A 72,089-nucleotide genomic window follows, 5' to 3' on the forward strand; every position below is an offset into this window, starting at 1 on the left:
TGTGCTAATCACAGAGCTAAGCACTTCACACCTATTATGTATTACTTCTCATGACATCTCTTCTGGTAAATTTTATGTAGATTTTACAGAAAAGGAAATGGGGCTCAAGGAGATTAAATTACTTGAGCAGAAGCACAGTTGAAGCATCAAGAACTTGAAGTCTAGTCTTCTGATTCCAAATCCCATGCTCCACTAGAACACACCACCTCCTATGGCATCACAAACAAGGAATCAGCCCTAATTTTTAAGATATAAACTAAATTCATGCAGCCTTTAAGTGGGTCTCCCCTCCTGTCATAAATCTCAGCTGCAAAAAGGAAAGGACTCCAAGGGATATATTACCATTGGGAGGGTATTCCTACCAGGTTGGAGGGATTAAGAGATGCCAAAGCTGCCTTTAAGCAAAAAAAGATAGCTATTATTCTACCTCTATTATAGTTTTAGGGTGAAGCAGGAAGACCCTTCCCTTCATTTGTGGGTAAGGCCAGGATGAAGCAGAGTGGTGAAAAACTTTGTCTAAAATAAAATTGGATGTGAGGAAGCTTCCAGAGGCCCAAAAGATTCAAGAAACACAGACCTGAGTAAAATTTTTCTAAACATTTTAATGTTTCTGGAGTCATATATCTTTCTCACATTTCTGACTCACCTCCTCTATACTGTAATGATCAGAAGGTTAAAGCAACAAAGGAAAGGGTTCTGAGTGTTTGTTTTTCAAGGAGAGGGATGGGAGAGCTTCGGATCATTACCCCACTCTATAGCCAGGACTAGGGGAGAAGAGCCCCCAAGCAATGCATTATGTGATTGTAGCTCCTGAAAGACAAGAAAACAGGTGGCCTTGCTGGGGCTGATAGAATAAAATGAGACCCTGGTGGTCTTGAAAAAAGATTTGGGCCTGAGAAACAGAAAATTCCATGAAGGTTTCCCTCCCCTCCCTAAATCTGGCCTCACTCTGACTAGACCTCAGTCTTTGAACTTCTATTAGTCCCAAATAGTATCCAAATAAACACCAGCTGCTAGCAACTGAATGGTCATTGTACCTGAATGTGCATCCTAAGCTGGGCCACTAGTCAGTTCATTTCTCTTTCTGCAGCTGAAGGAGAATGCAGAACTTTCCCTGGGACAACCACAGCTCTGTGTCTGAATTCATCCTTCTGGGCTTCTCCAGGGATTCCCAAATTAATACAATCCTCTTCAACATCTTCCTCTTTCTCTACCTCTCTACACTTTTGGGCAATGGACTCATTGTCACCTTGATTCACTTGGACTCCCGCCTCCACACACCCATGTACTTCTTCCTCAGTGTCCTCTCCGTTCTGGACATGAGCTATGTCACCACTACTGTGCCCCAGATGTTGGTGCATCTGATCTGCGAGAAGAAAACTATCTCCTATGTTGGGTGTGTGGCCCAGATGTACATCTTTCTGGTGTTGGGCATCACTGAGGGCTGGCTGTTCTCTGTTATGGCCTATGATAGATATGTGGCCATCTGTTATCCACTCAGATACAAGGTTATCATGACCCCATGGCTGTGTGGGGCAATGGCCATCTTTTGTGGACTGTGGGGTATCAGCTGTTCCCTAGTCTACACTGTCTTCACAATGCGCCTGCCCTACTGTGGCCCCAATGAGATCAATCACTTCTTCTGTGAGGTCCCTGCTGTTCTGAAGCTGGCCTGTGCAGACACATCCCTAAACGACCAAGTAGATTTTATCCTGGGCTTCATCCTTCTCCTGGTACCCCTCTCCTTCATTCTGGCCTCTTATGTCCGCATCTTTGCCACAATCTTGAAGATCCGCTCAGCTCAGGGTCGACTCAAGGCCTTCTCCACCTGTGCCTCCCACATCACTGTGGTCACCATGTTTTGTGGACCTGCCATGTTTATGTACATGAACCCCGGGGCCAATGCCTCCCCAGAGCGGGACAAGAAACTGGCTCTGTTCTACAATATTATCTCTGCCTTTCTCAATCCCATCATCTATAGCCTTAGAAACAAAGATGTGAAGAGGGCTTTCCTCAAGTTAACAGGTTCAAGCAAGGCCTCTGAGTGAGGTCATTGGAGCACAGAAGGCTACAACCAGACCTGAAACCACATGTTCCACCCTATTCCCTTCCATCACCCTATGGATAGGCATGAATCACTGACTGAGAATTATGGGAGATAATATGTAAGGTTGGTGCCTGGGTGGGAGCTGTTGATGGTTCCAGCAGGTGAGCTATCCTCAAACATCAAGAGACCCAACTGTAGATAGGGTGCCAAGTCAGGACCTGTGTCTGATTTATGTGTTTCCCAGGGCTCAGCAAAGGGTCTGGCACAAAGTATCATTAACATTTGATGATTGAATGAATGAGTTCATGAAGATTGAGCCTATTAAATCAACTCAGGATGGCCAGGACACAAAGACTAACAGGACCCATATGAGTGACTTTATTTTATCTCAATCAGGAGTATGAACAGATCTAAAGAAACATAGTCTCAAGAGAAAGGAAAAGTGACCTTAGAAACAGGATTCAGGAATTGGTCATTGTCTATCCAGCACTTTCATGGGAGTGTGGGTCCCAGGGTACAGAGCGAGCCCCTGCTGTGGTGAAGAGATATTTTGAGGGTCTCTTGATATACAGATGAAACATCACCCAAACCATACCATACTGGGGCAGAGCTCATACTTTGCAGCAAACCATCACCTTGTAGGATTGTTGTGAGAAGTTAATGTAGGTAAAGTTCTCAAAACAGTGCTTGATGCATTGCATGCTTTACATAAACACTGCCGTTCTTCTTGTCATGCTCTACTTCTTTTTCCTAATACCACCATTACCAAGCAAACTATTGAGATCATTTCAGCTTCAAAAGAGGGGCCATTCTGCTCTCTGGAAAGGGAGAGCTAACATTGTAAATGAAGAAGTTGGCATTTGTGTATACCTCATTCTAGTGTGGATTTAGTGAATTTGAGTCTGTCACCAAGAAACCTATGAACTCTGAACTGGCAAAACTGTAGAAAAATTATGACACCCTTTCAAGGTACCAACTGAAGAGGCCCTGATTACAAACAGCCAGAACTCCTCAGATACTTTCACTGATATTCTCACATGATAGAGCTTTTTAAATAAACATTTGTTCAAATCTAAACTGAGTAATAATGTGTTACTAGAGTACTTGATTCAAGAAGATACTGACAGGTATAGCAGGATATAGTGATCAGAGTAGGGCTGACTTCTCTTACCAGTGCCAGACCCCTTCACCCATACCTGTGGCCCCCTAGAGTCCCCAGCACCTTGGAAGAGGCACAGAAAAGTTGCTCCACAGAATCTCAGAAATTGTACTGATCACACAGTGCCTATCATACAAAAAAAGGCAGACAATACTTCAGTGCCAAGAAAGGTAAGCAACACTCCAGTGAAGCTGGAATCAGAGGGGTAAGCTCTCACGCAGAGCCCCTAACAACCTTCACAAAATCTCCTCCAAATTTTGCCTTCACTCTTTCTACCACCAGGGAACAAAAGGGGAAAAGAGGCAGGAGTTCCTGGCATTCATTTTATCCTTGTCATGATTCTGAATTCCCACAGTCCATTGAACTATCCCAGCCTTTTCTGTTTCAAATTTGACTTTGAATTTGAAATTCTAAATCGCCTAATGGATACAAGTGATAGGCATTCAATGAAATGATGCCATGGAAAAATATTGTCAGATTCTCACTTTAAACACAAAGGAAATTTAAAACTATTAGGCCTCCTTGTGATTAATATCAGGCCTCTTTAACCTCAGAGTTATTGAACCTTCATTAACTAATAGTCCTCAATAAAACAGTGAAGGCTCCAATGAAAGTGGTACAGATTCAATCCAAACAGATGTCACTGAAGGTGCTTTGAACTCAGCAAAGAAAGTAATAGTAATTGTGGTATTAATGGAAGTTATGGTGATTGTAACTTGAATTTGGAAGGAAAATATTTGGCCTTGCATTTCACAGTTGCTTATAGGACATTTGCTGAACCTGTTTTGGAAAGTAGTAAGGAAGGGGGCTTGAGGAGAGATGCTGGGCATTGGGGGAGAGCAGGCAGATACCACATAGAAGGATTAACAGGACACATCAAGCCCCCAAATCACAGGAGCAAAGGATGAATTGTAGAGATATGAAGGGCATTGGTCAGGCTTTCCGCCTAGATAATAACTGGTACAATGGGAAGAGACGGCTTGATAATGAGGTTCGATTAGGCCAGAGAACAGTGTTGTAGGATTAAGGATTAGAGAGAACTTGGTAGAGTTCCGGAAGAAAGGGGGATACAGGAAATTTAGAGCTCAGGGTGGGAAATATTCCAGGTGATTAGGCAAAAGCCCATCTGAGAGTGTTGCCTCTAGAGAAAATTCTAGGAAGCTTAGCAGGAAAGGGAGTAAAAACCACAAAAACCACCCCATTGAGACTCAAGTTAACAGAGAAATTATTGAACAACAGTAATTTCTAACCCCACCCCTAAGTACGTATATGCCTCCTATGAACTGTGCTGGTTTGTAGCCCACAAATTACAGCAGGACAAGGGCCATGACTTCTTCCTGCAGTGCCACGGATTTGGGAATGACAGTTGGCAATCAGCTGGCTCCCATCAATAAACTGTAGGGAAGCAGAGATAGTGGTAAAGCTGGCTTAAAACCTTGCTAGCTTCCTTGATTTCTCTGTTTTACCAACACACCCAAGCCATTAAGTGTTCTTGCTTCTTTCCTTGTTACATCTTTTGGCATCTCCCCATTCACTGCCACCATCCACTATTATCACCTTCACAAGCCATGCCCAGGTCTCCCTCACTAAGTGCTCTTCAACCCAAACCCTCATTATGTCTCACAAGCCATTCTTCTGAAAATACTGTGTCCCCACCTTTCCTCCACCCCATCCCTCAGCCTTGATGCTTAAAAATACAGGTTGTTCATCATTGTTAAGATAAAATCTACTATCACCCTGAATTTTGAATGGTCGCAATCTGTCCTAGTAGAGAAACTTAATGAAACCTTATCACACTTTAGCCACAAGACTCATCTCTCCATTACCCTGGCCCCTGACTATCTAGTTGTAGAAGAGCCACTAGGTGGACTTCCCACCTTCTAGAAGGAACTCCAACAGCCAGGAAGACTTCTCTCCCATTATTGAGGCAGCCTGCTTCCCCACAAGGCCAGAAGAACCTCTCATCAGTTAGCAAGTCCTCTCCACCAACCACATAGCTCCTTACTCCTTCCCCAGATGGTGGAAGGAATACCTTAATAATCCATGGGGCCCTTCACTTTCTACCTGAATCCCTCTGCCTGGAACTTTGTCATACCAGGTACTGGAGCCTATTGGTGTAGCTGTACCCACCCACCCAAATGCCCTGTTTCACCTCTGAGTAAATGCTTCAGGACCATACTAGCACCCAACTCCACACGTAAGTACTAGAAACGAAATCTCTATCACCTCAGAAGCCAAGAACTCTCTAGTCATTTATTATTCCCAGACTCTGTTCATCTCCCCACTTGCCCAAGTCCCTACTTCTCCCTTTCCCCAGTTCTCCCTCTCTTTGCCATCTTAGTCCCATATTCAGCAACCACCCCTCCAAGGATCCTCAAACTGGAATTCTCCCTAGGGATGCCACACCCTCTGTACCTCTCTAAAAGGGAGTTCTTTGTTCTCACTCTTGGCCTGTGAGTTCTCAGACATGCTCATCCTGATGACCTTTTATCCCATCTCCTTTCTGGTCACCTCAAGCCACACTCACACTGGAGCTCATCATCCCTAAACCTGCACTGCTCCCCAGTAAGAATCCAAGCATTCCCACTGCACTGAGCAAAAAAGTAAACACTATCTACAGGGCTCATTAGGACTGTCCTCTGCCTACTTCTCAATGTCATCTCTGCCTCTTCTCACTTTATTGTGACTACATGGGCCTTCTTCCAGCTCTGCAGAAAATATAAAGTTCTTTCCTGACCTGGGACTTTTGTACCTGGCATCCCTTTGCCTGAAATGCCTTTTCTTGGCTCTTTGCACGGGTGACTCTTCTCACCCTCAGGTATCAGCTAAACCTTAATTCCTTCCCAAGTAAGGCCCTGGGAAGCAGGCTTTCCTCCTTCATTTTTCTCTATCACAGAATGCTACTTGTTTCCTGAGATAACTACACCTTCATTTCTCAGTAACTGAGTTTAGTTTCCATTTTGAGCTATCATCTCAGTGGTGGGAGAAATAATACTAATCTTCTTGGGGTTTCCATCCCTCTCTCCCTGACTCCAAGTTCTGGAGAGCTTACAAAGTGGTGAGGTATGCAGTGGTGGATAGGAGTGGGGTGAGGTATAGTCTGGTCTTCTGTGTCTGGCACCCATTGAGAGAACCTCACTCTTGTGAAGTCTTTGGTCCTTCAGAGTTACTGTGGCATCTTCTTGGGTTGTTCCAGAAGCATTGTAATTACATGACTGTAAATCTCTCCATATACCTGTCTTGGTTTCCCCAAGGCCTGACACTGGCTGGACTATAATGGATGCTCACGAAATACTGGAACTGAATCAACTCATCTCTGAGGCCTCTGAGCCACCAATGAAACCTGAAAGGAAGTTGGATGTTCATGCTAACTCTGAGGCCCTTTGCCAGGATTCTTAGCTTCATATGTCATTTAGATTCCTTGAAAGAATGAGAGTCACTGCTATGTATGTCTAGTTTACAAATGGCAGCAACTTCTATTCTTCTAAAATTTTAGAGACACAGAGGTCTTAGAAACCATTACATATGGGGCACCTGGGTGGTTCAGTCAGTTGAGCGTCCGACTTCAGCTCAGGCCATGATCTCGTGGTTCATGGGTTCAAGCCCTGTGTCAGGCTCTGTGCTAACAGCTCAGAGTCTGAAGCCTGCTTGGGATTCTGTGTCTCCCTCTCTCCCTGCCCCTCCCCTGCTTGTGCTCTGTTTTTCTGTCCTTCTAAAAGAAAGAAAGAAGGAAGGAAGGAAGGAAGGAAGGAAGGAAGGAAGAAAGAAAGAAAGAAAAAGCAAGAAAGAAACCACTACACTTAACATGCTTATTTTATAGATGAGTAAGGTAAGATCCAGAGAAAGAAAGTGAATTGCCCAAAGTCATAAAACATGTTATAAGATTAGGACTAGAACCCAAGTCACTTAATGTCAGGTACTTTGTCCTTCGACAACACAATGCAGAGTATACCACATCAGACCCATGAACCACATTGATTCCATGCACCAAGTCAAGCCTGTGGGCAGCCTTGGTTCCATATACCATTAGCTTAATTTTCAATGTCGGCTACAGATATTCGTTGGTTACATGTACCACTTTGATTGTCTACATCATCTTGGCCTTCTACCGTGTCCATGTACCATGTCACCTACAATTACCATGTTTCATGTTGATTACATGTATTCTATTCATTCCAGTGCCATTGTGTTAGATAATGTTATCACCCCCGTTATTGCCACTCTCACTATAGAAGAATTATATATCCATACCCATTGCCATATGACATGTTACTTTTCTGTAGGAAGAAGATACTTCCTGTCCTTTTCCTATTGGGCTTGACCATATCATTTGCTTTGGCCAATAGGATATCAGCAAAGAGATCTGTGTCACTTCTGAGCAGAAACTTTAAGAGTTTTTATGTGCCTTTCTCTCTGTCATAAGAATGGGATATTCCAGATAGAGCCTCCTTTTTCAGATTGAATCCAAGAATCCAATGGCAGAAGGCCACAGTCCACATACAACTGACATGGAAGATGAGCAATAAATGAACTTCTGCTGTTGTAAGCCACTAAGATTATGCAGCTGTTTGTCATTGCACCACAATGTAGCAAGTTCATCAAGATTGTCATGTTGGTTTCACATACCACATTTGTTCCACTGACCAAGTGCTATATTGGTTCCAATGCACAATGTTGTTTGCATACCTTATAAATGTTGTGCCTTTCTTTAGCATTGGACATTCTACCTCAGGCCTCTCCTGTCTCCCAATTCACCAGGGCACCCTACCCCACCCCATCACTTTGAGAAAAGCCCCCTTGATGTCTTTGTTCCTCAGACTGTAGACCACAGGGTTGAGAAAGGCAGGGAAGACATTATAAAAGAGTGAGATCTGCTTGTCTTGCTCAGGGGAATAGCTGGAGTTGGGCCTCATATAGATGTATGTGGCTGGGGCATAGAAGAGTGTGACCACGGTCACATGGGAAGCACAGGTGGAGAAAGCCTTGCAGCGGCCCTGTGTAGACTTGATCTTGATAATGGTCTGGCCAATACGGATGTAGGAGGCCAGAATGAGGGAGAGTGGGGCAACAACCATGAAGACACTGATGACCAGGTCTACCATCTCAATAAGGTGAGTATCCATGCAAGCCAGGCTTCGTACTGAGGGGCCTTCACAGAAGTAGTGGTTGACCATGTTGGGCCCACAGTATGGCAGCCTCATGGTGAGGAAAGTATGGATCAGAGAGAAGAAGAAACCACAGGCCCAGGTCCCAGCTGCCAGTCGTATGCACAGGCCCCAGCTGAGGATGACAGTATAATGCAGTGGGTGGCAGATGGCCACATATCGGTCATAAGCCATGACTACGAAGAAAATACACTCAGTTAGGCCCAAGGCACCAAACACATACATCTGCAGCCAACAGCTGGCAAAGGAGATGGTCTGAGAGCGAGCGAGGAGATGCACCAACATCTGGGGCATGGTAGTGGTGACACAGCCCATATCTAGCAGGGAGAGGATGCAGAGGAAGAAGTACATGGGTGTGTGAAGCTGTATGTCCAGGCAGATCAGGGCGACGATGAGTCCATTGCCCAGGACTGAGCTCAGGTAAAGGAGAAGGAAGGAAATGAAGAGGATCCTGTTGAACGTGGGATCACCAGAGAAGCCAAGCAGGATAAATTCAGAAACCCAGCTTTGGTTCTGTCCTGGAGGTGTCCACATGGTGGGGCCTATAAGAGAATCCCACTCATTTAAATGTCACCCAAACTGTGGTAGTCTAGCAAGAATGTCAGCTCTGGAGGCAGGGATTTTAATTCTGGCCCCATTACTCAGCCACTGTCTTGAACAGGTTATTTAACATCTTTGAGCTTCAATCTCCTCAACTGTATAATGTAGCTAATAATACTCAACTCTTGGTTCTTATGAGGAGTCGAGGCAATATACATGAAGCATCTGACATAACGCCTTAACAAAATAAAAAATGGTAAAGTGCTCATATGCAATCTCCCCTGTCTTACTCCCCATCCTTCGGCAGAAAGACTGGTTATCCATGTCTAGCAGCAATCAATTACGCCATGTCAGCCCCAGCTCCCAAACCTTTAGAAGTGAAGTTCTTTCCGCCTTAGAGACCATTTGTCTAGAAGAGCTGCTACAAGCCTCTCCTCACTCTGCAAACTTCTTTTGCCAGCTGTCAATGTGAGGCTTTGTCAATAGAGGGCGCCAGAGGGGCACTGTGATGTGCTAACCCTAGGAAAGTACTTTGGTTGGGGCTTCAGTCACTCAGCTTGAGAGCCAGTGGGCTGGTGCGTGGAAGGGCCAGTAGTACGCACTTCAAATGACCTCAACGCACCAGCTACAGTCGTACATTCAGCCCACACTCTTCCCACCCAGTTGTCATTTCTGTGCAAACTCTGGCCTCTGCCCACCAGCAGCTGAGTGTATTCCTATGGTAGTCACACTATCTTTGAAAAAGTCTGAATTTAAACTTTCTTTTTTTTTTAACTTTTTTTTTTTTACACTTTATTTATTTTGAGAGAGAGAGAGAGAGAGCAGAGAAAGGGCAGAGAGAGAGGGAGAGGGAGAATCCCAAGCAGCCTCCGCGCTTTGAGTGCATAGCTTGATGCGGGGCTAGCTCCCACTAGCCGTGAGCCGATACCAAGAGCCAGATGTTGCGGCGCCTGGGTGGCTCAGTCAGTTAAGCATCTGACTTCAGCTCAGGTCATGATCTCCAGGTTCAAGTTCGTGGGTTCCAGCCCCGCGTCAGGCTCTGTGCTGACAGCTTGAAGCCTGGAACCTGCTTCGGATTCTGTGTCTTCCTCTCTCTCTGCCCCCTCCCCCACTCACACTCTGTCTCTGTCTCTCAAAAATAAATAAATACTAAAAAATTAAAAAAAAAAAAAGAGTCAGATGCTCAACCGACTGAGCCACCCAGGTGCCCTTTTTTTTTTTTTTTTTTTTTGACCCGGGTGGGGGTGCCAGGAGAAGGGGGAGGGAGAGAGAGATGTCCTAAATCCTTAGTCACTTCAATGTTTCAATGTGTACTCTCCTTGAGCCATGAGGTAGTAACTGCTTTTTTTTTTTTTTTTTTCACTTAATACTTCTGGATGTCTTTCATCCTTTTTAGTAGTTACTCACCTTTTACTAGTTAGTAATTCTTTGTATTACATTTTCCCTGTTCACATTACTGGTGTGCTGTCTCCTGATGACATCCTGACTGGTATAGATGCTAAATCTATGGCAAGTGAGTCTGATAAGAAATAGAATGTTGCAGAGTTAAAGCTATCTATCCATAAAGAATTTATTAACTACAGAAGTAAAAAGTAGTAGCTATCAGTGGAGAAACTGGACAATATCTTAACCGAATGATTAATTACAATTAACATCACCAATAAGGAACAGGTAGAGAGGCTCCTGGTGGCTCAGTCAGTTAAGTGTCTAACTTCGGCTCAGGTCATGATCTCCAGGTTCATGGGTTCAAGCCCTGTGTCGGGCTCTGGGCTGATAGCTCAGAGCCTGGAGCCTGCTCCAGATTTTGTGTCTCCCTCTGTCTGCCCCTCCCCTGCTCGCACTCTGTCTCTCTCTGTCTCTCAAAACTGAATACACATTTTAAAAAAAATTTTTTTAAAAGGAACAGGTAGACACAATGTGTCTCCATATTTGAAATCCTAACAATATAGCATCTATATATTATTTCAGCCCAAAATGCAAAACCTGAATCTAATCATAAGGAAACATCCAAGAAACTTAAATTGAGGGATATTATGTAAAATAACTAGCTTTTAATCTTCAAAAATATCTACATCATGAAAGACAAAGAAAGGCTGAGAATCTATAATAGAAGGAAGGATCCTGAAAAAAAAAGCATAACAATTAATGCAAGAAGTAATCCTGGAAGGGAGGAATGTCATAAATAACATTATTGTGACAATTGATAAAATTGGATTAGATCAATGCGTCATGTTAAATTCTCTGAATTTGACAGCTACTGTATAAGAGAGTATTCTTTTATTCTCGGGAACTATTCACTGAAGTATTAAGGGCTAAAGGAACATGATATTTGCAAATTATTCTCAAATAGCTCTCGAGATTATAATAACAGCAATATGACACATTGTTAAAAATTAATAAATCTGGATATGGGCCATACAGGATTTCTTTATAGTATCCTTTCAGTTTTTCTGTAAGTTTAAAGTTAGTTCAAAAAAATTTTTCAAAAATAAAAAATTAGGGGCGCCTGGGTGGCGCAGTCTGTTAAGCGTCCGACTTCAGCCAGGTCACGATCTCACGGTCTGTGAGTTCGAGCCCCGCATCAGGCTCTGGGCTGATGGCTCGGAGCCTGGAGCCTGTTTCCGATTCTGTGTCTCCCTCTCTCTCTGCCCCTCCCCCGTTCATGCTCTGTCTCTGTCTGTCCCAAAAATAAATAAAAACGTTGAAAATAAAAAAAAATAATAAAAAAAATAAAAAAGAAAAAAAAAATAAAAAATTGGGGGCACCTGGGTAGCTTGGTTGGTTGAGCATCTGACTCTTGTTTTCAGCTCAGGTCATGATCCCAGTGTCGTGAGAACAAACCCTGTGTCGTACTCCATGCCAAGTGTGGAGTCTGCTTAAGATTCTCTCTCTCTCTCTCTCTCTCTCTCTCTCTCTCGCTCTCTCTCTCTCTCTCTCTCAGAAATAAATAAATACATAAATACATGAATATTTTTAAAAGAAAAAAGTTAAAAAATTTTAAATGTGAAATAATTTTTTCAGACAAACAAAACATAAGATTCTTCAGGTAGAAAGACAGTGACAGAAACATGAAGATGCAAAAAAGAATGACAAGTCCTCAAGGAATGGGTAAGTATAAATTAATAACGAATGTAAAAGAATAATAAAGTCTGGTGGAATTTATTTTGTTAATATTTATTTATTTATTTATTTATTTTGAGAGAGAAAGAGAAAGAGAGAGCACATGTGGGGGAGGGGAGAGAGAGAAGGGGAGAGAGAATCCCAAGCAGGCTCTGAGCTGTCGTCAGCATGGAGCTGGACTAGGGGCCCAATCCCACCACCCGGGCACCCCTGTCACGATCTTTGTCTTTATTTTTTTTTTTTTTTTTTTTTTTTTTAACGTATATTTATTTTTGGGACAGAGAGAGACAGAGCATGAACGGGGGAGGGGCAGAGAGAGAGGGAGACACAGAATCGGAAACAGGCTCCAGGCTCCGAGCCATCAGCCCAGAGCCTGACGTGGGGCTCGAACTCACGGAGTGCGAGATCGTGACCTGGCTGAAGTCGGACGCTTAACCGACTGCGCCACCCAGGCGCCCCTCGATCTTTGTCTTTAATTCCTTTTAAATTTCACAATGGGGCGCCCGGGTGGTTTAGTGTGTTGAGCATCCAACTCTTGATTTCTGCTCAGGTCATAATCCCAGGATCGTGGGATTGAGCCCCGGCTCCAGCTTTGTGCTGAGTGGAGCTTGCTGAAGATTTGCGCTCTCTCTCTCTCTCTCTCTCTCTCTGTCTCTCTGCCCCCTCCCCCACTCACACACACACTCTGTCTCTCAAGTTAATTAATTAATAAAATAAAATGATTGTTTTAAAAGAAGATCATGACAACAATAACATAAGAAATGGAGTAAGTAAAGAAATGGGTAAAGAAAGTCAGAGTTCTAAATATTTAACATAATTGGAAAATTGGTAAAAACTAATCATTTGTGTTAGACTTTGATAAGTCAAGATTCATGTTGTGGTATCTATGGAAATCATTAAAAGAATAAATCATGCATTACTAACAACCTAAAGTAGTAGAAAATGGACTAATACAAATTGTTTACTAATCCAAAATAATGCTTTTTTGAGAGAGGGAAAAATCAAACAGAAAACAGGTGGGCCAAATACAAAATAAATGGAGGGGCACCTGGCTGGCTCAGGTGGTGGAGAAAGTCTTGATCTTGGGGCTGTGGGTTCAAGTTCCATATTGGGTGTGAAGATTACTTAAAAATAAAATCTTTTTTTTTTTTTTTTAAAGGTAAGAAGTGGAAAGAGGGTAAATATGAACTTAAATATTTCGGTAGTTACGTTAAATGCAAAAGGACTACATATTTTAATAAAAGTCATGTTTTCAAACTGAGTTTAAAAAAAAACCCTACATGTTGCTTACAAGAAATGTACCTTAATCATTTTACAATATTTCAATGATCAAATCAATGAATTGTACACCTTAAACTTACACAATGTTATGTCAATTATATGTCAATAAGGCTGGGATGGAGGAGAGAAACACATCTTAATATAAGGACACAGATGCACTAGGAAGAAAGAATGAAAAAAAATATATACCATGCAAATACTAACCAAAAGAAACGTGTAGCTTCGTGAAACATTTATCAAAATTGACCATATGCTGCACCATAAATGTAAGCTCCAAAAATCCAAAGGATGGAAGTCATTTCGAGTATATTCTCTGATTACCATAAAATTGGCCAGAAATCAATTTCAAAATAAATATAATAGGAAGCACTGTCTTTCTCCTCCTGAAAATCCTTTAAGGGTTCCCCATGCCCCATCACTTTAGACAGATGCACAGTGCCCTTCCTGAACATCTGCCCCCTTGCAGACTTCTTTAGCCTCAGCACCCAACCCTCTCCCCATGCCATCGCCTTCCATACTAGCATAGGCTCCATACAGGTATGCCCAATTTCCTGTATGTGTCTACCTCCGTCACACTTTCATGCCTTCTCCAAGGTCTTCAGCATGGAGGAGCACCCCAGCTGCATCCCTGCTGCCCAGACACTCTCTGTAGCATATCCAACGTCTATTCCTGCATTAGGACTCAGCTCAGCTCAGAAGCTTCCCCTGACCCGCACCACCATCTCCCACTCCAAAACCTCGATTAGATGCTGCCTCTATTTCTCCCAGGCCCCTATGCTTACCAACGAGTTATCACCCTAGCAATTCTAGGGGGTTCTGATACGCAGTTTGAAGAAATCTTTCTCCCTCTCCTGTTAATTCCCACTAACTGAATTGGAATATCTGTAATAAAGTGTGGATATGTGGGAGAATTTATAAGGTCCCTTTCAATAACAATAATATATAATATTTAATTAATAATTTCTGTGTGCTAGGAATTGTTACACTAACTTGTCCTCACAACAAATCACTGAGGTAAGTACAATGACCTCTATTTTACAGAGGAAAAAATAAAGGCACAGAGAGAGTAAATGATTCAATCCAGATAACTTGGTTTGTGCAGTGGACCTGGGGTTTGAATGGAGGTGATGTGGCTTCAGAGCCAACTCTTAATTATTAACTTCACCACTTCCAGCAAACAGGCCCTAAGTGGGAAGGGTGAAGAACAAACTTTCCCATCTACACATCGATTTGATCTTGAGGTTTGGCATGAGCCACTATGGAATCGTGGCTGATGAGGTACAGCCAGCCACCAGACAGGACCAGATCAAAATCTTCCGAGGGCAAAGGGCTAAAGTTGCAGCCATGAACTCTTTCTCATGATAAACCTCCCTCCATCTATGCCATCACGTGGGTATGAGGAGCCATAGGACTGAGTGGGAAGCAGAGGGAATCAATGGAGGAGGATTTTGGAAAGTATTACCACTCTAGAATTTAGTAAATCTTTGTAGAGAGAAGAAACACTTGGTTTCCATGGGATGGGGGCATCATTTAGTTAAAGTCTTCTAAAAGTCTGTCAGCCCAGCAGACTCTGTCTTAATAGGCAATACCCAAGCCTGGGGAGAGCATGGGGTGGGTCCTGGTAATCATGGAAAGCCCTGCCATTCTTGAAGGCTTCTCCCAAGACAACCATCATTGTCCTTTCACAGTTGTGTCTCTCAGCCAGACTTGAAGATCTTTGAGCTCAGGAAATTGTATTCTTCATTGCACTGTTTCTAGCCCCTAGAACATGGCCCGACACAGGAGAACAATGAACAAATATGTATTAAATAAGTAAGTGAAAGAAAGAAGGGGGTGTAGGAAGAAGGAAGGAATGGAAGAGAAACGAGGTATGAAGTGGTGAGGAAACAACACCAGCAAATGAGGAAATGGTTCTGGGGGTATGTTGGGGGGCAGGTACAGAGAGGACCTAGGGGCTAGGTGACCTGGCTACTTCTGACCTCCAGCCCCTACAGATGCCCACATCCTGCCCACAGCCCCAAGCCCAGCGACCATCTCACCCCTCTGGTATCCCCTGAGACAAGTCACAAAGAGGCTGTCACTTGATCTTGAGGAAAAGAGACTGAACAGGAAGCCCCCTGGGCAGTTGAGTCCAGTGTACCAGGATTCCAGGCAACCCAGTCTCCAGAAAGGCGCTAGGTTTCTGAGAGGCTGGAAGCTGAACCCCCTGCCTTCTCTCCATTGTGCAGCTCACTGCACCCGGCCAGGGCTGAAGGCCTTGCCTGTCTCATCTTGGAGCACAGACAAAAGGAGCCTTGGCCATCCCAGGCTCCCATCAGTGGACCAAGCTGCTGAAGCTTTATAGGTCTGCCTCCTCACCAGGCTTTCCCTAGGAGAAGCGGAGAAGGACCATCCCTCTGCCTCCTGCCTCCACCCTGTCCCTGCTGAGGATGCCAAGATGGTATTCCCTGAATGTTGTTAACAAGAACCCTACAAGGAAGAGGCCTTTGGGAACAGAGCAGCAGCAAACAACACCCAGGTTGGGGAAAGGTAGTGATCTGCCTATTTCTTTTTCTAGCCTTCTGGAGGATATGAACAGCCCAGGGGAGAAGGGATTGCACCCAGTCACCTTGAAGAAATGCCAAGAACTGAAGGCCACACTCTGATTCCCTTCTTATTCCCAAACCCCTGTTCCCCCAACTTGTCGATTAGACCATGTTTCAGTCATATCTCTGTTGCTTACTGAGCCGCTTTGGGCAAATCACAATCCTCCCCCACCCCCCACCAGTCCAACGCCTTGGACAAGTTACTCAGCCTCTCTGATGATAATTAAGAGTTGACCATGAAGCCCCTACCCTATATCAGGTCTTGCACAGAAGAAGTACTTAATAAAGGTCAATCCCATCCCTATGTCTACTTCCTGACCTCCCCCTTCCTCTAGTCACGCCTGGCAGGGAGGTGACACATTCCCTCCTGCGTGGCATCTCTGGAGCTTGCTCTACTGTATGTCCCTGAACTGAGCCTTCCTGGGGTTAGGAGCACCCAGGGTGCTTCAAGTTTTCTTGGGAGGGGCAGGGTGGGGGGAGCTATGATCCCAAGTCTCCCCCCAACCATCAGCTCTTCCTCAGACTCAGCTACACTCTCAGATACTGGCAAACACTATCTGGAAAGTAAGTGGAGCAGCTCCATAATACATATAAAGAAGTTGAAGTCCAGCAGAGTAAGGAACTTGCCCAAAAGCTCACATCCTCTAAGTGCAGAACCAGAACTCACAGCAGGATCTATTATGTTCTAGTGCCTATCCTCTTAAACTTGCTATTATTCTGCCTCAGCCTTTTCCTCTGTAAAATCATAATAATTTCTTACTATCCCCAACCTTCTGTGATGGCTGGGAGAATTAAATGAGATAATGTGTTGAAAACCTAGGCACAAGTCCTGGCCATGCCTCCATGACTATGAGTTCTCGAACCTGCCTCCTGTCGAGGCCTCCTATTCCCCAGCTATTCGGAATGGGGCAGTTGAGCTTGGAGACCCCCTCCTGTCAGTCCCGGGCTACAGAACCAACTTGAATTTTCAGAAGTGCCATAAGCTGGTTGTTAAACAAGATCATTATTAAAGTCAATCTATGTAAACAACAATTAAGTAAATTACACTAAAACAAAGGGCAACAGACCTTGAGGTTATTATGCTAACTGAAATAAATCAAAGACAAATACTGTATGCTCTTCCTCATTTGTGGAATCTAAAAACACTGAACTCAGGGGCGCCTGGGTGGCTCAGTTGGTTGAGCGTCCGACTTCAGCTCAGGTCATGATCTCATGATTAGTGAGCTCAAGCCCTGCGTCGGGCTCTGTGCTAATAGCTCAGAGCCAGGAGCCTGCTTCAGATTCTGTCTCCCTCTCTCTCTGCCCCTCCCCCGCTCGTGCTCTGTCTCTCTCTCTCTCTCTCTCTCTCTCTCAAAAGTAAATAAACATTAAAAAAAAAAATTAAAACACTGAACTCAGAACCAAGAATGGTTGCTAGGGCCTGAGGGTTGGGGGGAATGGAGAAATGCTGATCAAGGGTATAAATTTCCAGTTATAAGATGCGTAAGTTCCAGGGATCTAAAGCATAGCCTGTGACTATAGTTAGCCCTACTATATCATATGCTTGAAAGCTGCTATGAGGGTAGATCTGTAATGTTCTCACAGCAACAACAAAATGGTAATTAGGTGAGGATTTGTTAACTAACTTAATTGCAATATACATTTCACAATATATACCTGTATCAAATCATCACATCTATATACCTTAAACTTACATAATGTTATATGTCAATTATATCTCAATAATTTTGGGGGGGTGGATCAACTTACAAAATGAAAAAAAAAAGGGATGGGGTGTCTGGGTGGCTCAGCTGATTGAGCATCCGACTTCTGGTTTTGGCTCAGGTTGTGATCTCACAGTTTGTGAGTTTGAGCCCTGTGTCAGGCTCAGAGGACTGCCCTGGGAGTCTTCCCCTGTACCCAACCACATCCCCCCACTTCCTCCAGCCCAGCCCGATGGGCTGAAAGATTCAGGGGAATCGAGAGTTTGGGCCCAGAACTCAGGACAATAAAAATGTACCTCGTCAATTCTCTTCCTCAGAACCATGACACAAAAGGTACGTGCCCCTTGCCCTGAGCCAAGGCCCTGACTCTCCTTGTCCTTGTCATGTACCCTCACTTCAGCTGTGAATAGGTATCCATGTGAGGGCCTATCTCCCCATTGGATGGATGGGGAAACTGAGGCCCAGGGAGGTGTAGTAACTTGCCCAAGGTCAGAAGCAATCTAGGATTATAGACAGGATGAAACTCAGGCCACCCTGATATTTCAAATGAAGAATTAAAGACTGCCAAGCATGGTCCTACCCTCCATGTCCCAGAAAATGAAATGTGGCCCAGAAACGCTGAGGGATTTGGCCAAGACCAAGCAGTTAGACAATGGGGCAGCCAGCATGGAAACCCTCCTGGGCTGGGTCTGTGTCCATAGTATCACATGCTTCAGCACTCCAGTCCAAATTAAGGTCTATACCTGACCTCTAACTGAAATCCTGTCTACTGCCCTGAGAGCTGATTGTGGCCACCAGTGGGGGTGGGACCAACTGGGGGTTGACACGAGAGGGAAGGCTGTAGTCTGGATGCTTGATTCTGGACCCAGGGGCCCACAGGCCTCAAGGAGCAGGGGGTGGGCTCTGGAGAAGGGCAAGGCAGGGCATGCAGTGCTAACCCCATGGGCTGTCTAATTGGCCTCAGGTGGAGAAGACCTCTGGGAGGGACCCTGTGGGAACTGGCTCTCATTTGCTAAGACAGGTGCTCCAGAAAGTTTTCTGGGTTTGTGTCTAGGGAAGGAACTGAAGGGATAGCAGGAGGTGGTGATGATTCTAATGATCAAGATTATCTTAATGGTGCTTTGGGACAGGCTCACAGCACTTTACAGTTTACTGAGCACTTTCACATGTATTTTTTTCACCAGGTCCTCCTAGCAATCCTGTGAGGGAGGAGTTATGGTCCCCTTTTTACAGATGATGACAACAATGGTGATAGACACTTGCTGAGCACTTGTCATGGGCCAGGTCCTGAGGGAGTCTTTGATAGTGGTTTTGGTCACTTCACTGCTGAGTCAGATTTGGCCTTCAAGGTCAGCATGTCCAGCTCCCCACTCCTCTTTTACAGCCAGGAAAATTAAGCCCAGAAAAGGAAATTCAGAGGCCTATATGACTAAGCGGAGGAGACTAGAACCCAGACGTCCTGCCTCTTGGCCATGGGCCCATTCCATTGTTCTTTGGGTAGTTGAAGAATGAGCTGTCCATCTGATCAGCAATAATGAGTCACCCACAGGGACCCAACCATGCATCCCTTCAGCATCTTGAATCCTGGGGTGTTTGTATCCCCCAAGGCTATAAATCTTGTGTGAGCCAATGAAAGGATACACAGACACACAGACAAGCAAAAGGGATAGCAATAACAGTAATAACAAACATAATAATAATGATGATGGTAATGATAGTAATAACAGCAAAGCCTTGTTAGGTGGTTGTTTCCTGTGTGCCTGGTATTCTTCTAAATGCTTTCCTTATAATAACACTCTTAATAGTCAAAACATCCCTGTGAAATAGATAGTGTTATCGTCATGATTTTGCAGATGAGGAAACTGAGTCACAGAGATTTAGTAATATGAGAAATGTCCTACAGCCACGAACTGAAAGTCTAGGTGTTAACAAGTGGTAGGATGTTAATAGTTTAACAACCAACTCTTTAGTGAGAAGGGAGGAAAAAGATACTTCAAGCCTGATTTGCAGCCAGACTGGCCTTGGTGAGTCAAAGTCCAAGTTGCTAAGCCCAGGCATATCCTCCATCCCTGTCACCATGGCCATTTTGTTCATGAGCCCATTGGGCAATGCTAGTGGTGGTTGGGGAAAGAGGCTGACAGGTATCCACATTCCATCCACTGCACTACTGAAATCCACTTCTGCTGAAGGCACCCTTTGGTGAGCATTCACACAGGACACAAATATCATCATATTCTGTGTTACTTGAAAGAGGACTATCTTTATAACTTCCCCAACTGTCTTCCAAGTCCCTGGCCACCTAGCCAACCCACTGGTTACAGTCCATTAATTAATATAGATTCTTACCTCTGGCTGTTTTCCCTTCCAGATGAAACGAACAATGAAGTGCCTTGTTGATGTTCTGCCCCTAGGAGTATTTCTTTCCACCACAGGCCTTCAGGGATGTCCCAGAAAAGAGCTAGAGTAGTACAGCTGTCCACTTTCAGGTGGTGTCTGTGTATCATGCAGACCCATCTGTAAACTGGGCTTGGCTGTTCTCTTCCTTATCAATTAATCACAGGGAACCTCCGTGAGACCATAGGCATTTGGGCCACTTCCTAGTGCAAATTGCTTGCACCTTCAGGGACTGCTAGAGTCCAACTGCATACATTTCACTTCTGTTTGATGATGTATTGTTACTGTACATGACAACTTTTAACTTGGTAAGTCAGACAACATCAAGTTTACAATGGGAATTTAGGCCACATGGTGATTTGGTGACTCATGATCAAGTGTTCAGTTTCTACTAGGGCCCAACAGCAAGTCAAAAGCTGCTTCTCAAAAGGAGAGTAGTTATCTTCAGAGGATAGCAAGGCTTTGCTCCAAAATCCTACGGGTCTGTGTTGTGATTCACCTTTCATGGCCTAAGGCTCCAAACAACATCTCTATCTGCTACTGACCCTTCGGGCACCATTAGATCTGCTGAACCATATGGTTCAAATGGCAGAGCAGCTTGCATGGCAGCCTGGACCTGCTGCAGAACCTCATCTTGTCCTGGGCTTCACTCAAAACTATAGGCTTTTTAATCCCCGTCACCTACTTAACCCATTCTCAGATTATCTTCTATGCCCTTACCACTGTTCCCCCAAGACAGTCATCGAGTCAGGCAGTTCAGACAAAACTTCAAGGACAGAATCTCTGTCACTCTGTTTCAAAGAGTGGAAAGAGGGAGACTTACCCAATTCATTTTATGAAGCGAATTTACTCTTGACAGCAAAACTAAATGCCGGCAACGCAAGAAGAGAAAATCATTGACTAACCCCACAAATGAACATAAGCACAAAAATCATAAATATAGAAGTCTGAAGTCCCTCTTCATTCATTCTAAAAACAACAAAACTGTGAAAATGAATTCCTTTCATGACTTATTTAGAGGCAAAACCTGGGAAGAGACTGATCTGACCTAGCCTGAGTGATCATAGGGTGATTATAGGGTGCTGCCCCCACCCACCTGTGTTCTGTAAGTTATTATTTAGAGGAGCCTGAGAGACACGACAACTCAAAGTGTGTGATATCTTGAATGATCTTGGGAAAGAAAAGGGTCATTGGAGGGGGAAAGAACCCTAAGGAAATCTAAATAAAGTATGGACTTCAGTTAATAGTAATGTATTGGTGCTGGTTCGTAATTGCAACAAACGTACCATACTACTGAAAGATGCTGGCGACAGGGGAAACAGGGTGTGGGGTATGTGAGAACTCTATACTATCTTTGCGAATCAGATTTGTTCAAAACAAAACAAAAACATAAACAAACCAAAAAACCTCTTCTGACTCTTCATCCTGTCATCCTGCACGTACCTACTCATTTTTCTGCTATCCTTTACTCTCCTGTCCAAATTTCCTCCAAAAAAAAAAAAAAGCTGATATACTCACTGTCCCAAATTCCTCCTCTCCTTCTCTTTTGAATCCACTGTAATCAGGCTCCTGTTGTTAAACCAACGATCAGTTCTCAATCATCACTCTAGTGGAAAGCATTTATACAACCGATCACTCCTTCCTTGAACACTTTCTTCACATGGATTCCAGTACACCTCACTTCCTGTGTTTTCCTCCTACCTCTATGGTTCCTCTGCTCAATCTCCTTTATAGTTCCCCTCATCTCTCTACCTCTTAAAGGTGGTGTGCACCTAGGCTCAGTCATAGAACCTGTTCTCCTCTCTCTCTCTGCTGAATGCCTTTTGTGTCTTCAAACATGTGCTACCCTTCAGGAAAGAATGACTCCAAGGGCAGAGGCTGAGGCTGTAGCAGAAGCAGAGGGCAGGGCTGCAGGCCCAAAGCATGGAGTGGTGAGGTAGCAGGGCAGAGCATCCAGCCACAGAAGGGTGTTCTCCAGCCTTGAAACCTAATGGAATTTGCCCTGCTGGATTTCAAACTTGCTTGGCTCCTGTGACATCTCTATTTCTTCCACATTCTCCTTTTTTCAATGGCATGTTTACTCTATGTCTGTTCACCTTTGCATTTTGAAAACATATGACTTGTCAGGTTCTGATGACCACAGATGGAAAGGCATTTTGTCCTAGGATGAATCATACCCAGAGTCTTCCCCGTACCTGATTTAGATGATTTAGATCATCAGGTTTGGGACTTTGAGCTGACAATATTTAGATGAGATCTTGGAGTAAGATGATACTGTAATGGATTGAGACTGAGGGATTTGGGGCTAAATATGTTTGGCACGTGAGACAGACACGAATTTAGAGGGGCCAAAAGGTGAACTGTGATGAGCTGAATAGTGGTCCCAAAAAAGATATGTTCAAGCTTTAACCTCTGGAACATGTGAATGTGACCTTATTTGGGAAAATGGTCTGTTCAGACACAATTAAATGAAAGATCTTGAGACAAGATCATCCTGGTTTAAGGTGGGACCTAAATCCAATGATGTCCTTATAAGAGAAGGCAGAAAGAGATTTGAGACACTCAGACACAGAAGAGGAAGACCACGTGAAGGCAGAGATTAGAGTTAGGCAGCCCCAAACATAAGAACATCTGGGGTCACCAAAAGCTGGGAGAGGCAAGAAAGGATCCGTCCCTGGAACCTTTGCAAGGAGCATGGCCCACACAACAATGTGACTGAGGACTTGTAGTCTCTACAACTGTGAGAGAGTAAGTTTCTCTTGTGCTAATCTGTGATGGCAGCCCCAGGAAACGAACAGAATAACAGAAATGATTGAAAACAAATGCTCAAATACTTGTAAACAAATGTTCATAGCAGCACTGTTCACAATAGCCAAATGGTGGAAACAACCTAAATGTACAACAATGAATGGATCAATAAAATATGGTTTATACATACAATATTGTTCAGCTATAAAAAGTAATGAAGTACTAATACGCTCTACATGTGGGTGAACTTCCAAAACACTATGTTAACTGAAAGAAGACAAATACAAATAGTTATATACAGTATTATTCCATTTATATGAAATATCCAGAATAGATAAAAGCTTACACAAAGAAAGAAAATTGCTGGTGGTCAGAAAATGCAGGGAGGGAGGAATGAGGAGTGGCTACTTAATGGGTACAAGGTTTTCCTTTGGGGTGATGAAAATGTTTGGAACTTGATAAATGTGGCAGTTACACAATACTGTGAATGTGCTATAAATACATAGCAAATGTGCCACTGAATTGTACACTTTAAAATAGTTAATTTTATGTTATATGAACATCTCAGTAAGAAAAAAGTTCTTTAAAAAGTACAAAAATCAGGGGCACCTGGGTGGCTCAGTCAGTTGAGCATCTGACTTCAGCTCAGGTCATGATCTCACAGCTCGTGAGTTTAAGCCCCACATCGGGCTCTGTGCTGACAGCTCAGAGCCTGGAGCCTGCTTCAGATTCTGTGTCTTCCTCTCTCTCTCCCTCTAACCTACTCGCATTCTGTCTCTCTCAAAAATAAATAAACATTAAAAAAAATTTTTTTAAAGTACAAAAATCATACTCCAAGAACTTCAAAACATTGTTGAAATAATTAAAGACTATGTAAATAAGTGAGAAAACACCCTACATCTATGGACCAGAAGATAATACTGTTAAAATGGTAATACTTCTTGAAGTGATCTACGGATTCAATGCAATCCCTACCAGAATCCCAGCTGACTTCTTTGTAGAAATTGACAAGCTGATTCTAAAATTCATATGGAAATTCAAGGGACTTGGAAAAGCAAAAAAATTTTTAAAAAGAAAAACAAGGTAGGGGGCACCAGCGTGGCTCAGTTGGTTAAGTGTCCAACTCTTTGATTTCAGCTCTGGTCATTATCTCATGGTTCGTGGGTTTGAGCACCACATCGGGCTCTGTGCTGGCAGCGTGGAGCCTGCTTGGGATTCTCTCTCTTTCTCCCTACCTCTCCCTCTCTCTGCCCCTTCCCTGCCCGCATGTGCATGCTCTCTCTCTCTCTCTCAAAATAATAAATGAACTTAAGAAAAAAAAAAAAAAAGGAAAACAAGGTAGGAAGACACACTTCCCAATTTCAAAACTTACTACAAAATGGTCATCAAGACAGTATGGCAGTACAGAAATAAAACCACGTGTACATGGTCAACTGATTTTTCACAAGAGTGCCAAAATCATTCAATGGGGAGAAGAATAGTCTTCCTAACAAATAGCGCTGGGACAACTGGATAGTCTCATGCAAAAGAATAAAGTTGGAACCCTACCTCATACCATATATAAAAATTATCTCAAAATGGACCAATGATCAAAATAGAACAGTTTAAAATATAAAACCACTGGGGGGGCGCCTGGGTGTCTCAGTCGGTTAAGCGGCCGACTTTGGCTCAGGTCATGATCTCGCGGTCCGTGAGTCTGAGCCCCGCATCAAGCTCTGTGCTGACAGCTCGGAGCCTGGAGCCTGTTTCAGATTCTGTGTCTCCCTCTCTCTCTGCCCCTCCCCTGTTCATGCTCTGTCTCTCTGTCTCAAAAATAAATAAACGTTTAAAAAAAATTTTTAAATAAAATAAAATAAAATATAAAACCACTGGGAAAAAACATAGGGGTAAATCTTCATAATCTTGGATTTGGCAATAGGATTTTAGATATGATACTCAAAGCACAGCAATTAAAGGAAAAAATAAATGATGTGAACCTCATCAAAAATTTAAAATTCCATGCTTAAAAAAACATCATCAAGAAAGTGAAAATCTCCAGAATGGGAGAAAATATTTACAAACATATGTGTATATATATCTGGTAAGAGACTTGTATCTACAATATATAAAAAACTCTTACAAGTCAATAATAAAGAGACAAATAACCAAATGTAAAAATAGGCAAACGATCTGAATGCACATTTCTCCAAAGAATATCTACAAATGTTCATTAAGCTCATGAAAAGATGTTTAACATCTCTAGTCAACAGGGAAATACAAACCAAAAGCACAATGAGATACCACTTCACACCCACCAGGACAGCTGCAATCAAAAACAGATAGTGACAAGTGTTGTTGAAGATGGGGTGAAATTGGGGATCTCATTTGTTGCTAGTGGGAAAGTAGAATGTTGCAGGCTTTGTAAACCAGTCTGGCAATTCCTCAAAAGGTTAAACATAGAGTTAACATATAACCCAGCAATTCCTTTCCAAAATATATACTTAAGAGAAATGAAAATCTATGTCCACATAAAATCTTATAAAAGAATGTTTAGAGTAGCATTGTTTAGAGTAGCCCCAAAGTGGGAAAAACCCAAATGGCCATCAGCTGATACATGGATAAACGAATATGATATAAATAAAATATTCAGTCATAAATGGAAAATTGTTCAGCCATAAAAAGGATGGAGTACGGATACATGTGACAACATGGGTGAATCTTGAGTACATTATGCAAGCAAAAGGAGCCAGTCACAAAAGACTACATATCGTATGATACCTGTTCTGGATATATGTAATGTCTAGGGTGCCTAGGGCTGGGACAATGAGAAGAATGGGGAGGGATGGTTCATGGGTATTGTATTTCATTCTGGAATGATGAAAATGTTTTAAAATTGATTATGGTGATAGTAGACAACTCTGAAAAGACACTAAAAACCATTGAATTTCTCTTTTTAAATGGAAGAATTGTATGGTATGTGAATCATATCTCAACAAAGCTATTTCAAAAAATAAGAGGCAGGAGAGAGAGAGAGAGAGAGAGAGAGAGAGAGAGCCCTTGATCTATGTTTAAAGCCTAGCCATTCACACTGTAACCCCCATGTGTTATTTTATTTGGTTCATCCAGCAACCCTGTAGTGGAGGAATTACTTCCATTTTAAAGATACTATGATTGTGTGTGATATGGTGTCAAATCAAACCCTATCTCCAAAAGGAAAAAAGGAAGCCAGTTTAGAGACCTAGAGAGTGCAAGGTACTATGCCAGGCTCTTCACACACATCATCTCATTTAATCCTGAAGCACCCTATGAAGAAGGTATTATTGGCCCATTTTACAGGTAAAGAAATCCAGGTTCAGAGAAGTATCATAAGCCTTATGTCCCAAGCCACACAGCAATGATGTAATAAAGCAAGATTTGCACCCAGTTCTGTTGGATTCCATTGCTGGTGCCCTCTCCCTTATGCCACCCTGGTTCCCAGAATCTGAGGCCTGTGCCCCTGACACTGACTCCCTCTCTCCCTAGCCCCATGTTGCTTCCCCCATTCCCAGGCCCATGTTGCTTCCTGTCCACTTGTCTCGCCAGCCAGCCTATCTCCACCTGCACTCTACACAGAGAACAAAGAACTAGTCTTGGTACCACAGCCAGCTGGCCTGATTCCCCAGGAGAAGGAATTCCAGTGCCAGAGGAGCGTCCAAGGAAGCCCCCAGAGGACTCAGAGGAAGAGGGGAAAAAACCCTCCCCACTGCAAATGGGCCAACCCAGAGACATCTGCCCAGCCTGCCAGGGGAGCCCCTGAGAGGGGCAGGAAGGGCACATCTTCCATGGGAGCTCCTGGCCAGAATCCCCACCTTGGACAAACTCACAGTGGAGCAGAAAGCTCATGGTGGGACAGCAGTGGAACTAAACATTCTCTAGTGGAGGCAGTTGGGAGCTTTGACTGGGCTGGGAGCCCAGACACTGGCCTTCCAAACCAGCCCAGACACTTAGCCCCAGTCCTCACCCATTCCTGGGAGGTTGGGGATGGCTCACCTGGCTCCCACAGCCCCTTCTCCCAACTAGTACCCAGGTGCTGGGGTCTGAGCTGGGAGAAGGGGATTTCCCTAGGAGGAGAGATGGGCCAGGAGGAAGGAAGGGCCAGGAGGCAGAAGATGAGGCCGGGGATGGGGCCAAGTCACCACGGTCTTTTCACCATGAGGGCCGGGCTTCTCTGCTTGGCTCAGCCCTAGGGGCAGGCCGGTGGGAAGAGGCCAGCAACTGCTGGGGTGGAGCTGGCTCCTCATAAAGAGAGAGAGAGAGCTGCCCCGGGCTCAGCATGAGCTGTAAGGCCAAGGCCAAGATGAGGGGTAAGTGGGGCCCCTCCTCTAAGTCTGAGACAGAGGCACCTGAGTGAGAAAGTGTTGGACTCTGAAACAAGGAAAGGAGATGGAGGGATGGGGTTGAGATGGGTCAGAGAAGGAGTCTGAGCATGGGGCCATGCAATAGGAAAAGACATGGGAACTGAGATGGGTCAGGGCTACGTGGGGGGCTATGCATAGGTCCAGGTGTTGAAAGCGAGTCAAGAGAATGGGTCCAGGTCCAGGTAATGAGTTTAGGGGTTGGGTCCATTCAGAGGGAAGGACATGAGGACTGAGACAGGAATGCTGGTAGCTCAGAGAGACGGGAGAGTTTGTCAGGAGTGAGAATGGATTCAGGGGGTTGAGGTAGGCTTGGACGGTGGGGAGAGGGGGTGAGGCTTGGGGTTCTCTACCATGGTGGCTGGTTACTCCCTCTTCTTTTCGGAGAAGTCACCCTGGCAGAAGTCACCCCTGCGTGTAGTCTCTACAGGGGTTGGCACCTGAAGATCCCTTGCCTTCTATGCATCTTGGGTATCCCGCATGTACAAAGACTGGACTAAGGGCATTCTCATCCACCCAAAAATCCTAGGGCTAGTGCAGGGGGGCACATTGCATCAGCACTCCTGGACGGTCCCCTTCAGAGCAGGTAACACCAAGGAAACCACACAGTCTCTCATTGGAGACTCCCTCCTGGGTGAATTTCTCTGTGCATCAGAGCAGTCAATTTGGGGGACGAAAACCACCACGTCACTCTGGACTTATTGTGTGTTACATATTAACTATAGTTTCCAATCTTGGCTGCACATTAGAAAACGTGGAGGGATTTGAAAAACTACTGTCAGGCTGGAGAGGAGCAGTAGGACTGCCAAGGTCCACGGGGCACTGGTAATATCGCTGAGAAACTGGTCACAGTTCCACCCGAAGAGAACCATGCCTCACACACTCCCACTTTCACACATACCCATCCTCTCACAAAAGCACACATTCGCAAAGAACACAGACACCCTCCGGCTCTGCCACCCAGCCTCACGCTCAGACGCACTCACAGCATCACACACAAGAATGCCAGCACCCATTTCCCTCACAAACTCAAGCACATGCATATATGCCTTCCTCACTCTTCAGACCCAGACCACACCCACCCACTTCGCTCTCCCATACAGATTCATCCACACATTTGCTCAGGTGCCCACACTGTCCCACAGACACACCCCCTCCTATGAAATCACAGACAACGCACAGTCATACAGGGCAATGATCACAAACTTACAATCACTGCAACTTCCATCACAGACAAGCTCACACACACACCCACCATCAGAAGCAGGCATATTCACATTCATAGATGGCTCTGAACACACTCATGGGTTTCCAATCACATGCATACACGTGAACACATGCATTTGTATTTACAACCACACAGCTGACACCAGCACGGTTCGCACATACGTCCACACCCCACACAACACAATCGCCCCCACACAGACACAATCACAAATATGCATGTTTACAACCACACATCTGACAGGTGCTGCCTGACCTCACCACCTGCACGCGTTCATACGGCCAAGTTCATCCTGGGTAGGGCAGGGTGCAGAGCCCGGGGCCCCAGACAGGCAGTCCCCAATTCCCCTCTCTACCACAGGAATCCTAATCCTGGGGCTGCTGTTGGCTACTCCCAGCTGCCTTGGCTACTTTGAGGACCTGATCAAGTGCTTCCAGGACCCCGAGTATGAGTCCATCCTTGTCATGGCGCAGAAGGGGCTCCACGCCTCCCCGCTGCCCAAGCGTGTGGTAATAGTGGGAGCTGGCATGTCAGGCCTGGCAGCTGCCAAGGCCCTACAAGATGCTGGCCACCAGGTGAGCAGGTTTTGAAGGGGCTTCAATCCTTTGCCTGGGGTCTGAGGAGGAGAATCACTTTGCTTCCTTGGGTGGAAAAGGAAAAAGGGAGAAGCTACAGTCAGCTCTTAGATGGCTGCTTATAATGCACTGATCTCTTAGCCCTTAGTTATGGTTCCTCAAAACCCCAGTCTCCCTTGAGATTTGACCCTAGTTACACCTGCGTTCTCACAGAAGCAAAAGCGGAGAAGGGTTATGCTAACAAGAACAGGCCAAGAGGCACTTGGTCCCCCGCCACCACGGAGCACTTCTGCCCCACTTACATTACTCAGGACCCTCCCGGAAGAACTTCCTCCACCACCACCCCCAACCCACCGTGTGGTTATCCTGCACATGCAGGGACCTACTGCTAGGAATTCCAGATGAGAGCCTGTGGCAGGATGGGGATGGGTGTACAAGGTGGGAGAAGGGAAAGCATGACTCCAGCAATAACTTCTCTGGACTCCAGGTAACCATCCTGGAAGCCAGCCACCACATCGGGGGTCGAGTTGTCACATACAGGAATGAGGAGGAGGGCTGGTACTATGAATTGGGGCCCATGCGAATCCCAAAGTCCCACAGGTAAGTGCCAAGGAAGGGATGGGTGAAGGTCAAGCAAGAGGAATTAGGTAGGGGTTGGGTAGGGGGGGCTGCTGCCATAGGGTCAGAGCCTCTCACATCAACTGTCTCATGTGGAGTCAAGACTAACATTGGTCTCCCACTTGACATGGAAGGCCGAGGCCCAGAGACCAGGGTCACACAGAAAATGGTAGGTCCCAAACTAATAATAATAGTTAGCATTAATTCATCAAATTGTGTACTTTGAATATGGGTAGCTTCGTATGTGTCAATTATACCCCATTAAGCTACAAACTAATAATATTTAATAATCATATTAGCTGCCATTTCTTGAGCACCTCTATGTACCAGGCACCACGCTGGTTACAAATCAAGAAACGGGGCTCAGAGGTATTAAGTGACACACCCAAGATTCTCCTAGGAGAAAGTGACAGAGCTCCTCCTCAAAATCAAGGAGGCAACAGGCCCAAAAACATATGCTCGACCCCTAAACTGTAACTGGCTCCTGGGGCAGAACCCAGCCCCTGGTTCTGTGGCTTCTACAGACAAAAGAGATCCCTCACCTGTTGTCAACATACCTCCAAAAATATGACTTCTTTTTTGCCTTATGTGTAAACTGAACCCAAGACTTCCCTCCAAACACCACCAAAACAAAAACAAAATGAACCAGCCTAAACTAGGAGTCTTTAGATTTGGCCTCAACTTACTTAGAAATGGAAGGTGAGATTTCAAATACTGTCTGAAACAAGAGGCCTTTGCCTCTCCTTAAGTCTTGTACTCTGGGATTTCTTAAAGAGCCTTTATTGGGTGATGGGTGAACTCCCTCCTCATGATCTTCCTTGTGGGGGAAGAAAAAACAGAAGAAAAAGAGTTAATACCACAGCAAGAGGAAGCAGGGTTAGAGTTGAAGAAACAGTCAGACCTCTCTGGGCACATGAAGAAACTGGTTTTCCTGGAAATGGCTTCTATAGTGAGGCCAGCAGGAATGAGGTCCTGGGATGGGTGCCATGTTATACCTGTATCTGCTCCAGGCTAGTTCATACCTACATCAAGAAGCTTGGCCTGAAGATGAACAAGTTCATAGAATATGATGGTAACACCTGGTACCTCATCAACGGACAACGTTATCGCACCAGGGATGTCAAGGACAACCCAGAGCTCCTAGGCTACTCCACGAAACCAATGGAGAAGGGCAAGGGTGCTACTAATCTCTTCAACCAGTCCATCACCAAGGTGCCTCCTGCCTCACCCCTCCCAGGATTGGGAAAAAAAACAAGTTCTGGGCCAAGATCACCCGGAAAGTTGTGGATGGACCCAGCTAGCCTGGTTCCTATCTGGCACTCTTGTGATTGGTCCCTCCTCTAATATCCCCTAAGAATGTTGTCACCCCAACCCTAATGCCCAGACCCATCTACTCTCCTGTACTTGGTGATCCAACGGCCCACTGCTTGATGATGACAGTGGAAGGAAAGGGAATCACCAGATAACCCAATACTCAGTAATGAATCAATTCTCTTGGATTGCAGTGAATGTCTTCCCCTTAAATATTAGTCTCCAAAGGTCTTTAAATGAAGGGGAGATTTGGGAGGAAAGAGGAGCATTTAGGAGCTCTTGGAAACACACTTCCCCTAGTCTTTCTATCCCCCACCTCCTTGCCCCGACCCTCTTCAAAGGGACACCCATAGAACCCAGGAGTCCTGCCACTGTTCTATGACTTACATCTAAACTTCTTCCCCTCCCTCCCCTTCTGCAGCTCAAACAAAATCTGAAAAATTTCAACTGCAGCCACCTGGTGTCCTTTTATGATTCCTACTCCACCAAGGTATGTGAGTCAAAGGATAGGGGTAGAGGAGGTCTGTGCTCAGCCTAGCCCACCAGGGTTGTTCTCTGCTGACCAGGACTCTCTCTTCCCACTGCCAAAGACATTACCTCCCTGGAGTCCAGTCCCACCCCCTGCCTGCCCTAGGCCCCTGCTGAAGCCCGTTCCTACATGCTGGGCCCTCCATCTGGCACTCCTACCTCCCACAGGCTTACTTGCTGAAAGAAGGGGCACTGAGCCAAGGAGCAGTAAAGATGATCGGGACTGTGATGAATGAGGATTCTGGATACTACAAGTCCCTCCTAGAGTCCCTGCGGACAGACTTCATCTTTTCCAAAAAGGACGAGTAAGGCCAATTGGGACCAGGGCTGGAATCTGCCCCTCCTCCAACCCCCAGAGCAGAGAAACAGAACTATGATTATTGAGCAGGTCACTATGTGCCAGACACAATTATCTGCACTTTCCAAAAATTGTCACTTTTATTCACCTAGAAGGTCGATACTATTATTCAGAGCCATTTTACTGGAGAGGATGCTTAGGCTCAGAGGGGTTCGATGACTCATCCAAATTCACTTAAGTGGGGTGAGGGCTGGAGCCAGAATCCAAAACCACGTTTCTGGGACTCCTTCTGGGACACAGGACTGCATGGTAACTGAATCCACAGGCTATGGGTCTAGACGGGGTATGTCATCCTGGGACTGTCCCTCTTCAACAGGATTCGGTTTTCCAAAGTATAATTAAACAATCATCCCTCCCTCACAGAGACTAGTTAAGGACATGGAAGGAAGCATCCAGCACAGGCTGCAGGAAGCCAGTTTCCTTGCTTTTCAGACCAGGAGGGCTGCCGGAAACCCAGCAAGGGGGCCTGGTGCCCACACACTCACCCCTGCCCTCCGCTCACCCCTGCAGCTTTTCTGAGATCACCGGTGGCTTCGACCAGCTCCCCAGGGCCCTCAGCACCAGCCTGAAGCCTGGCACCATCCACTTGGGCTCCAAGGTGGAGGCAGTGGTGAGGGACGGGCCTGAGGTCCAGGTCTCCTACCGGGCAGGTGAGCCCAGCTCCGCGAAGCACAACCTCACTGCGGACTTCGTCATTATCTCGGCCTCAGCCAAGGCCACGCGCCTCATCACCTTTAAGCCACCGCTCTCTCCGGACAAGGTGGAAGCGCTCCGCGTGGTGCATTACACCAGCGCCACCAAGGTGGTCCTGGCCTGTAAGGAGCCCTTCTGGGAGCGGGAGGGCATCCGGGGTGGGGTCTCTGTCACCGACCGGCCCTCGCGCTTCATCTACTACCCCAGCCACAGCCTCCCCAGTGGCAAGGGCGTCCTGCTGGCCTCCTACACCGTGGACGATGACTCCCTCTTCTTCATATCCATGACGCACGAGCAGGTGGAGGATGTGGTCCTGGAGGACCTGGCGGCCGTGCACCAGATACCCAAGGATGAATTGCGGCGCATGTGCCCCTCCTCTGTGCTCAAGCGCTGGTCTCTGGACCCCCTCACCATGGGCGCCTTCGCTGAGTTCACACCCTACCAGTTTACGGACTATTCGCTGCAGCTCTTCCAGCCTGAAGGCCGCATCCACTTTGCAGGCGAGCACACCTCCATGCCCCATGCCTGGATAGACACTGCTATCAAGTCCGGCCTGCGGGCAGCCAGGAATATCCAGGCTGCCGTGGACGAGGAGGCCACCGCGAGGCAGAAGACCTTCACTCATACCCAGAATCATTTCTCACCCTGAAAGAAATCCCTGAGGAAATCCGGCAGGAAAGGGGCTGGGAGGTGGGAGTTGGAGGCAGAGACCCAAGAGAGAGGTCACCATTAGTCCCCCGGCCCACAAGCAAGAATCCAAAAGCGCCAAAGAATCCAGTTGGCCAGTCCACAAAGAATCACCCCCTTCTCTCCCCTGCCAGGCCTTGAGGAGGGAAGCAACAGAATCAGAGTAGATGGAGGGTAAGGAGTAAATCAAGGATGGTGAGTGCTAGAATCTGCCCTTAGCTGTGAGGAAACTGTCTCCTGCTGCATAATAATAAAAAGCGAAAAAGAAAGGTTCCAACAATGCCTTAATTTCTGTCATATACAACTAGAAGCTTCTAAAGGAACAGAAAACCCTGAACCACAGCAATATTAAACCACAGATTAGTCACGCACACTTCACAATGCACACAAACCCCATCATTGTGTGCCTCTGCAGGGCGAGGAGGGAGCTTACATCCTGGCCCAACATGGAGTCTACATGGATGGAAGAGATAGGGCTCTTCTCAGTTCTTTCTGAGCCTGTAAGAGCAGGATCTTGGCTTCCTAGAGACACCTCCTGGCCCACAGACTTTTCTACTCCACCCTTACCTCCCCATCACCAACCAGACCCTCTCCCCACCTCTGCCTGTCAGCCTATACACCCCTCTGGGAGGATACCAAGCTTGTTCTCCATACTCACTCTGCTCTTCTCTAACACCTGCCCTGTCCTTCCAGACCCAAATAACTTATTCCCTCTCCCTGAATCCTCCCTTAACTGCCGTACCCAAAGCCTAGGGATCTTTCTCTCTCTTTTCAACCCCTACCCTTCCTCCCTAGAGTCCCAAATATTTGGACAATGGATCTTCTTATGCTATGATGTAATGACTTTGTGAGGGCATATTATCTGTCCAACTACACTGAGAGCCCCCAACAGCTGGGATTATATTATGTATGCCTCAGTGGATTTCCCATAGACACTTAAATATACGTTATTTCCCTCACTCTCTGATTAAATATTTATTTCTCATCTACCATGTGCCAGGCACTATGCTGAGTGCCAGATACAAAGAATGAACAGCAGATACAAAGAGCCTGGGTGGCTCAGTCGGTTAAGTGTCCAATTTTAGCTCAGATCATGATCTCATGGTTCATGAGTTTGAGCCCGAAATCAGGCTCTGTGCTGATGGTGCAGAGCTTGCTTGGGATTCTCTCTTTCTCTCTCTCTCTCTCTCTGTCTCTGTCTCTCTGACCCTTCCCCATGCATACTCACTCTCTCTCTCTCTAAATAAATAAATAAACTTAAAAAAAAAAACAAAGAATGAGCAGCATTATTCAATTGAATCAAAACCCCTACCTGTGTTCCCATACCTCCAATGATTAGGTCATTTTTTATCCCAAATTCTTGGTTATTTGGGCCCGATCAGGCGAAGGGAAGAAGTAAATAACGTGGTAGCTCTTTCCCTGGAGAACATTCCTACCAGGGTGACCTTGGAGGACTCTGAAGACCATTGTGATGAAGTACTATAGGGAGTGTCGTGTCTAGAGATGGCATATTGCTTGGAAGGAAGGGAATAGAGAGAGGAAACACATTTTCTTACTGCATTCTAGTCTATTGTTAAAATCCCAGCTTGCTTTGTTCTGGTTTTTCATTCACCCCTATATTAGTCAGGACTTTTTCAGTTCCAAGTGCTAGAAACCAAACACTAACTAGTTTAAGGAAAAGGAAATGTTTTAGCTTACATATCTTTAAAGTCTCAGGTGAAGTACACTTCATCCAGATCAGTTGGGCTTAGGAATTGATAATTTTTCATTAAGTTTCTCTCTCTTTCTACCTCTTGACCCTGTTTTCCTAACTTAGCTTCTGTATTGAGTTAAATAATGCCCCCCAAAATTCACATCCACCCCCCAACCTGTGAATGTGACCTTATTTGGAAATAGGGTCTTAGCAGATGTAATCAAGTCAAGATGAGGCCATACGTGGGGTGCCTGGGTGGCTCAGTGGGTTAAGCATCTGACTTTGGGTTAGGTCATGACTTCATGGTTTGTGAATTCAAGCCCCAGGTCAGGCTCTGTGCTGACAGCTCAGATCCTGGAGCCTGCTTCAGATTCTGTGTCTCCCTCTCTGCCCCTCCCCTGCTTGCACTATATCTCTCTCTGTCTCTCAAAAATAAACAAACATTTAAAAAAAAGATGAGGTCATACTGAATAAGGGTATACCCTAATCCAATAACTGGTGTACTCATAAGAAGAGGGAAATGTGAACAGAGACCATCACAGAAGGAAGACAGCCACGTGAGGAAGGAGGCAGGTTGGAGTAATGCATCTAGAAGCAAGGATTCCTAAAGATCGCCAGACACTCCTAAAAGCCAGGAGACAAGCATAGACTCTTCCTCAGAAGCCTCAGAAGGAACCAGCCCTGCTGTCACTTTGATTTTGAACTTCTGTGAGTACTGCGAGAAAATACATTTACGCTGTTTTAAGCCATCTAATTGTGTACTAATTTGTTATGGCAGCCCAAAGAATCTAATACAGCTTCCTTCTTTCTTCTTCTTTTTTTTTTTAAAGCTTATTTACTTATTTTGAGAGAGACATAGACAGTGTGAGCAGAGGAGGGGCAGAGAGAAGGGGAGAGAGAGAATTCCAAGCAGGGTCCGTGCTGCCAGGGCAGAGTCCGATGCGGGGCTCAAACTCACGAAACTTTGAGATCAGACCTGAGCCGAATCCAAGAGTCAGATGCTTAAACCAACTGAGCCACCTAGGTGCCCCTAATTCCTTCTTTCTTCTGGCAACAATACAGTCAGAGGCAACTCCAAGGTTATATCTTTATACATTGCCATCCAAGGGAAAAGAAAGGGCTGTTCTCTCCCGGTGCATTTTTTAAAATATAATTTATGGTCAAGTTAGCTGACATACAGTGTAGACAGTGTACTCTTGACTTCGGGAGCAGATTCCCATGATTCATCACTTACACAGAAATATCTTCACACTACCCGTCCACCTGCTGGATGAGGGGCCCACTCCTCAGCACAGAAAGTAGGTCTTGTGACCAGCAGCCCCAGCCACCAGTGGAAGGGGACAAGGGGCTATCTCTTTTTTTTTTTTTTTAAGAAAGTGGTTTTTTTTCTCAAATGTTTATTTATTTTGAGAGAGAATTCAAGCAGGGGAGGAGCGGAGAAAGAGAGAGACAGAGACAGAGGATCTGAAGTGGGCTCTGCGTTGAAAGCAGAGAGCCAGATGCAGGGCTTGAAACCATGAACCGTGAGGCCATGACCTGAGCTGAAGTCCATCACTTAACCCATTGAGCTACCCAGGCACCCCAAAAGGACCATCTCTTAAAAAAGAGTATTTGGGGCAGATAAAAATGACAGATGTACACTACGAACAGCAACTCCTCCAGATCCCAGCGTTGGTCTAAGGGTACTGCTGAGCCACACCAAAGCTGGCTTCAATCAGCTACCTTAGGGCTTCCCAGGGTGAGATGGTTCACCAGAAACAGCCACAAAACACATGAGGAGCCAGAAGCAGAGTAAACTAGTTAGTCCCTAGCACTTGGCTCTGTCAAAGGAGAAGTCACTTTCCAAACCCCCCGGGACCATTTGTATTTGTTAACTCCCTTAATCTCTTGACAAAGGTCATGCCTTCCTTGAGACTCTCAGAGGAGGGGAGGAATCCTGACCCAATGAAATGTAGACAGAAAAGAGCAGAAGGCAGGACCTAGGGATAGCAAGAGCCCTGGCGAAGAGCTCGTCATGAATCCCCTTGGTGGAAGACCAGGATCCTGAAGATAGTCAAGAAGGAGCACAGGCAAAAATGGGGCAGCAGATACACCAGAAATAACAGCCTCTGCCCATGAGATATAAAAATTGCCTGGAGTCTATGGTATAAGCCCTGACAGTTTTATTTTTCTTTTTTGTAACGCAAGTGCCTAACGCTTTGATTGCTGAGACACCCACTTCAGAGAGGACTATCTCGAACAAACACATTGCCAACCACACTAGATAAAGAGCCAGACCACCTCCTTTTTTTTAGAGATCTTGGCTGAGCTTGATAACTAACCATTGTAGCCACTTGTCTGTTATCTCCCTGAGCTTTAAAATTCCTGCTCTTGTGTTTTAAATTCACCATGGGGCACCGGGGTGACTCAGTCGGTTGAGCGTCCGACCTCAGCTCAGGTCATGATTTCAAGGTTCATGGGTTCAAGCCCCTCATGGGGCTCTGTGCTGATGGCTTGGAGCCTGGAGCCTGCTTTGGAGTCTGTGTCTCCCTCTCTCTCTCTCTACCCCTTCACCACTTGTGCTCTCTCTCTCTCTCTCTCTCTCTCCAAAATAAATAAATAAACATTAAAAAAAATAAATTCACCAACAAAGAGTGTGCCTATGAAACCTTTGGTCCCCACCCTCGACCCCAATAAAAGCAGAACCCCAGGCGCAGGTGTGTTGTGTTATTTCCAGGTCTTGTAAGTAATAAATCTATATTTTGTCAAAGTTTCCTGATGGTGGTGCTGAAATGTGTCTTATAATCATAAGAACCACAAGGGTTGGTCCAGTCACAGCATTGGTTTGGAAAGAGGAGATGTCTGTGGGAAGCTCACGGGTGCCAGGTAAGTGCCCCTTAGCATCTCTAGTCAATATTGATAGGTTGAGACTGGCACAGAGCAGAGGCGAATGACTCCCAGCATTTGGATGGGAGTATAAGGCAGAAAATGAAAAGGTTCAGAGATACCAGAGGACTGTCATTGGGGACACACAGCTTCTACATGGAGTTCTTGATTACAAACAACAGAAGTCAAGTCTGAGTGACTTAAGTTGGAGAGGAACTCGAAGAGAAGTATCAAGAAGCTCACAAAATTGATAAGAAGGCTAGGGCACCTGGGTGGCTCAGTGGGTCAAGTGTCCAACTCTTGACTTCGGCTCAGGTCATGATCTCATGGTTCACGGGTTTAAGCCCCTAGTCAGGCTCTGTGCTGACAGAGCGGAGTCTGCTTAGGATTCTGTCTCTCTCTCTCTGCTCCTCCCCTGCTCACATGCACACGCATGCTCTCTTTCTCTCTCAAAATAAATAAATAAACATTTTTAAAAATTGACAGGAAGGGAAGTGGGCAGATGCCAAAGGAGACTGGGTGGCCTGAGCCACAGCCAAGCTCCTGCCATGGGAGCAGTCTGATAGCTAGCTCTGTGGCCACTGAACACTGGGTGTGGCTGCTGGGACTGTCGTGACCAGCCACAGGATGGTGGCTGCCAAAACTCAACTGCCCCCTGCTTCTTTGTGTCATTTCCCCCAGATTCAAATTTCCAGAAGGAAGCATCCAATTGGGTGAGTCTAGGTCAGTGCCCACTCCCTGGCTGTGTGTCAGGGAAAGCAAATAACCAACAACATTCTGGCTTCTGAGGTGGGAGTTGAGGCACTGCCTTCCAACAAGCTTTATTATGCTGGGTTCCCCAAGCATAGGAAGCAGGTGTTGATGCTGGCAGCCATAAGGCTGAAGTCAAGATGAGGTTCAAAGGGATGATGGAGCACAGACCACTTCTATCTACTACATTAGCCATTGAACCCTCTAAGCCTTGAATGGACACTACATCATGGGTGAAGGAATTAGAGATTATGCATAAAAGGCACCTAGAGATTTTATGTACAGAATGCATGCAGTAGGTCCTTGCATTCTAATGCTCTGAGAGAGAAGTTATTGCCAGTTTAAAGATGAGGACACCAAGGTTCAGCAGGGCTGAGGGATTTGCTGAGGGTTTGACAGTGGCTGCTGTGGGGAGCATTTGCAGCCAGGGCTGCCTGACTCTGAAGTCTAGCTCCTTCCACAGCACAATGCCGCTGGTATAACTGGAGAGAGGAATGACTAGCTGAAGGAGATGGAGCAAAATCCACACCAACAGATGCCGAGGCAGGCAAAGGAGCAGGAGCTCCACAAAGGCCGAGATGAGCGTGGGAAGAACGGACCCCCTCTCTGAGTGACATGTTGTCCCTAGAATGTTACACTCCCTTATCTTCTTTCCTATATGCTTTCTTGAAAAGGGAAAAAAGAGTGATGCTACAGCTCATAAAACCAACAGCCTCTCTACATGTCTCTGCTACAAATTCCGGTAAAGAGTCTTTTTCATCTTATTTATCAAAATCTGAGAACACTCACAGAAGTGGGAGCACATGTAACAGTATATGTAACAAGCCTTAACAGAAAGAGCAGTTGAGAATGACTGCAATAACTATTAAGAGGTAAAAGCATGCCCCCCGCCTTCCCAAAAGACACCACCCTTTGGAGGATTAACTTTGGATACTTTCAGGCTGAAGCTCACTTGGGAGCATGGAGCATCTTGAACAAACCCTCCTCACTTGGAGTCCCTGGGCACAACATCTTCTCTTCCTGCCCCCAGGCATCTTCTTAGAATCTGGTGAGGACATCAAGGGTCAGATGCCAGAGCTCCAGATGAAGAAGAAGGGCTGGAACTTGGAGCTGGGCCCTTGTGTGCCAAGAACCCACTAATTGGCCCCAAGAAAAAAGGGTGAAGCAGAAGGGGTGGAGGAAGAAGAGAAAGTGGACCCTGCCAGGAGCTACAACTCAGCCCCTCTACATCCTCCTTTTCCAAGCCATTCTGTATTCATCACTGTTAGTCTTCCTGCTTGACAGACAAGGAATTTAGGCCCCAAGAGTGAGACTGACCCAGCATACAGGCGGAAGAGCTCAGGCTAGATGATAATAAGAAGAGCTTTCATTACTCAGTCTCCCTTTGCAGGTGTAGAGCTAGAACCATACGTTCATTTTTTAACCAAATCCCCACACACAAAAAAACTCAATGAAGTAGACGCTACCATCATCTCCATTTACAAATAAAGGAATTAGAACTAGAAAAGTTGTCTTGTTCTAAATTACATAAACAGACATGTCTGCTTGGTGCCCTGCATGTCTACACAAATTTAACTTTTTGGTGTAACATGTAAATTAAATGGCCAGTACAAGCCAGAGTCAGACCTAGTGTTGTCTTTAAAACCGCTTAACTCAAAAGAACCAGAATTCTGCTGCTTCTTCTTTTGAGCCTCTGGCTGTCTGAAGGGTTTCTATTCAACACAAGGGGTATGCCCCCTGCCCATCTCTCCAAGGCTAGAGAAGGATCAAGCTCTCCGGTGATACTGCAAGGAGGTGCAAATTGACTTCAGGAAGCACTCTCAGCTGTGTAACTAGGAAGATTGGGAAATTGCTTTCATTGGAAATGGTCCCATGTTGGCACCCTGTGGGCATGGAAGTGGAGAAGTGAGAGTGAGCCACTGCCCCCAAGGCTGTTCTGCACCCAGCAAGTAGCTGGGACTGAAGCTTTTCAGGCTCAACCAGTGCAATGGAAATGCTGGCTCCCCAATGGGTGGTGGCACCAGACTAGGACTTCTAGACCAAACCTGGCCTCCTGACATACCCAGTAGAGGAGGACAATTCAACAGGAGAGCTCTGACCTAATAGCCCACCAACACCAGCATGCCACACTCCACCCCAAGAGGAAGGCAGCGAGTGTTTATGGATTGCAAGTGTCCTTAAAGAACATGGAGCCCAGACGCCATTTTAAAAATAAGGAAACTGATGGGGTGCCTGGGTGGTTCAGTCAATTAAGCATCTGACTCTTGGTTTCAGCTCAGGTCATGATCTCACAGATCATGAGTTCAAGCCCCACTATTAGTGCAGAGCCTGCTTGGGATTCTCTGTCTCCCTTTCTCTGCCCCTCTCCCACTTGCTCTCTAACTCTATAAATAAATAAATAAACATTAAATAAATAAATAAATAAATAAATAAATGGAAACTGAAAAGCCCAGAGGAATTGAAACCGTGACCAAAGAAAAGAGAATATAAAAAATTTGCTAGTCTGATTTTTTTTAATGTGTATTTATTTTTGAGAAAGAGAGAGCACATGCAATCGGGGAGGAGCAGAGAGAGGGAGACAGGATCCAAAGCAGGCTCTATACTGACAGCAGAGAACCCGACATGGGCCTCAAACTCACAAACCGTGAGATCATGACCTGAGCTGAAGTCAGACACTCATCTGACTGAGCCACCCAGGTGCCCTGCTAGTCTGATTTTAAAAATAACTAACGAGAACTTTAGAAGTGAAAACCATAAATGAAATTAGAAACACAAGTAATAGATTTAATAGGAGGTTAGACTGATTTGAAAAGATAATCAGCAAACTGAAGGGAAGAGCTAAAAGATGACAAAAGATAAAAAATATGAAAAAGAACTTAACAGCCATGTAGGATAAAGGGAGAATATCCAGTATAAAACTAATTTGGGATAGCAGGAAAGAACAGGATGGGAGAAAGGCAATACTTGGAGAAATAATAACTGAAAAATGTCCTGAATTGATGAAACACACAACACAAGAGATAAAGTAAGTGTTGAAATCCCAAGCTGGCTAAATAAAAAGAAGTACACTCCTGGACACATCGTGGTCAAACTGCTGAACCCAAAAACCAAACATGTTAAAAGCAGCTAGAAAAGAAAGATCACCTACAAAGAACTGGTAAGTAAATTGACAGGTGACTTCTCAATAGCAGCAATAAGACCACAACACACTGGAGTAACACCTGCAAAGTGCTTCGAGAAAGTAACAGTCAGCCTAGAGTTCTAGAACCAGCAAAACTATCTTTCAATAATAAGGGTGAAAAAAAAATATTTCTATGCAACAAAACTGACAGGCTTTCCAATGAACAGAACCTCACTGAGGGATCTTCTGAAGGGAAGATATAAAAAGTGAAAGCCTACATGGGAAAAAGGAATAGTGAGCAAATAATATTGTAAACATATGGTAAATCTAAACAAACACCAACAGTGTAAGACCATAATAATTGTGACCAATTCTTAATGTAAAACATTTTAAGATAGAACCAAATCCCTGGACAAAAATAACCTGTAAGTCAAGAGGAAAGTGATTTGAGAAAAAAACATATTGTGTCCCAGTAAAGGAAGTAACACTGTATAGTCCATACCGAGATAAAGGCTTAGTAGAGTTACTGAACTTCAGATTTAAAACTCTGCAGCAGATTACCCACTCATATCTATTATCCCCTTCTTCATTAGTAACAGATCCCTATACTATTTAAATGTCAATGTGCCCAGCTAAAACCCCACTTTTCCCAGCCACTTTTGAAGATAATCATGACCAATGAAATTTAAACCACGTTTTTGGGTAAAGCATCTAGAAAAAGCTCCTTAAAGGGGGATGACTCAGATGGAAAGATGGAAAGGACTCCCCCTTTGTCTCTTGCTCTGTCCCTTATTGTCTACAACTCAGATGAGATGGCTAGAGTTCCAGTAACCATTTTGCGACCATAAGATGGCATCCAACTTAAAACATTAGGAATAAAAATAATAGAATAAATGTAAGGAAAACAGAAGGAAGGATTTACTAAAGATATTGAGAATATATTAATTAGAAAATAATACAAATTAATACACACAAGAGCTTTTTAAAATAACAAATATAAGGGCACCTAGGTGGCTCAGCCAGTTAAGTGTCCGACTCGTGATTTCAGCTCAGGTCATAATCTCATGGCTCATGAGATCAAGCTCCACACCAGGCTCTGCGTTGACAGTGTGGAGCATACTTGGGATTCTCTCTCTCCCTCTCTCTCTCTCTCTCTGCACCTCTTCTGCTCATACACACACACTTTCTCTCTCTCAAAATAAATAAATACATAAATACATAAATAAATAATATTTAAAAATAAAATAACAAATATAAGTTATTAGCTAACCTATTCAATAAAAAATAGGAGGAAGCACAAATGCATAACATAAAAAATGAAAATGGGGATATCACTAGTATGGAATAACTAAGAGAATCATACCTAGACTATTTTTCCCAGTGATATGAAAGTAAATATGATACTTAAATATAATAGATTATTTTCTGAGAAAATGAATATTAACAAAACTGGCCTTAGAATAGACAGGAAAGTTTAAACAGAACAATCACAATAATGAAGATAAATAAAGATGTAAAAAGGCCAACCCTCCCTCAAAGAGCACCAAACTCTGGGGTGCCTGGGTGGCTCAGTTGGTTAAGCGTCCCACTCTTGGTTTCAGCTCAGGTCATGACCTCACAGTTCGTGAGTTCAAGACCCACATCAGGCTCTGCACTAACAGTACGGAGCCTGCTTGGGATTCTCTCTCTCTGCCCACCCCTCACATCTCTCTCACTCTCAAATAAATTAACTTAAAAAAAAGAAGAGCACCTGACCCTGATGTTTTCACATAATTCTACCAAACCTTCAGGAAACAGATAATTCCAGTGCTATGTAAACTGTATTACAGTGAGGAGGAAAAAAATAATAGAACTTTTAAAAGGGTAATAACTATAGATATGATAGAAGTTTTTCTTAATCAAAGAGAATGCTATGAATAACTTTATACCAATAAATTTGAAAATAGATAATTGATCAAAAGAATGAATTTATATAAAAATATAATTTGGATGAAACAGGCAATTTCATAAGAATATAATTTACCAAAACTGAATTAAAAGAATTTTAAAAACCTACGTTGATCTATAACCTTTAAATACATAGAATGAATAGTTTATAACAACTTATGTTCCCCTGGGGGAAAAAAAAAAGGCCCTGAAGATTTTACGGCTAACTTCTGCCAAATGTTCAAGTGACATATGATCCCAACTTTATGCAAAGTATTCCAAAAATGTTTTTAAAGGGAATGCTCTCAAATTTCATTTTAGGTGGCCAGTCTACTTTTCTACCAAAGCCAGAAAGAAGTTGAATAAAGAAAAGCTATGGATCAATCTCACCTATGAAAAGAGATGTAAAGATCATTGATATATTAGCAATCCATTTCCCATGGATAGGAAAAAACAAAAACAAACAAACAAAACCTCTTAGCAAATATGGGTTAAAGGAAACTTCCTCAAGCCAAAGGGTAGCCCCTAAAAACCCATCAAAAACATTAAACTTCATGGCAAAATATTAGATGTAACCTCCCTAAGATCAGAGATATGACAAAAATGCTTACAATTACCAATTCTCTTCACATTGTTCTAGTTGTCTTAGCTAGTGCAATAAGATAAGAAAAATAGATGTAAACTATAAGGATTGGTAAGGAGGAAATAGAACTGTTAGTATTCACAGATAATATCACTGTCTATGTGATATTACATCATTGTTTACAAACCGCACGAGGAAATAAACATCTAAAAATTATTAGAATGAGCAAAGCTGTAGGGGTGCGTGGGTGGCTCAGTCAGTTAAATGTCCAACTCTTCATTTCAGCTCAGGACATAATCTCACAGTCTGTGAGTTCAAGCTCCTCATTGGGCTCTGCACTTACAGCGTGGAGCCTGCTTGGGATTCTTTCTCAATCTCTCTCTCAACATAATAAATAAATAAACATTTTTTAAAAAATTAAAAAAATAAAGGGTGCTACCAAATGCCTCTAAAATGCTGTAGAAAAAAAGAATTAGCAGAGTTGCTGAAAATAGGGCAATACACAAAAACTAATCATATTTCTATACCAGCAAAAAATTATAAGGTGGGATTTTTTAAGATATAATTTGCAGTTGAATTTCAAATATCTAGGAATAAATCTGACAAAATTGTGTAAGACCCTTACACAGAAAGAGTAAGACACTATTGAGAGAAGTTTTAAAAGACCTAGAAAAAATGGAGGGATATGTAAATGTACTTAGTTTTCTGAAAATAGCATTTCTCCCAAATTAATTTGTAGTTAATGGGCTCCAAATCCAAATTCCAAAAGTGTGTGCATGTAAATGCATGTGCATGTAATTAATTTGACAAGGTGATGCCAAAATGTGTGTGGAATTGCATGGGGCCAGGAATAGCCAACAACACATCTTTGAAGAAAAGGAACAAAATAAGCAGACTTGCTCTGTGAGATATTATGACTTCAGCTAAAGCTACGGTAATTAAGACTCCATGGGACTGACACAAAAACAGGCAAATAGACGAACAAAATTAAGCAGAATACCTAGAAAAGTTGATTTATGACTGTAGAGAAGTGGAGAATGGATGGTCTTTGCAATAAATGCGATTGACACAAATAGATATACGTGCAGCTATAACTTGCCTCCTACTACACATCATACACAACAAATCAATTTCAGACAAAACTACAAAGCTTTTAGAAGGTAACGTAAGAGAATATCTGCATTTCATGAGGGTAAGGAAATATTTCAAAATCACAAAATGAAAAGCATTAACTGTTGATAAATTAGACAGCATTAAATGTAAGAATGTCTATTTATCAAAAGGTGTCCTCAGATAGGTAAAATGCAAGTCAGAGTGGAGATAATAGTTGAAATACATATAACAAAGGATCTGTATTTAAAATATATAAAGAACTCATTCAAATGATTAGAGAAAGAAATCCCAGTAGAAACATCAGCAAGAGACTTGAACAGACATATCATAAAGAAACACAATTTTCCAATAAACATCCTTTCCAATAAACATGTTTTTCCAAAAACATCCTTAACCACAGTAGTCATCATGGAAATGCAAATCAAAACCATGCTATCCAGACTAGCTACAATTTAAAAGTCTAAAAAGGGGGCACCTGGGTGGCTCAGTTGGTTGAGCAACTGACTTTGGCTCAGGTCATGATCTCACGGTTCGTAAGTTCGAGCTCCGCGTCAGGCTCTGTGCTGACAGCTCAGACAGCCTGGAGTCTGTTTCGGATTCTGTGTCTCCCTCTCACTCTGCCCCTGCCCCGCTCACACTTGGTCTCTCTCAAAAATAAAAAAAATTAAAAAATGTTTAAAAATAAATAAATAAACAAAAAGTAAAGAAGTATGTTTAAAAAGATAAATAAAATTCTAAAAAGAAGTGGTGGAGAGGATGTAAATCAACAAAAGTTCACTGGACTTTGTAAATTTACAGAGTGTAAAAAAAATTTTAAAACAATGGGCATGGGGGCACCTGGATGTTGGTTGAGCGACCAACTCTTATTTTGGCTCAGGTCATGATCCCAGGGTCATGAGATTGAGCCCCACATCAGGCACCATGCTGAACATGGAGCCTGCTTAACATTCTTTCTCTCTCCCCCCCCGTTTTTGCGCTCTAAGAACAAAAACAAGGGGCACCTGGGCTGCTCAGGCGGCTCAGTGTTCGGCTCAGGTCGTGATCTCACAGTTCATGGGTTCAAGCTCCATATTGGGCCCTCTGCTGTCTGTATGGAGTCTGCTTTGGATCCTCTGTCTCCCTCTCTCTCTGCCCCTCCCCTGCTCTCCCTCTCTCTCTCAAAAATAAATAAACATAAAAAAAGAAAAGAAAAGAAGAGGCAAAACTCTCTCTCTTACTTGCAGATTATTTTCAGATAATCTGAATAGCCAGGAAAATCTGAGGCAGGACAATCACTAGGAAAGTTGTTAGAATTAATAGAAAAATTTCAGGACAAGTCTTAAAACCAAGTATTTAGTGAGATGGTCTGATACAAAAATAACATATAAAACCTAAGCAAGGCATGTGAGTGGCTTAGTCAGTTGAGTGTCTGACTCTTGACTTCGGCTCAAGTCATAGATCTTAGGGTCATGGGATCAAGCCCCACTTCGGGCTCTGTGCTGAGTATGGAGTCTGCTTAGAATTCTTTCTCTTCCTCCCTCATCCTTTAAAGAAAAAAGAAAGCCTAAGCCACAGAATCCACATCAATAAAATAGTGATTATGATATTATAATCATAAAACAATTTATGTAATAGTATTTAGCAAGATGCTTGTCACGTAGTATGCCTTCAGTATATAAATCATTCTGAGAGGGAGCCAAGATGGCAGAACAGCGTGGACGTTTTTTGTGTGTCTCGTGTCCACGAAATACAGCCAGACCACCACTTAAGCCATCCTGCACACCTAGAAAACTGATCTGAGGATTAACGCAACAATCTGCACAGCCTGAACCACACAACTCAGCAGGTACACGGCGCAGAGAGGTGAACTTGGGAAGAGAGAAGCCACCGAGGACAGGTGGTACTTTTGCGTGTGGAGAGAGGACGGAGACGGTGGGGAGAATACGGGAAAAGCACCCTCCCCAAAAGCAGCTGGAGAGAAAGTGGAAAATTGGGAACAGCTGTAGGGACTAAACTAAAAAGGGAGAAAAGAGAAAGGAGAGGGTTTAAATTCCATTAAGACTGTAAACAAGGGGAGCACAAAGGCTGTAACTCCATAGCTCCATACCTGGTGGTGCTCTGGTGGCAAGGGTGAATCCCCAGGAACAGAGTGGGGAGGTTCTCAGGCCACACGGGAAAAGCGGTTCCACTACTGGAAGGACATTTCGTAGAGACTGTTGAGGCCACCTGGTCCCAGCAGACCCCAGAGAACAGCCACATTCGCTGATGCTGGGGCAAGGTCATTGAGGGTGAAGCCTGGTGCCAGATGTGTGTTGTGATTTTCCATTAGCCCTGAAATGCTGCTGCTACACTATCTCGCGAACTTTTTCTGGGGCGGGCCGGCACCTGGCCGCGGTCTCTGGACATCGACAGCAGCACAGTCTCGCGAACTTTCCTGAGTGCGGCCAGCATTCCGCCACTGCTCCGTGAGACCCTTGAAGAAGGGCGGAACAAGTCAAAGCCGCAGTCCTTCGGAAGTAAGGGGCCGGGGAAAACAGCCGCGTCTGAGACAAAACTTGGGAGAGAGGTACTGCCTGGGGCCTGGTCACAGAGAGTGAACAAGCAGGGAGTGGACGAGAGCTGGAGACGGAGGACCGGTGCGTGATTGCCGATCCGGGAGAACAGACTGGGTGGCTGGGTGGTACCATTTTCACCGCACCCGCACATGCGCATACGCACCTACAAACCCCGCAACCATCCACCCCAGTAGGCTAGCAGCGCCATCTAGTGGAGAGACGAGCTGTTACACTGAACCCTGCCCAACTAGGCCAACTTGGTTCTTCATCTCACCGCCGGCTTAATTTAAAGACTATAAAGAGCTACATAGACTGACTTCTAGGGGAAAACGAAGCAATTTCAGTCCTACTTCAATCTGTTAGCAGGTTTATCTATTCAATTTTTTTTTCTTTTTCCTTTTTCTCTTTTACAATTCTTTTTCTTGAATACAGAAAGAGAAAAAATTCATTTTTATTTTCAATTTTTATTAAAAATATATTTCTTTAATTTTTATTACTATATTTTTTACTTTTGTGTAAATTTTTTCAAATTCTACTTTACTTCCATCGTTTTATTTTAGTCTACTTCAGTGTACTCACCTTTTCAAATTTCAGTTTCCTTTTTTTCTTTCTTTTTCTTTTTTCTTTTTGTTTCTCTTCTTTTTCTTGAATGCAGAAAGAGAAAAACTTCATTTTTACTTTCAATTTCTATTAAAAATATTTTAATTTTTATTACTATATGTTTTGCTTTTATGTAAATTTTTTCAAATTCTATTTTACTTCCATCATTTTATTTTAGTCTACTACAGTGTAGTCACTTTTTCAAATTTTCAAATGATTTCTTTTTTTCTTTTTTAATCTTTTTTCTTTTTCGTTTCTTTTCTTTTTTCTTAAATACAGAAAATGAAAAATTCATATTTATTTTTCATTTTTATTAAAAATATTTTCTTTAATTTTTTTCTACTATATTCTTTACTTTTGTGTATATTTTTTCAAATTCTATTTTACCCCCATCATCTCATTTTAGTCTACTTCAGTGTATTCATTTTTTCAAATTCTCAAATGATTTCCTCCCCCCCCGCCTTTTTTTTCTCTAATCTGTCAAACCACTTTCAACACCCCAACTAAAACACACCTAGGATCTAGCATCATCTATTCGATTTGTGTGTGTATGTCTTTAATTTTTAATTTTAATTTTTTTATTTTAATTTTTTTAATTTCAATTTTTCTACCCCATTAATTCCTTTTCTCCATTCAAAATGACAAAACGAAGGAATTCACCCCAAAAGAAAGAGCACAAAGAAACGACAGCCAGGGATTTAACCAACACAGATACAAGCAAGATGTCTGAACCAGAATTTAGAATCACAATAATAAGAATACTAGCTGGAGTCAAAAATAGATTAGAATCCCTTTCTGCAGAGATAAAAGAAGTAAAAAATAGTCAGAATGAGATTAAAAATGCTAAAACTGAGATGCAATCACAGATGGATGCAGCAGCGGCAAGGATGGTTGAGGCAGAACAGAGAATAAGCGATATACAGGACAAATTTATAGAGAATAATGAAGGAGGGAGATTAAGGCAAAAGAGCACAATTTAAGAATTAGAGAAATCAGTGACTCATTAAAAAGGAACAACATCAGAATCATAAGGGGTCCCAGAAGAGGAAGAGAGAGAAATAGGGGTAGAAGGGTTATGTGAGCAAATCATACTGGAAAACTTTCCTAACCTGGGGATAGACAAAGACATCACAATCCAGGAGGCACAGAGGACCCCCATTAGATTCAACAAAAACCAACCATCAACAAGGCATATCATAGTCAAATTCACAAAATACTCAGGCAAGGAGAGAATCATGAAAGCAGCAAGGGAAAAAAAAGTCCCTAACCTACAAGGGAAGAGAGATCAGGTTTGCAGCAGACCTATCCACAGAACCTTGGCAGGCCAGAAAGGACTGGCAGGATATATTCAGTGTGCTGAATCAGAAAAATATGCAGCCAAGAATTCTTTATCCAGCAAAGCTGTCATTCAAAATAGAAGGAAAGATAAAAAGTTTCCCAGACAAACAAAAATTAAAGGAGTTTGTGACCACTAAACCAGCACTGCAAGAAATTTTAAGGGAGACTTTCTGAGGGGAGAAAAGATGAAAATATATATATATAAATAAATAAATACCAAAAGCAACAAAAGATTAGAAAGGACCAGAGAACACCACCAAAAACTCCAACCCAACAAGCATCATAACGGCAATAAATTCATATCTTTCAGTACTCACTCTAAACATCAATGGACTCAATGCTCCAATTAAAAGACATAGGGTAACAGAATGGATAAGAAAACAAGATCCATCTATATGCTGTTTACAAGAGACCCACTTTAGACCTAAACCACCTTCAGACTGAAAATAAGGGGATGGAGAACCATCTATCATGCTAATGATCGACAAAAGAAAGCCAGAGTAGCCATACTTATATCAGACAATCTAGACTTTAAAATAAAGACTGTATCAAGAGATGCAGAAGGGCATTATATCATAATCAAGGGGTCTATCCACCAAGAAGACCTAACAATTGTAAACATTTATGCACCAAATGTGATAGCACCCAAATATATAAATCAGTTAATCACAAACATAAAGAAACTCATCAATAGTAATACCATAATAGTAAGAGACTTCAACACCCCACTCACAGCAATGGACAGATCATCTAATCAAAAAATCAACAAGGAAACAATGGCTTTGAATGACACACTGGACCAAATGGACTTAACAGATATATTCAGAACATTTCATCCTAAAGCAGCAGAATATACAATCTTCTCCAGTGCACATGGAACATTCTCCAGAATAGACCATATATTGGGACACAACCCAGCCCTAAGTAAGTACAAAAAGATCGAGATCATACCGTACATATTTTCAGACCACAATGCTATGAAACTTGAAATCAACCACAAGAAAAAATTTGGAAAGGTAACAAATACTTGGAGAACTGAAGAACATCCTACTAAAGAATGAATGGGCTAACCAAGCAGTTAAAGATGAAATTAAAAAGTATATGGAAGTCAATGAAAATGATAACACCACAACCCCAAACCTCTGGGATGCAGCAAAGGCAGTCATAAGAGGAAAGTATATAGCAATCCAGGCCTTCCTAAAGAAGGAAGAAAGATCTCAGATACACAACCTAACCTTACGCCTTAAGGAGCTGGAAAAAGAACAGCAAATAAAACCCAAAACGAGCAGAAGACAGTAAATAATAAAGGTTGGAGCAGAAATTAATGCTATTGAAACAAACAAACAAAAAAAAAACAAAACGGTAGAACAGATCAGTGAAACCAGAAGCTGGTTCTTTGGAAGAATTAACAAAATTGGTAAACCACTAGCCAGTTTGATCAAGAAGAAAAAGGAAAGGACCCAAATAAATAAAATCAAGAATGAAAGAGGAGGGATCACAACCAACACAACAGAAATACAAACAATAATAAGAGAATATTATAAGCAATTATATGCCAATAAAATGGGTAATCTGGAAGAAATGGACAAATTCCTGGAAACATATACACTACCAAAACTGAAACAGGAAGAAATAGAAAATTTGAACAGACCCATAACCAGTAAGGAACTCGAATTAGTAATCAAAAATCTGCCAAAAATAACAAGAGTCCAGGACCAGATGGCTTTCCAGGGGAATTCTACCAAACATTTAAGGAAGAGTTAACACCTATTCTCTTGAAACTGTTCCAAAAAATAGAAATGGAAGGAAAACTTCCAAACTCTTTCTATGAAGCCAGGATTACCTTGATTCCAAAACCAGACAGAGACTCCACTAAAAAGGAGAACTATAGACCAATTTCCCTGATGAAGATATTAGCCAACTGGATCCAACAATACATTAAAAAAAATTATTCACCACGACCAAGTGGGATTTATACCTGGGATGCAAGCCTGGTCCAATATCCGCAAAACAATTAACATGATTCATCACATCAATAAAAGAAAGGACAAGAACCATATGATCCTCTCAATAGATGCAGAGAAAGCATTTGATAATATACAGCATCCTTTCTGGATAAAAACCCTCAAGAAAGTAGGGATAGAAGGAGCATACCTCGAGATCATAAAAGCCATATATGAACAACCCAACGCTAATATCATCCTCAATAGGGAAAAACTGAGAGCTTTCCCCCTAAGGTCAGGAACAAGACAGGGATGTCCACTCTCGCCACCATTATTCAACATAGTATTGGAAGTCTTAACCTCTGCAATCAGACAACACAAAGAAATAAAAGGCATCCAAATCAGCCAGGAGGAGGTCAAACTTTCACTCTTCACAGATGACATGATACTCTATATAAAGATTCCACCAAAAACTGCTAGAACTGATTCATGAATTCAGCAAAGTGGCACGATATAAAATCAATGCACAGAAATCAGTTGCATTCCTATACACCAACAATGAAGTGACAGAAAGAGAAATCAAGGAATCGATCCCATTTACAGTTGCACCAAAAACCATAAAATACCTAGGAATAAATCTAACCAAAGAGGTGAAAAACCTATACACAGAAAACTATAGAAAGCTTATGAAAGAAATTGAAGAAGACACAAAAAAATGGAAAAAGATTCCATGCTCCTGGATAGGAAGAACAAATATTGTTAAAATGTTGATACTACCCAAAGCAATCTACATATTCAAAGCAATCCGTATCAAAATAACACCAGCATTCTTCACAGAGCTAGAACAAATAATCCTAAAATTTGTATGGAACCAGAAAAGACCCCAAATAGCCAAAGCAATTTTGAAAAAAATCCAAAGCAGGAGGCATCACAATCCCAGACTTCAAGCTGTACTACAAAGCTGTAATCATCAAGACAGTATGGTACTGGCACGAGAACAGACACTCAGATCAATGGAACCGAATAGAGAACCCAGAAATGGACCCACAAACGTATGGCCAACTAATCTTTGACAAAGCAGGAAAGAATATCCAATGGAATAAACACAGTCTCTTCAGCAAGTGGTGCTGGGAAAACTGGACAGCAACATGCAGAAAAATGAACCTGGACCACTTTCTTACACCATACACAAAAATAAACTCACAATGGATGAAAGACCTAAATGTAAGACAGGAAGCCATAAAAATCCTCCAGAAGAGAGCAGGCAAAAACCTCTTTGATCTTGGCCGCAGCAACTTCTTACTCAACACATCTCTGGAGGCAAGGAAAACAAAAGCAAAAATGAACTGCTGGGACCTCATCAAAATAAAAATCTGCACAGCGAAGGAAACAATCAGCAAAACTAAAAGGCAACCGACAGAATGGGAGAAGATATTTGCAAACGACATATCAGATAAAGGGTTAGTATCCAAAATCTATAAAGAGCTTCTCAAACTCAACACCCAAAAAGCAAATAATCCAGTGAAGAAATGGGCAAAAGACATGAATAGACACTTCTCCAAAGAAGACATCCAGATGGCTAACCGACACATGAAAAAATGCCCAACTTCACTCATCATCAGGGAAATACAAATCAAAACCATCATGAGATACCACCTTACACCTGTCAGAATGGCTAACGTTAACAACTCTGGCAACAACAGATGTGGGCGAGGATGCGGAGAAAGAGGATCTCTTTTGCATTGTTGGTGGGAATGCAAGTTGGTGCAGCCACTCTGGAAAACAGTACGGAAGTTCCTCAAAAAACTAAAAATAGAACTACCCTATGACCCAGCAACTGCACTACTAGGTATTTATCCAAGGGATACAGGTGTGCTGTTTCGAAGGGACACATGCACCCCCATGTTTATAGCAGCACTATCAACAATAGCCAAAGTATGGAAAGAGCCCAGATGTCCATCGATGGATGAATGGATAAAGAAAATGTGGTATATATATATATACACACACACACAATAGAGTATTACTCGGCAATCAAAAAGAATGAAATCTTGCCATTTGCAACTACGTGGATGGAACTGGAGGGTATTATGCTAAGTGAAATTAGTCAGAGAAAGACAAAAATCATATGACTTCACTCATATGAGGACTTTAAAATACAAAACAGATGAACATAGGGAAGGGAAACAAAAATAATATAAAAACAGGGAGGGGCATAAACCATAAGAGACTCATAAACCATAAGAGACTCATAACAGAGGGTTACTGGAGGGGGTAGGGGGTGGGGATGGGTTAAGTGGGTAAGGGGCATTAAGGAATCTACTCCTGAAATCATTGTTGCACTATGTGCTAACTAATTTGGATGTAAATTTTTAAAAAAATAAAATTTCATATATATATATAAAATCACTCTGAGAGTGATAGTTTGGTCATTTGTTTGAAAAGCTTGCTCTGAAAATAACATTTATATATAGTAGGCAATAATTTTGTTTAGACTCAGTTGTTTCTGTAAATGAATGGAATATTCTGTGAATGACTGGGAATAAACAGTCGGACATGTTACATAGTTCGGATCATATGCCCAAGGCATTTTGCTGCCATCTGGTGACAGTTTATCTAAAACTTAGTCAAATTTTGAAAGCGCTTCAAAACACGAACTGCAAACCTAACCCTCTGAATTACAGTAGGTCTCGTGGCACTTTTTGGCCTAGAGACAGATGCTGACCTTACAATCTCAGGAAATTCAGTTGCCAACTAAAGGCAGAAATTTGAGAGCCGAACTTACCAAGCAAATTCAGAAAATACCTCAAGGAAAAATCAACTATCTTTTGTTTCTGGTTATTTGCCACATTCTAAAACCTAGCCCGAGGCAGATGTGGCTAAGAGTTCATCCAGCAACGGGTATAATTATTCTGGGATGGGATAAGTGAACGTGAGGAATGGGGGAATCTGGCTGAAGTGGGCTTTGTGACGTCAGTGTGAAAAGCATGGGCTCGGGAGCTAGGAAGACCCAGCTTTGACTCCTACCATCATCATCACTTACAACCATATGACCCAAAGTAAATTTCTGATCCTCAACTCATTTTCTTTTTTAATGTTTATTTCTTTTTGAGAGAGAGAGAGAGGGAATGAGCAGGGCAAGGGGCAGAGAGGGGGGCAGAAAGAGAGGGGGACAGAGGATCCGAAGCAGGCTCTGCACTGACAGCAGAGACCCCAACGCAGGGTTCGAACCCACAAACTGCGAGATCATAACCTGAGCAGAAGTTGGACGCTTAAACGCCTGAGCCACCCCAGTGCCCCTCAACTCATTTTCTGATCTATAAAATATGAAAGCACTTATTTGGCAAGGTGACTAGGAGAAAATGTCAAGTTCAGTCCGTTCCACTCCAAAGCATGTTCCCGTAACACAAAGGAGCTCCCACGTGACCAGCATTAGAGCAAGGATGTTGTTATTGTGCACATGTTGCACTTCTCCATACACAATTTTTTCCCACACTGTTATTTTCAGTGCCTGATTTACACAGTGTGAGATTTTTCAGTATGTGGCATTCTTGCAGGCGTGTCTGTCCTTAGCTAACCACCGTCCCACCCCAAAATAACTCTCTTCCCTGTCCTCCAGAAACAGAACTAAAATGCAGTAATAATAATAATAGCTCACTTTTTTAGTATTAACTGTGTACCATACTCTTTTCTAGGTGCTCTGTTTATATTGCTGCATTTCATCAAATCTAAGATACTGCCAGTTCTAAGACGCATCATTATTTTACGCACTAAGAGAAAACACTATGCCATTTAAGTTATAATACCATGCTTTCTTATCACATTAAATTTTTATCGAACAGGTATTGAAAGAGTTTTCTTTGATTTTTAGTATATATTACTCCTGTGCCTACATTAAAAGGAAATAAATTTGTGAAGCGAGTAAGTGAAATAAATACATAAAGTTGGTGCTAAAACTTCTTTATGTTCAGAGTCTAACTCTTCTGAATTACATTTTGACTCAGGGTTGTCAATTTACATATCTACAGGCAATTTACAATTTATTGCCTTCCTTCCATGCCATTATGAGCACTAAAATACAGCATGTCTTAAAGGATGCTATGTGATCTAAAAGTTCTGGGCTTTGACTTCAGGTTTACAAGTATTTAGTGTACCTGGCTTACTGTGGCTCCCTCTTCAGGAATGCTGCTGAGGACATTTTATTTACGGTCTTCCCCACCCCTCCGCTCAACCATTTCCTTCCTGGGAGTTAAAATAGCACTCCTCTATTATCTCCAAGATCATCTTCTGACCCACCGACACCCATTCTGCAAGTTTTGTTGTGTAAGTTTTTGATATTTGCAAATACACAGTTAATGATTTTATCGCTACTGCCACCTGGCCAAGAAAGATTGCAAACTGTCTGTCATCGACTTCGAGAAATACTCCATTTTCAAAGGTCTAAAATATGGAAAAATGTGCATCAAAAAATCAGTAAAATGGGCAAGAGATTTAATCCTTACAACAACCCTGTGACATAGTCCCACTATTATCTTCATTCTGTACATGAACTTAAAGCACAGAGAAGTTAAATAACTTGCCCGGGGATCACAGAGTTTATCAGTGGAGCTAAGGTTCAAATCCGGGAGTCGGGCTCCAGAGCCTATATTTTTAAGTACCACTCTGCTTCCGGGTTCTAGTCCTATTTCATCGAAGTTTTGCTCTAAAATATCCAAGGAGCAAACATTTACGCTATTCTCCCAAGTTACGCTACATGGTGCAGATCATAATCAGAAAACCCCAAGGCCAGCTGCTAGGTTTTAAAGAATTTGGATATCCATATGGAAGGCCACTGGCAAAACTGCCTTTATTTACCATATCTTACAAATCAGAAATGTTTGTTCATTTTCCCCCCTGCTTGTACTCTTACCTGGTTACATTTTCCTTGAGGTGGCCACCTCTCTCTCTCCAGATCCAGCATTCTCCCCATTGTTCTAGCCTGGAGAACAGTGTAGCTTTGGAAAATGGAATTCCTGCATCTGGTGAAAGACAAAGGTTAAGTCTGATTGTATATAACCTTCCGGAAGCTCTAGTGCTGGATCTAGGGATCAGGGATGAGCTGAGACGAAAAAGGTCATGCCTGCCAAGGGATTCAAATTACCACTATTTAGTCTTGGATGAAACACTCTCCCTGAGACATTTGGACTTGTTTTCTGATGGGAACCTTCAGATAATGTCTGTCTTCCCCAACGAAAATGTAAGCTGTATGAAAGCAAGAGCCATGTTGCTTTTCTCGCCATTACACCCCCAGCACCCACAACACTATGTGATGCACTGCTATGTAAAAACTAAGTAAAAACTGAAATTATCTTTAAACACATTTTCTCAGTCATATTTGCTTTCTTTTATTTTTTTTCAGTTTTATTTTTGTTTTGAGAGAGACAGAGACAGAGACAGCGCAAGTGGGGGATGGGCAGAGAGAAGGAGAGAGAAAATCCTAAGCAGCCTTTGCTCTATCAAGCACAGAGCCCAATGCAGGGCTCGAACCCGCGAAACTGGGAGATCCTGACCTGAGCTGAATCAAGAGTTGGACGCTTAACCTAGTGAGCCACCCAGGCACCCCTATTTGCTTTCTAAATCAAGACCACAAGGAAGGGAAATTTTTAGATACACAGACTGCCAAGAACTTAAAAAAAAAAAAAAAAGTAGATGGAATAAGAGATTCCTCCAAACTTTAGTCAACTGAATACACTAAAGGTTATCAAACTTGCTTACCCTTCCAAGCAGTCAAAAAAACTCTGAAATCGTGCTGTCTACATAGACATTTTTTATTACTGTAACATACACATCCACTCTCACTCGACCAACTTTCCTGACTGCCTCTTACAGAAACTTCAGAAGCCAGAGATAAAGTCAGCTTCTGGAGCTGACTGGGGACAGGGGGCTAGAGACACCCTAAACACAGAGCAGATACTTCATACTACTGGTCATCAGGAGTGAGGCCAAGGACTTGAAGATAGGGCTAGGATATGATATTCTTTGCCTTTGGCCAAGTTTCCCTATAAAGTTCTAAGGGGAAAAGCATTTTGCATGTCATTCAAATAGGAAATTGTTTGCCTATCTCATAGTCCATTGGTACAAGATAAGGACAGTGCAGCAATCAAAAGATACTGAGAAAGAAAAATCTAAATTCATCACACTTTAACTATAGAAGTAGCCTAAGATCCCTGGATCACAGAACTAGAAGTTATATAACTACTGTTAGAGTTACCACCTGACTGTTTATGAGCTGAGTTACACGCCTTGACTTGGAATTATCTTGACTGGCCCTCACCTGTGTGTATCCTGTTTGGCATCTCCTCTTCATGGGAATTCTGGGAAATGCAAGAGCCATGAATCTGTCCCTTGTTCCAACCAAAGATTAGCATTAGGTTTGAGGTTCTGAAGACTGTTAATGGGAAATTCAAAGGGGGTAAGGAATTAAAACAAGATTGTCTGAAAAATCAGCCCTCTCTCTTTCTTTCACTTGCTCTCACTTTCTGTTTCTCTCTCTCCCTCCTCCACCATCTCCCCAACCCCACCTCACTCTTCAGTGCTTCTCAAAGTTTTCCACTGAAATACTTGTAGAATGTACATGTCCACAGACTCCTACAAAGGGTCTGGAGAAAAAGATGAAGGCACCTGCTATAAACAAAGTTCTCATGAAAATCTTTTATTTTATCTTAGAATTTGGTGCAAAGTTTGAAATCGACCTTAATAAATCTGTTTTTCTTAAATAAATATTTTCTGCCCAGGAAGATGTGCCATGGCACACTGCTGCCTATCTTTGAAGATTCAGTTGCACAAAATTTGAGAAGTATGTTCCCATATCTATAAAGAACTCTAGCTATGGTTCCTTTAGACAGTAATTGGTCTATCTTTTGAACAGCAGGTGTTCAATACATGTTTGTTGGGTGAATGGATATCATTTGGAAAGGTGACCTTTAGATCTGGGAGGGGGAAAAAAACAACAACAACAAGTTGTTCTTGACCCAACCTAAGCAAGCCCAAGCATTTCAGCAGTATTACATATAAAAACAAAATGAAACAAAGCAAAAACAAATACGCCAAACTGGAATTCATTTAAAACCATGTTTTTGGAACCATCCCAAAGGCTTCCCTACCCAGATACAAAGCAAGCAAAATGTATTTATTAGTACCTCTTAAATATGCTCCAGTCAATGCAGAACCTGGGCCATCTAGATGGGTGGATTCTGAGTCTAGGAATAAGAATCAAAAAGGAAGAAGCCTGAAAGTCACTATTAGCCCTGCTCTGGTCCTACTTCTGTGCCATATATTTATTCTTCTCCCTTTCTGAGTTTGGAGCAAAGAGAAATTAGCGGTTTCCCCAGGCCCATGATCTCATGGGCCAGAGGGTGAGGATGAATTCCTACAGTCCACAGGGAACTTTTTCAAAACACACATATTTGTCTTAAGTCAAACCCTCCAACGTAGAGGTTGGAAAAACTCTCCAGGTTTTCATCTGATGAAACTCTTGGTTAGGAAGTTAGTGCCTACTGGCCATTAGGCTGCAGGCAAACTTTATTCAGGACACACCAAAGGCAGCCCAAGGTAAGAAGCACAGCAATGGAAATTTCAATTCCCACTCGTCCAAAGTCCTCATCCACACCCACCTCATGTATAAAGCATTTTCTAATGAGGACAGAGCAACTGGGTTTCACCTTCCCCCTCAAAAATGTTTATCTCTTCATTTCTCCCTTCTGTCAAATCCACCTACTAAACAAGAAAAAAACAAGTAGATCAAACTAATTTTTTTTAATGTTATTCATCTTTGAGAGAAAGAGACAAAGTGTGAGCGGGTAAAGGGCAGAGAGAGAGGGAGACACAGAACCCAAAGCAGCCTCCAGGCTCCGAGCTGTCAGCACAGAGCCCAGAGGTCAAACTAATTTTTAAACGCCCAGCTTAAGTGGCATAGTATTTAGTGGACTGTCCAAATACGCATTTTCATGAATAGTAAAGTGTGCCATCTGCCTTAGTTCCTAGCAGATATGGCTTCAAAACAATAGACAAAATGCTACTGAAATATTAAACATTATTATAACAGGAAGATGAATGAAAATTCAAGGATCTTACTCTTTTCCATAGCTGAAGTCCTGCCTTGAACTTCTCAGAGAGACTGTGAGGTAAGTGTGAAGTAAAACAAACCAAGAGTGGTGAACCTTTGACTTGCCAAGTCTCTTCTTGCCTTGTCTTGCCTCCATAAAATATCCACAAGGAATATAAAGATTGAAGCCCATTTGTCACCTAAGAACTTCACCTCAACTTTCAGAAAATCCAACTCGAGAGTTCAAGCAAAATTTCCCCCTGCTCTTTCATCAAAAAGTGAAGTGAGTTGTGGCACCATGTAAGAGCAGAGTGAATGATCCTGGTACAGGACAAACTCTGCGAAGGGAAGGGAATTACTTATTCCTCTTTGTACCCACAGAACTAAATTCAGTGACCTAACTCTTCATGAATGTTTGATGGATGGATGGATGGATGGATGGATGGATGGATGGATGAGTGTATGGGAGGATAGATGAATGGATGACTAAATAAATGGTATCTGCTGGAATCAGAGATGTGTATGGGATAGGAAATGCCAAAGTATCTGAAGAAGTTCAAAAAGAGATGTGAACCTAACTTCCTCTTGATCCCCGTTTGTTTTACCTGAGCACAGAATAAGATCTCAGTCTTAGCTATGAGCTGGCATGACCCAAATCTTTTCCTAAAATAGCAAAGGAGGACAGGAAAGAGATGGGAAGAGGGACCACATCAAGACAAGGAATCGATTCCTTGACCAAGCTGGTGCACAAGAGTGATACATAATAAAAATCTAAGAGAACTCTTTCAATAGCTGTTCAACAAAAATTCAATGTGATAGGAAAGCACTGTGTTTCAGTTTAATTAGCAGGTTTTTATCTTGGTGTTACATAAAATAATGTGCACATAAATCTGACATTTTGCTCTTAGCTGCAGTCCAATTTCATTAGGACCACCAAAAAGATTATATAGAGTCACCAGCTTTGCAGCCCACCCCAAATCATCCACACTTACTCTCCAGTGTTGCCTTCTGATGTGTGGACTGAGCCAAAACTCCGGGACACAGAATTCCACCACCTGAGGCCTTGGACCTAGATGACCCCTGGGTAAACCCAGTCACTGACTCAGCACCAGTCAAGCAAAGTCTTTGCAGAAGAGGAGGACTGGTTATTATTTCACTATGATAAGGCTTACATACTCAGGATCAGCCATGTACAAACATATTCTGGAGAAAGTCTCTTGTGACCTATACATTGAGACATTTCAGGTCAGGGTCCTACAAGACTAGATGAAGGCTGACTATTAACAGAGGAGAGACTAAAGAAAGCAAAGTTCGTTGTTTTCATGATAAATACAAAAAGACTAGAAACTTTCCTTTAAAAAATAGGTTATTTGCTATAAATGAAAGGTGATATCTATGTGAATGCAAAGGCAAAGAATCAACAGTTTTTAAAAGGACTTTAGGGGCACCTGGGTGACTTAGTAGAGTATGCGGCTCTTGATCTCGGGGTTGTAAATTCAAGCCCTACATTGGGTGTAGAGATGACCTAAAAATAAAATATTTTTTAAAATTAAAAAAATGATAAAAGAACTTTAGATCAGAGGCTCAGAGACTTAGCTCAAGGTATAGAGAATAAATAGACACCCAGAAAGAACCAAGCTAGGGGCGCCTTGGTGGCTCAGTTGGCTGAGTGTCCAACTTCGGCTCAGGTCATGATCTCACAGCCTGTGAGTTCAAGCCCCACATCAGCCTCTGTGTTGATAGCTCAGAGACTTGAGCCTGCTTCAGATTCTGTGTCTCCCTCTCTCTCTGCCCCTCCCTGCTCGCACTGTCTCTCTCTCTCTCTCTCAAAAAAAAAAAAAAATGAAATATTAGAAAAAATCTTTAAAGAACAAGAATCAAACTAATTAAACTAAAAGAAAAGGTAGTGTGAGAAAAAGAGTTTTAAAACACATTTTGAGATTGATTTAATTTCCATCCTGAAATTCTCCCAATTAAATAGAGGCAACGAGCTACTAAAGCAGGCCCTTCAAAGAAGTCACTTAAAGGAAATCTCAGACCTCCAAGTGAGATCTCTGCACTGGCCTTCCTAGCACCAAAAAAAGGTTTAAATTAGAAGCACATTGGTGCGTCTTTGCACGTGTTATTATACAGTTTAGCTAATGGATGTCTAAGGCAGGAAGGACAGTTAGCAAATTCATCAATCAAGATACTGTTTATAATTCTCTTATAAAAGGAAACCATTTGCCAATTCAAATAAGTGCCTCAGCCAATTTCAAAAAGATCTCAGTCTAATTTAAATGATATTCTAGCATTAGCCTATTCTTGTTATGAAAAGCAAGAGTGATATAAATCATCTGCCCCCACCCCTGGGCACAAATGATTTTAATAATGTCAGGGCAGTTCAGGAAAAATGATGGGTCTTATTAACAGATGTGTGAAAAATAATTTGCCTATTAGATGACAGTTTTCTCTCTTCCTTTCTAGCAAGACCTGCAGATGAGAAGCAAATTACAAGTACTTTAGGATACTGAAACTCTTCTGTCAGAGACAGGTTCAGAAGGTCCTCTCTCATATCAGTTTTTAAGGCTCTAAAGGACCAATAAACCCAGTCTCATGGAAGTCTACTTATAAGAAATCTTACGGATTTCTAATTAGAGAAATGATTTTTTTTATTTTTTATATGTTTATTTGGGGGGGGGCAGAGAGGGGTGGGGAGAGGAACCAAGGTGGACTCTGCACTGACAGCAGAGAGCCCTATGTGGGGCTGCAAGCCAGGAACCATGAGATCATGATCTGAGCTGAGGTCAGACGCTCAACCAACTGAATCACCCAGGTGCCCCAAGAGGGAAATGAATTCTTACCAACAGAGTCTATGTTCCAATAATTTGCAGGCATCATATCCCTACAAAGTTGCCCCTAAGCAAGATGTACATACTTCCACTCCTCCTAGAAAAGAGAAACACTCATCATTAAATATCAGTGATTTGTACAATGACTCAAAGACCCAGTTGTCACCTCAAGTTAGCAAAAGAAAATCAAGTAATGACATTCTCAAAAGAATAACCCTATCATCTTACATCTATACAGAGTTTATAGCTTTAGAAAATACAGTCACATCTCCCCACCTCCTTACCAAAAATATTCCTGGCACCCCCCCACAGGCAGCTCTGCAATGCCCCCTCTGCACTCTGGGACGTGGGACCCCAGAACTCTGCCACCTGCCGGCCTCACTCACTTGGCCTCCCTCCCCCAGAAGCTGCTCGGTAAACTGGGAGGTGTAGTCCTTACCACAGTTCCCGAGGAGAAGCCAGGGTGCTGAGACATAGACCCAGGAGCATCACCGCCCCCACCCCACCCCTCAGACTTCATGTGGGTTCCGCCTTCAAGGCCCAGAGGTACACCAGAGCCTGACCATTGGAGCACTGCCTCCCCAAGGTCCCGACAGCCAACGTGAAGCAGCTACTGGACCTAGCGTCTTGCCCAGTCCTGCTCAATGACATTCCAGTAACTTTATTATAATCACCATGTGTTTCTTCCATTGCATTTTATGGAACACTAAGAGCCTTCACATGCTCCTTTCTCAGCTAGAGTTCCGTGGAAGTTTTAAGCCCTGCAGAAAATGATTTCAAGGGACTCTTTTTGCAATTCCCTCAAGGATGACACATAGCCAAGATCAGTCTAGATGCCTAGTAAAGACATTAATTCATTGCATACAGTAGGACACCTTATAGCATCAGGGCACAAATCTCTAGTGGAGATTTTCCCAGTGGTACTGTAAGGCTCTTGTCATCCCCATTTTGCCCACGGGCAACTGAAGGATGGAAAAGCAAACTGGTGCTGGGATGATGAGCATCAAAGCTAAAGCCAAAGGAGAATACACATCTGTTTCATTCTTTTCATTCTTAGACCCCTCTCAGACTCCCTTATCTACCACAGAAGTCTGGTCTGAATGGAGACCAAATTCCTTTTCGTCCTACTGCTAGTATTACTAATCTTTCACTTGTTAGAGCATATTCACATGCAAGGAGCTTTTACTGACATGACCATTAGTTTTTATTGGCTGAAGAAATAAGCCTAGATGGGGTTGCTAACTTGCCCAAAGTCACTCAGCTAGCCAATGATAAAACCCAGAAGAGAAGCCACTCCTGAGTCCATCCAAGCACGGGACACTTTCTAGGGCATTAGTTACCTCTCTGAACTGGAGTCTTGTCCTGCCTAAACTCCCAGGTAATAGAGAGAGGCTGCATCAGGTTGCACTAGGACCTCCAATTTAGAGAGTGGCAGAATCAGAAGAGAAAGTATCAATAATAAAGTAGAGGTTTAATAATTTAAAAGTGCAATCCTCCCAGGAGCTCGTTTCTAATAAAGTAATACAGTAAACATCTGTTCCTTAAATGAACAGCAAATTTTTGATGGTGATTCAGGACTGGAAAGTAGCGATTGAACCTCTACCAATGGATCATTCTGGGAAGACAGTCAAAGAAGAGAATCTGAAAGCCTGTGTTTGCATGTTTACTGGAAAGTCAGTTTAGCTTTAGAAATAAATGGCAACACAGCAAGGATGTCCTCAATGGATTCATTTATTAAAGGAAAGAGCCAAAGAACCAAAGTCTAACATTTATTGATCGCCTACTATGTGCTACTACTATCTTTATTCAAAGATAAACAAGAAATAGTTCCTGCCTTCCAAGGGCTCACAGTCCAGCAGGATTGATGGACAAATAATTCATCAGTCATACCCCAGAGTGTGTTAGATTGGACCTTATGAAATTGCCAATCTTTGATTGGTTTTACATACAAAATAGCAATTCTATATGGATCAAATTAATAGATGCCAACCATTATATGCCCCACATTCTATGTATTAATAAGTCTTTTTCTATTCCATACGGTAAGTTTTGTGTCTCTGATGTTTAGATTTTTTTCATTGCTAATTCATGGAATTTCAATGCTTAAGCCATCAAATTATAGGTCCTTCTAACTACTGGCGAAAGAACTCTTAGCTAGGTAAGAAGAGAAAATGTTCCTTTCTTCTTCACAGCTGTGGATAAGCAGAAACTATTCTAGGGGCGCCTGGGTGGTTCAGTCAGTTGAGCATCCAACTTTGGCTCAGGTCATGATCTTGCAGTTCCTGAGTTTGAGCCCTGTATCCGGCTCTGTGCTGACAACTCAGAGCCTGGAGCCTGCTTCGGATTCTGTGTCTTTCTCTCTGCTCCTCCCCGGCTCATGCTCTGTTTCTGTCTCTGTCTCTCTCTCTCAAAAGTAAATAAAATTTTAAAAAAGGAAAGAAATTATTTATTGTGCACCACACAATTGTTCTCGCAAATGTTATTTCTAACAAGATAGCCCTTTAAAACATCGGAGCTTCTGAGATTGCTGGTATGTCCTATGACAATAATCCATAATCTCTAAAAGACTTTTAATGATTGGACATCTTCCTTAATAATTGTTGACATCCCTACTTTCTGGAAGATATAAATATTTGTGACTTTCTCTGGTTAATCCAGATGAGGATCTTTGGCATTTTTCTCTTCTCATACATGCATAGAGGTAAAAAGTTAAAATGACACTACAGGATTTCTGATTTAAACAAAGTTTGAGTATCTTTGTCTCATTTAAATTTAACTCTTACAATAATTCCCAAGATAGGAGTGAGCATATAGTGCCTCAGGAATACAGAAGAACACCCACCTTGGGCTGGATTTGGAGATAGTATATTTTTTCAGGAATCAAGAATGCTTACATAGTCACATTTTCTGAGGCTATCCTGATTTTTCTGTCCTGAATTACAATCAAACCCAAAGGGTCCCTGACTGATCGACCACCCTACAAAACATCACTTTAATAATAAACATCATGTTAATAGCTAATGAGCGGGGACCCCTGGGTGACTCAGTCAGTTAAGCTCCAGACTTTGGCTTCTGGGTCTGGCTCTGGCCTGATAGTGCACAGCCTGTTTCGGGTTCTCTGTCTCCCTCTCTCTCTGTCCCTCCCCTGCTCACACTCACGTGCACTCTCTCCCTCAAAATAAATAAACTTAAAAAAAATAGTACCTAATCAGGGAAAACTGACAAGAACTCTGAATGCCTTGGTAAGATACATGCATTTCAACATTTATTTATTTTTGAGACAGAGAGAGAGCATGAACGGGGGAGGGTCAGAGAGAGAGGGAGACACAGAATCGGAAACAGGCTCCAGGCTCTGAGCCATCAGCACAGAACCCGACACGGAGCTCGAAATCACGGACCACGAGATCATGACCTGAGCCAAAGTCGGACACTTAGCCGACTGAGCCACCCAGGCGCCCCAAGACACATGCATTTCAAAGAAGAGGAGATAAACCCTACATAGTTCAATACCTTTTAATGAAATCTTTGAGGAAGTTAGAAATGGAAGGGACTTTTCTTAATTTGATAAGATCTATAAATTAAAAAACCTATAGCAGGGGTCCCTGGGTGGCTCAGTTGGTTAAGCGGCCAACTCTTGGTTTCGGCTCAGGACATGATCTCACGGTTCATAAGCCCCAGTTGGGCTCTGTGCTGACAGCATGAAGACTGCTTAGGATTCTCTCTCTCCCTCTGTCTCTGCCCTCCCCCACTCATGCTCACATCCTGCTCTCGCTCTCTCTCAAAATAAATAAATAAGCTTTAAAAAAAAAACCTATAGCAAATATTGTACTTAGCATGGGATTTTAGAGGCATTCCCAGTGATATCAAGAATAAGGAAAGGATGTCTGCTATCCTAATTACCATTTAACACAGTATTAGAGATCCCAGTCAATATAATGAGAAAAATAAGTATAGAAATGTGAAGAGAATAGGTATACTGTGACTGTCCAGAAGTGATATGAACAAACACAGAAAAGTCAAAATAATCAAAAGACTAAAACCAATGCAAGTATTCAGCAAAGTTTCCAGACACACGATTGACTGACTAAAATACATCTGGGGTATTTCTTCCAAAAGTGCCAAAGATTAATCTAATCACGGGGGAAACATCTGACAAAGCAAAATTAAGGGGCATTGTTGAAAATAACTGGCCTGTTGCGATAGGCAGAAGATGTCCAATCCTAATCCCCAGAACCTGTGACTATGTTAGGTCACCTGTCAAAGGGAATTAAGGTTTCTCTAATCAGCTGACTTTGAGATAGGGAGATTATCCTGGATTATCCAGGTGGGCCTAATGCATTCACAAGGATTTTTATAAGTGGAAGAAGGCAGGAAGCAAGAACCAGATAGATGGCTCTAACAGTTTAAGAAAGTCTCAGTCAACATTGTTGGCTCTGAAAATGGAGCAATGAAGCCTTGGGTCAATGAGGTAACTTCTAGAAGCTAGAAAAGGCAAGGAAATGGATTATCCTCTAGAGCCTCCAAACAGAATATAGTCCTGCTAACACATTCATTTTAGTCCATGACCCACTTTGGACGTCCCACCTCCAACTATAGGATAATAAATTTGTGTTGTTCTAAGCCACCAAGTTTGTGATAATTTGTCACAGCATCGGGAGGAAACTAATACATCCATACCTTCAAAAATTTCAATGTCATGAAGAAAAAAAGACTGATGAACTCAGTCTAAAGAGACAACTGGAATCAATGCCTGGTCAAAGATTTCCTTTTGCTATAAAGGACTCTATTGGGACAATTGGCAAAATCTGAATAAAGTCTATAAATTAGAAAATAGGATTGTGTCAGTGTTAATTTCCTGGTTTTGATCATTATAATGAGTTATTAAAAGAATGCTCTTGTCCAGGGGATATATACATGGAAATATTTAGGAGTAAAGTGTCATCTTACTCTTGAAAATTCAGAAAATTTAGGGGCGCCTGGGTGGCGCAGTCGGTTAAGCGTCCGACTTCAGCCAGGTCACGATCTCGCGGTCCGTGAGTTCGAGCCCCGCGTCAGGCTCTGGGCTGATGGCTCAGAGCCTGGAGCCTGTTTCCGATTCTGTGTCTCCCTCTCTCTCTGCCCCTCCCCCGTTCATGCTCTGTCTCCCTCTGTCCCAAAAATAAATAAACGTTGAAAAAAAAATTAAAAAAAAAAAAGGAAATTCAGAAAATTTATACATACACATAGAGAAATCCCAAAGTGTAAACAATTGATTCTTGGTATTATTGATACAACTCTGTCCCAGCTTTTCTGAAATTGCAAGTCCAAAATTATATCAAAACTAAAAGTTAGGAGAAAATTTTTTAGTTCCAGTTGTAGGAAACAAAACAAAACAAAACACACCATTCACTTTTGCAGACACCTTGATTTTAGGTATATTTCTTTTTTTTTTTTTTTTATTTTTTTTTTCAACGTTTATTTATTTTTGGGACAGAGAGAGACAGAGCATGAACGGGGGAGGAGCAGAGAGAGGGAGACACAGAATCGGAAACAGGCTCCAGGCTCTGAGCCATCAGCCCAGAGCCTGACGCGGGGCTCGAACTCCCGGACCGCGAGATCGTGACCTGGCTGAAGTCGGACGCTTAACCGACTGCGCCACCCAGGCGCCCCGTTAGGTATATTTCTAATGCTTAAAGAAACACCCTCTTTTGGTAGAATTCCAAAGTTTGATTACATACATAAACTTTTTATACTAAATATTAACACTGATAATCTAAGACCAGTTAACTTGTCAGGGTCAAATTGTTCATACAAATGTTTCCAGATATTGGTGTTGAACTTCATTTTTTTCTCTCTCCCTCTTACAAACTTTTTTGTTTCTGTAGAATAAGTAGCAATGTCCCCACTTTCATTTCTGATTTTAATACTTTGAGTTTCTTTTTTTTCTTAGTCCATCCAGCAAAAAGTTTGCCAACTTTGTTGATCTTTTCAGAGAACCAACTTTTGGTTTCATTCTTTTTCTCTGTCGTTTTTCTGTTCTCTATTTTGTTTATCTCTGCTCTAATCTTTATTATCTTCTTCCTTGTGCTAGCTATATGGGTTTAGTTTGTTATTCTCTTTCTAGTTCCTTAAGTTGTAAATTTTTAAGGTTGTTGATTGAGACTTTTCTTGTTTTTAAATGTAGGCATTTATAGCTATAAAATTCCCCCTTTGCCCTGCTTTAGCTGCATCCCTTAACTTTTGTTATATTGTGTTTTCAGTCATGTGTAAGTATTTTCTAATTTCCCTATGATTTCTTTTGCTCTGTTGGTTCTTTAAGCGTGTGTTATTTAATTTCCACAAAGTTGTGAATTTCGAAGTTTTACTTCCATTATTTTTTTTTAAGTAGGCTCAACATGAGGCTGAACTCATGACCCTGAGATGGAGACCTGAGCTGAGATCAAGAATCAATGTTCTTCATCTTATCATGGTCAGAGAAGACACTTTCTATGATATCTATCTTTTAAAATCCATCGAGACTCAATTTGTGGCCCAAAAATATGGTCTGTCCTGGAAAATACACCAAGTGCTCTTGAGAAGAATGTGTATACTCTTGTTGGGTAGAGTGTTGTATATATGCCTGTTAGATCCAGTTAGGTTATTATGAAGTCCTCTATTGCTTTATCTTCTGTCTGGTTGTTCTATATTTGACTTTTATACAAAGACATTTGAACCTTTTTTTTTTAAGTTTATTTATCTATTTTTTAAAGTAATCTCTACACCCAATGTGGGGCTCAAACTGATGACCCTGACATCAAGAGTCACACACTCTTCCAACTGAGCCAGCCAGGCTCCCTCAAAGACATTTGCTTTTATTGTAGGTCTTGCCATCCCACATTCATTCTCGTATCTGATTACATACATTTTATTCCCATTCTGATCTAATAGTAAGCAGAATCACAAGGTAGTAAGATGATTTCTAAGAATACAGTCTATTGTGGGTTTTGTCTAATCATGTGTCTTCTGTTTCAAGAATCCTTCACAAATAATATTTGAGATTCCCAGACATGTTATATCATCCATTCAATTTTAATTATGTATGTTGTCAGATTTGTTGCTCACCCCCATTTCCTGTACTAGACAGCTTCTTTAATCTTGAGAATCTCTATTTTAATTCAATTTTCAATTTGATAAAATATTTTTCTTAGGTGGAGTCCATGTGTGGTAGTTTCTCTGAATCTTCATATGTTTTTCTTTTGTGCTGTCAATTGAGTTATGCCCTTGCTGGATTTAGGATTATTGGATCACACAATCTGTTGTGCTCAGTAGTCTGTAGACATTGACCAACTCTCTTTTATCCCTCATTGTTGTCAATGAAATAGCCAACATTAGTCAGATTCTTTTTTCCCCTCTGTAGGTAACCTGTTCTAAGATTTTCTCTTTATCCTCGAAGTTTAGAAACTTCCATGGAAGTGACTTTTTGCCTTTTTTAAAAATGGTACCTTGGATTATTTGAGCTCTTTCAATCTGAAGGCTCACCTTTCTTTTGCTCCAGGAAGTTTTCATCTATAATCCCTCTTTTTTTTTTCTTTTAATTATATACACTCGTGTGTGTTTGTCACATGTAGGCCAAGGAACTGGAATTAGCGTGGGCTTTTCAATGGTAAATTTAGCCCACACTTAACTGGACAAAGCTGCATTTTTCTATTCGTGCTTTAATTATTACTTCTCCATCTATTTTCCCTTTTTTACCCTCTGTAATTCCTATTATTAGCATGCTCAGCCTCCTAGATCTATCATTTGAGTCAACTACTTTTTTCCACTCAAGATTTCTGTTTCTTTTGTATTTTTATACTGGATTATAAGATTTTTTTTTTTAAACAATCAGAATGGTAATTCAGTTCTCAGTTCCAACCATACTTTTTAACCAACCTACCAAGTCTCTAAATTCAGAAATCCTGTCCTACGGTTTTGGAAAGCCTTTTTCAGGTTCAGTTGCATCATCTTAGGAGTTCTGGCTGGTCTTTTGTTACGATTCTCTCTTTCACTGCACCTTAGCCTCGAGAGCACCCACCTGTTGTAACTGTTCAGCTTTGTCCCTCTCCTCTTAGCTACCATCCTCTTAAATAGACTGCAATTTGGGTGTGAGTGGGGGACTCCTATGCAGTGGCAATCCAGCAGAAGGTGAAAATCACACAAGTTTTTGTTCTGGAGGGCCAGTGGCAAATGGGTGGTAAATAATGACCACTCCTTTGCTTTCTGGGCTTTCAGGTGTAAGTTGAAGCTGGTGTTTATCTTTCAGCTACACTTACAGGTTATCACCCACCCTCCAAGACTGCCAGCAAAATCAGCCCCTCCGATGACAGCACACGGCAAAGGGGCTGATGCGTTCTTCTCTTTGAAGGAGTTGTCAGCATTGGTAGCTGGAGTCAAGAAACCTTGGGCCTCCACACCAGGATTTCAAGAAGGAGATGCCTTTTCCTCTGCCGCCCATCACTATTTCTTTCCCATTTCCACGAAGAACTCCTATACCTTATTGCCACTCCCCAGAGGACTCAAAACTCTGTGGCCTTAAACACACACCCCACTGTCCACTCTGTGCTCACTTTGGTTGTTGTGAAGCTTCAGAGTGGCAACTCGAACACAGAGAACTTTGGGAACATACATTTGAGTGGTAATCTTCCAAACCCTTCCACTTGTGAGGGTGGGAGAAGGGCAGCAGACATTAAAACATATAAGTCCACAAAAAAATAAAATAAAATAATCTGGTTTTAAGACCCACATTGCATACCATATGTCAAAATCATAAATTCAAATCAAACGAAAATAATAAAATAACCATTCACCAAAAGAATACAGGTAGATAGATAGTTCTCTAACTTCTGGAACGTGATAGACTTTCCAAGCATAAAAGAATAAAACAAATAAAAAGCTTGATCGATTACCCTTGTTTAAAATGTAACACTGTTAGCAAAAAGTTTAAAAACTAACTAGATACTATTAGCATATGCATAATTCCCATAAATCTATAAAAATAATTCTAAATTGCACTTTTTAGATGAGTGTTCCTTAATTCACCAGACAGGTAATACAAATGGCCATTAAAACATGGAAACATGTTCAACTTCACTAGTAAAGAAGTGTAGACTTAAGCAACAATAAGAGTCATTAAACTGGCTCTTTTTTTCTTCAGGATAATAGCAATGTTAGCAAAGATGGAGTGAGAAGGAGGCTCTCCTGCTGTTGGCAGGAGCAGATATTGATACATGTTTGGAAAGCAATTTGGCTTTATGTATAAGGAACCTTCAAAGTACGCACACCCTTTGTAACCTATGTTGCTTTCGCTTGCCTAGCAACCTTTGCCCCTTCATCTGGCAGCAACATCTTCATTTCCTTTGAGTAAATATAGACTCAGTGGGCTTTCAATCAAAGCGCCCTGTGCTTCCTTGCCCAAGAAGAGAGCACATAACCCAAGCCAGGCTGATCAGATTCTCTTTTCTGGGATTTTGAATCTTGAAATTACTACTACCCCTACTACTATTAATATCTATTGAATCCCCACTCTGTTCTTGGCACCATTCTGAGCATTTTACATCCTCACAAACAGCTCTATGAGTGAGACACAATTTTTATCCCCATTT

At 42.6% G+C, this 72,089-nt stretch overlaps 3 protein-coding genes across 3 annotated transcripts; 2 read left to right on the plus strand and 1 right to left on the minus strand.

Moving 5' to 3' along the window:
• The first annotated feature begins 1,100 nt into the window (after positions 1 to 1,100).
• On the plus strand, positions 1,101 to 2,048 carry LOC124516445 (putative olfactory receptor 2B3). The gene has a single exon (XM_047085775.1). The coding sequence runs from the start codon at positions 1,101 to 1,103 to the stop codon at positions 2,046 to 2,048; it is 948 nt and encodes a 315-aa protein (XP_046941731.1).
• Positions 2,049 to 7,957: 5,909 nt separating this feature from the next.
• Positions 7,958 to 8,905, minus strand: LOC124516588 (olfactory receptor 2A12-like). Its single transcript, XM_047086000.1, has one exon. The coding sequence runs from the start codon at positions 8,903 to 8,905 to the stop codon at positions 7,958 to 7,960; it is 948 nt and encodes a 315-aa protein (XP_046941956.1).
• An 18,690-nt stretch (positions 8,906 to 27,595) lies between these two features.
• On the plus strand, positions 27,596 to 33,072 carry LOC124514368 (L-amino-acid oxidase-like). The gene is made up of 7 exons (XM_047082362.1): positions 27,596 to 27,701; positions 28,701 to 28,915; positions 29,403 to 29,515; positions 30,544 to 30,745; positions 31,266 to 31,334; positions 31,541 to 31,677; positions 32,241 to 33,072. Exons 1-7 carry the CDS (start codon positions 27,596 to 27,598, stop codon positions 33,070 to 33,072), a joined length of 1,674 nt encoding a protein of 557 aa, XP_046938318.1.
• Positions 33,073 to 72,089: the final 39,017 nt, after the last annotated feature.

This window comes from Lynx rufus, unplaced genomic scaffold (genome assembly GCF_022079265.1).
Source record: "Lynx rufus isolate CCGP_SWC_20201006 ecotype Redwood Valley unplaced genomic scaffold, mLynRuf1.p SCAF_2, whole genome shotgun sequence".
Classification (NCBI taxonomy): domain Eukaryota; kingdom Metazoa; phylum Chordata; class Mammalia; order Carnivora; family Felidae; genus Lynx; species Lynx rufus.

Coding starts and splice junctions, on each gene's coding strand:
- LOC124516445 (XM_047085775.1), top strand. CDS start 1,101: ATGCAGAACTTTCCCTGGGACAACCACAGCTCTGTGTCTGAATTCATC.
- LOC124516588 (XM_047086000.1), bottom strand. CDS start 8,905: ATGTGGACACCTCCAGGACAGAACCAAAGCTGGGTTTCTGAATTTATC.
- LOC124514368 (XM_047082362.1), top strand. CDS start 27,596: ATGTACAAAGACTGGACTAAGGGCATTCTCATCCACCCAAAAATCCTA. Junction 27,702..28,700: donor GACGGTCCCCTTCAGAGCAG/GTAACACCAAGG, acceptor TCTCTACCACAG/GAATCCTAATCCTGGGGCTG. Junction 29,516..30,543: donor CGAATCCCAAAGTCCCACAG/GTAAGTGCCAAG, acceptor TATCTGCTCCAG/GCTAGTTCATACCTACATCA.